This window comes from Anolis sagrei, chromosome X (genome assembly GCF_037176765.1).
Source record: "Anolis sagrei isolate rAnoSag1 chromosome X, rAnoSag1.mat, whole genome shotgun sequence".
Classification (NCBI taxonomy): Eukaryota; Metazoa; Chordata; class Lepidosauria; order Squamata; family Dactyloidae; genus Anolis; species Anolis sagrei.
Genome location: NC_090034.1, coordinates 57199023 through 57258936, shown reverse-complemented (window position 1 = coordinate 57258936; position 59914 = coordinate 57199023). Strand labels below are relative to the sequence as shown.

The 59914-nt window shown below is 45.6% G+C and overlaps 1 protein-coding gene across 3 annotated transcripts; it reads left to right on the top strand.

Moving 5' to 3' along the window:
- Window positions 1-15683: 15683 nt before the first annotated feature.
- Window positions 15684-38052, top strand: MISP (mitotic spindle positioning). 3 transcript variants are annotated; one of them, XM_060784910.2, is made up of 5 exons: window positions 15687-15982; window positions 26006-27944; window positions 29715-29893; window positions 30240-30278; window positions 37705-38052. In XM_060784910.2, exons 1-5 carry the CDS (start codon window positions 15959-15961, stop codon window positions 37819-37821), a joined length of 2298 nt encoding a protein of 765 aa, XP_060640893.2. In that variant the 5' UTR covers window positions 15687-15958; the 3' UTR covers window positions 37822-38052. The 3 variants fall into 3 exon arrangements, with proteins under 3 accessions (XP_060640894.2, XP_060640893.2, XP_060640896.2); XM_060784913.2 differs by having other exon boundaries at window positions 15863-15986; XM_060784911.2 differs by lacking the exon at window positions 37705-38052 and having other exon boundaries at window positions 15684-15982; window positions 30185-30264.
- Window positions 38053-59914: the final 21862 nt, after the last annotated feature.

Genomic DNA, 59914 nt, shown 5'->3' with positions numbered 1-59914 from the left:
CTGTTAGGAAGTGTGGGAGTTGAAGTCTAAAACACCTGGAGGGCCCAAGTTAGCCCATGCCTGCTATAGGGCTACGCTATGCATTTCTCCTCCTCGCCAGCAGCCATACAAGTGGAAGGCAGAGGGTTAGCAGGGTTGAGCAGGAAAGAGAGGTTTGGGCAAGAAAAGAGATTATTTCCAGGTTTCTCCAGCTGATACTTCCCAATTCCAGGCAGGTTGTCAGGCAGCTATGATGGCCTTAGAGTCGCCAGAAGTCAAAAATCGTATGGAGGGACACAAGAACAAAGACAGACAGACAGACAGATAGATAGATAGATAGATAGATAGACAGATAGGTATGTAGATGATAGATAGATAGACAGGCAGATGACTAATATATACATAGATAGATGATAGATAAGGTAAAGGTTTTCCCCTGACATTAAGTCCAGTCGTGTCCGACTCTGGGGGTTGGTGCTCATCCCTATTTCTAAGCCAAAGAGCCAGTGTTGTTCGTAGACACCTCCAAGGTCATGTGGCCAGCATGGCTTCATGGAGCGCTGTTACCGTCCTGCTGGAACGGTACCTATTGATCTAGTTACATTTGCATGTTTTCAAACTGCTAGGTTGGCAGAAGCTGGGGCTAACAGCGGGAGCTCATGCTGCTCCCCAGATTCAAACCTGCGAACTTTCGGTCAGCAAGTTCAGCAACTCAGCACTTTAACTCACTGTGCCACCAGGGGCTCCTAGATGAGAGAGAGAGAGAGAGACTGAGATAGACAGACAGATAGATAGATACAGATAGATAGATAGATAGATAGATAGATAGATAGATAGATAGATGGGCAGACAGACAGATTGATAGATAGATAAACTGATAGACAGACTGATATAGACAGACTGATAGATAGACAGGCTAATAGATAGATTGACAGATTGACAGACAGACAGACAGACACAGGCAGAGATAGATGGATGGATGGATGGATGGACGGACAGACAGACAGATTGATAAATAAACTGATAGACAGACTGATATAGACAGACTGATAGATAGGCTAATAGATAGATTGACAGATTGACAGATAGATAGACAGACAGACACAGGCAGAGATAGATAGATAGATAGATAGATAGATAGATAGACTGAAAGACAGACAGACAGACAGATAGATGGATGGATGAATAGATAGACAGACAGACTGATAGACTGATAGCTAGATAGATAGACTGATTGATACATAGATAGGCAGACTGATTGATAGATAGATAGATAGATAGATAGAGAAACTGATAGACTGATATAGACAGACTGATAGATAGGCTAATAGACTGACAGATTGACAGATAGATAGACAGGCACACACAGGCAGAGATAGATAGATAGATAGATAGATAGATAGATAGATAGATAGAAAGACAGAAAGATAGATGGATGAATAGATAGATAGACAAACTGATAGACTGATAGCTAGATAGACTGATTGATACATAGACAGATAGACAGACTGATAGATAGATAGATAGATAGATAGATAGATAGATAGATAGATAGATAGATAGATGGACTGATAGGCAGATAGATAGACTAATAGATAGACAGATAGACAAACAGACAGACAGATAGATACTGGAAGGAGGTCAGAGTATCCCTTATCCAAAATGTTTGGGACCAGAAGTGTTCTGTATTTAAGATTTTTTTTCTCTCCAGATTTTGGAAGATGCCCTCTGTCTCCATCAATTCAAACATGCACCTTTTGAAAATATCATCCCCTCTAAAACAAATTCCAGGGGGCACATTTAATTTTTTTACATTTTAAGTCGCCATTGCATATTATAGGCCTCGCACAACCATTGAATTTGATATCCACGGGAAGTCCGGGAACCAAACCCCAACGGATACTGCTGTAAATAGAGAAAGAGATGCCAAGCCTTAAAATGCCATCCAAAGGGAAAAGACGAGGCTGTGTTTTGACCCAATGGCACCATCTAGAGTCTTTGGAGAGCATCAGTCCTACATTTTTGCCAGTCGAGCCTTGGAAAGGTGCATTAAGTCAACAGCATAGATGCACCTTATGTCTACAAAAGCTTAGGCTACAATTTCTTTCTCAATGTTTGTCTCAAAAAATATGACAAGATGCCTTTGCACAAGATGCGGCTTGAAGAGTCAAATGCTTTGTCCCACTATGTTTGTTTCTCTTCGAGCAAATGTCCTTTCAAATGGAGATTTATTTATCATATCAGAAGCAAACCAAGGGTGTGTTTTTAAAAACACAAAGTTTAAAAACTCGGCATTATACTAAATGTCCTTCAACCAGTAGCTGACCACTTGGAGTGCCTCTGGTGTTGCTATAAGAAGGTCCTCCACTGTGCATGTGGCAGGGCTCAGGCTGCACTGTAGTAGGTGGTCTGTGAATTGCTCTCCTCCACACTCGCATGTTGTGGACTCCACTTTGTGGCCCCATTTCTTAAGGTTGGCTCTGCATCTCGTGGTGTCAGAGGGCAGCCTGTTTAGTGCCTTCCAAGTCCCCCAGTCTTCTGTGTGCCCAGGAGCAGGCCTGTAGCGAGAGGGTGGTTTTAGGGGTTCAACCCCTCCCCCGAAATGTTTCAGATTTTTTAAAAAACCTGGTTTACTCATGAATTTTAACTGGTTAACTAAATCCCCATGCTAAGTCTATGAGATGCAAAAAATTAAGAGTCCCTCCAGAACTGCAAGCACTATCTCAAGCAAATATTGACAATTTGTCATTGCTTGCAGCAATAGTTGATGTAGTGAAGTAGCCAAGTTGGTGGGGGGGTTGTTGAATGCTCTCATTAAGGAGGCCAGACTTGGTGGAGGTGGTTGACAGGGGCAGAGCTGCAAGCTATTGAAGGCTGCTCTGCCCCCTGCTGTGCTCTTTGCTTTAGCGTGAGCTAGGAGGCAGGTTTCAACCCCCCCCCCCGGCGAAATTTTCAACCCTCCCCCCCCCTGAAAATTTCAACCCCTCCCAAAAAAAATTTCTGGCTACGGCCCTGCCCAGGAGGGAGTTTCTCGTTCAGTATTAGCCATGGGTTGAGGTTCCGGGTTTTAACCTGCCACTTTTGGACTCTCGCTTGCTGAGGTGTTCCTCCGAGTATCTCTGTAGATCTTAGAAAACTATTTCTTGATTTAAGGCATTGGCATGCTGGCTGATATCCAAACAGAGGATGCGCCCGAGAGGTCATTACCTTGGTCCTTTCAGCATCGGCTGCTAGTTCCTAGAAGATGTCAGGTGGTGCAATACCAGCTAAACAGTATAATTTCTCCAGTGGTGTAGGGTGTAGACATCCTAAATGCAGCATGTCTCATTAAGAGCCACATCCACTGTTTTAGCGTGGTGAGATGTGTTCCCCCTTGGGCATGCGTACTCACCAGCATAGAGTAGCAAAGCGCAAGGGCAGATGTCTTCATGGTGTCTGGTTGTGATCCCCAGGTTGTGCCAGTCAGCTTTCATATGATATTGTTTCTAGCTCCTGCTTTTTGCTTGATAGTCAAGCAGTGTTTCTTATAAGTCAGAACATGATCCAGAGTCACTCCCAGGTATTTGGGTGTGCTGTAATTCTCCAGTGGGATTCCTTCCCAGGTAATTCTCAGAGGTCAAGATGCTTGTCTGTTCTTAAGGTGAAAAGCACACATCTGTGTTTTAGATGGAATAGGAATCAGCTGATTTTCCCTGTAATAGGCAGTAAGAGCACCTAAACCTTTGGAGAGTTTCTGTTCAACCATTTCAAAGCTCCCTGCTTGGGCGGTGATGGCACGATCATCAGCATACATGAAACTCTCTGTCTCTGGCAGTGGCTGATCATTTGTGTAAATGTTAAACATTGATGGAGCAAGCACACTCCCAAGGCAGGCCGTTCTCCTGTTTTCGCCAAAGGGAGAAAAGGATTGAGGATATACTTGGCATTTGCTACTCTAGCCATATTGCCTTTGACTGCTTTCAGACTTTTCTGGACAGTTTGATCTCAGAACCGGATAAATCATAGTTACTCGTGAAAATATTATCTAAAGAACCAAAGGTTTTTCTCCCATTTTAAAAGCTATACTGCATGTACCAATTATTTGTATTTACATGGTAGTTATAATTCATCCAATTGATAAAATTACTGCCTAGTTTTGAGGACTGGTTTGATGACAATGATAAGAAGACCCAACAGCTAATTAATAAGAAAAAAAGCCTTTCAAGTATGGCAGAGAGACAGCAACTGTGCTGCTAAGTTCTACGCAAGTGCAAAAACTGAGGTCCAAAGAAGGACCAGAGAACTCAAGAACATCTGATAGACAAAAATGCTTGAAGAAATCCAACACTTTGCAGATGTCCATGATGTCCAGGATTTTTTTAAAGCCACAAAGGTAATCTACAGACCAAGGAATCATGGCATACACCCAGAGGCTGCCCTAGATAATTTTCAATGGTAAGCAAACAGCATTTTGGTGCCCCCCCCCCCCAACCAATCACTGATATATATTTTCTGTTCGTCGTGGGAGTTCTGTGTGCCATATTTGGTTCAATTCCATCATTGGTGGAGTTCAGAATGCTCTTTGATTGTAGGTGAACTATACATCCCAGTAACTACAACTTGCATATGTCAAGGTGTATTTTCCCCCAAGAGCGCCTCAAGAGCGCCCCTGGGCAAAATCAACTATACTGCAAATGCTTACTTTGCGTAATGGGTTTAGCCGTCCCTGCATACACCCTCTATGCTCATCAGATGGAACCAAACTTCTGAAGGATAAAAAAATCAATTGCACTATGTTGGAAAAATCACTACGATAACCTCCTGAACTGCAGCTCCAATATGGCCGAAGAGGTTCTCTCACAAATCCTGCAACAACAAACCAGGGATGAGTTTGCAGCACTGCCTAGTTTGGAGGAAGTCAGCAACGCCATCAGCCAACAAAAAAAAAATAAAAAAATAACAAAGCCAGCGGACCTGATGGGATCCCTGCTGAAGTCTTTAAAGAGAGTGGACTTGAGCTGACACAACAACTCGACCAGCTCATTGAAAAAGTGTAGGTGACAGAAAAAATCTCAGCAGACTTCAGAGATGCCACCATCATCACCCTTTTCAAAAAGGGGGAAAGAACAGATTGTGAAAACTATTAAGGTATCTCCTAACTTCTGCTGGGAAAATCCTCACAAGAATCCTTGCGAATCGCCTTCTACCTGTCTCAGAAAACACCCTCTCAGAATCCCAGAATGACTTCCGCCCCTCCAGAGGAACCGTGGACATGATCTTCACTGCACGACAGCTCCAAAAAAAGGCAAGGAACAATCAACCTCTGTACATGGCATTCATTGACCTTGCAAAGGCGTTCAACATGTTGAATTACAGTGCTCTTTGGACCATCCTCCAAAAAATCAGGTGCCCTGACAAATTTGTGTCCATCCTGCGGCTCCTCCATGATGACATGGTGACAACAGTCTTGGACAGCAATGGCTCCCAAAGTGACCCATTTAAGATAGAATCAGGTGTCAAACAGGGATGTGTTATTGCCCCAACCTTATTTTCCACCTTCATCGCTATGATACTTCATCTTGTTGATGGGAAACTTCCCACCAGAGCGGAAATCATCTATTGGATAGATGGCAAGCTATTTGACCTCAGCAGATTGAAAGCTACAACCAAAGTCACAACAACATCTGTTAAAGAACTCCAATACGCCAATGATAACGTAGTCTTTTCCCATTCAGAAGACCTACAAAACACTCTAAACACCTTTGCAGTAGCAGACCAGAAGTTCAGCCTCTCACTGAACATGGAGAAAACCAAAGTGCTCTTCCAGCAGTCACCAGCCAATCCCTCTGCAATGCCAGAAATACAGCTCAATGATGTAACATTAGAAAATGTGGACTATTTCTGCTCCCTTGGCAGCCATCTCTCCACAAAAGTCAACATTGACACTGAAATACAACACCGCCTGCGCTCTGTGAGTGCAGCATTTTGCCAAATGAAGCAGAGAGTGTTTGAGGATCGGGACATCTGTAGGGAGACCAAGGTGATTGTCTATAAAGCTATTGTCCTTAATATTATTATTAATATTATATGCATCAAGGGGGCATTTGCCCAAGACTTTTGGAAAGTGTCAAGTTAGAGAGCGCCGTTTTCTTCAAATTTTATTACTGCTTAGAATAGCACAATATTAGTATTATATATGGAGCTCCCGGTGGTGCAATGGGTTAAACCCTTGTGCCAACAGGACTGGCCAGAAGTTTGAATCCAAGGAGAGCTGGATAAACTCTCTCTGTCAGCTCCAGCTCCCCATGTAGGGACATGAGAGAAGCCTCTCACAAGGATGGTAAAACATCAAAAACATCCTGGCGTCCCCTGTGCAATGTCCTTGCTGACGGCCAATTCTCTCACTTCGGAAGCAACTTGCAGGTTCTCAAGTCGCTCCTGACACAAAAAAATATGATATATTATTATATGGTGCTATACTACTATACTGCAATATTATTAGTAATATTACATGCAATATATAATATACAATTATTATATTGTACTATATCATAAGTTGTAGTATATATAATATATTATATATTATATTACGACATTATAATATATACTAGCTGTGCCCTGCCACGCGTTGCTGTGGCCTATAGTAAAACTTATCAAAGTTGAGGTAGATATCTGGACTATTATGAAAGAGAGGTACCTACCTACCTATTCCTTCCCCCTTTTTCTCCCCCTTTCTCTCCTTTCTTCCTTCTCTACCTCTTTCTTTCTTTCCTTCTTTCACTACTTGGTTTCATCCTTCTCTCTTTCCTTCATTCCCTCCCCCTTTCTTCCTTTGCCTTTCTTCCCTCCCTGTTTGCTTCCTTCTTTCACTTTTTATTTCCTTTTATTTCACCACCATCATAACAATAACAATAATGCAATGCATTGCCTCTGGGACCTGACACCTCTCCCATTCCCCCTAAAAGGGTCTCATAGGAATCATAGCATCATAATAATAATAGAAATAACAACCTTTACCCGCCACGTGTTGCTGTGGCCAACCTTCCCCCTTTCTCTCCTTCTTTCCCTCCTTCCTTCCCTCCCATCTTTCCTTCTCCTCTTCCTTCTCTATCTCTTTCCTTCCTTCCCCCTTTTTCTTTCTCTTCTGGTCTCTTTTCTTCCTTCTCTCTTTCCTTCTTTCCTTTCCTCCCTCTTTCTCTACATCTTCCCCCTTCCTTCACTCCCTCTTTCCTTCCTTCATTCCCTTTTTTCTTCTCTCCTTCCTTCCTTCCTTCCCCCTTTTTCTTTCTCTTCTGGTCTCTTTTCTTCCTTCTCTCTTTCCTTCTTTCCTTCCCTCCCTCTTTCTCTACATCTTCGCCCTTCCTTCACTCCCTCTTTCCTTCCTTCATTCCCTTTTTCCTTTCCTTCTCTCCTTCCTTCCTTCCCCCTTTTTCTTTCCCTCCCTCTGTCTCTCATTTCTTCCTCTACTTCTTTCCTTCCTTCCCCCTTTTTCTTTCTCTTCTGCTGTCTCTCTTTTCTTTCCTTCCATCTTTCCTTTTCTTTCCTTTTCTTCTTCCTTCTTTCTCTAACTTTCCTTCCTTCCCCCTTTTTCTTTACCTCCCTTTCTCTTTCTTCCTTCTTTCCTTCCTTCCTGTCTTTCCTGGATTTTGACAGGGTGGGAAGGGGCGGGGTGGGGTTTGGAGGTGGCGTGAAGTAAAAGGAGATAAGATTGGGGCGGGGGAGTGATGGAGCGTGGGGTTTTGTGTGTGTGTGCGGCGGCGGGGGGAGTGATGGAGCGTGGGGTTGCATGTGTGTGTGTGCGGTGGCGGGGGGAGTGGGGTTGCGTGTGTGTGTGGGGCGGTGGGGGGAGTGATGGAGCGTGGGGTTGTGTATGTGTGTGCGGCGGCGGGGGGAGTGATGGAGCGTGGGGTTGCGTGTGTGTGTGCGGCGGCGGGGGGAGTGGGGTTGCGTGTGTGTGTGCGGCGGCAGGGGGAGTGATGGAGCGTGGGGTTGCGTGTGTGTGTGTGGCGGCGGGGGGAGTGATGGAGCGTGGGGTTGCGTGTGTGTGTGCGGCGGCGGGGGAGTGGGGTTGCGTGTGTGTGTGCGGCAGCGGGGGAGTGATGGAGCGTGGGATTGCGTGTGTGTGTGCGGCGGCGGGGGAGTGATGGAGCGTGGGGTTGTGTGTGTGTGTGCGGCGGCGGGGGGAGTGGGGTTGCGTGTGTGTGTGCGGCAGCGGGGGAGTGATGGAGCGTGGGGTTGCGTGTGTGTGTGCGGCGGCGGGGGGAGTGATGGAGCGTGGGGTTGTGTGTGTGCGTGCGGCAGAGGGGGTGTGTGCGGGAAGCGGTGTGGCGGGGCTTGGAGTGGGCATGGCTTCCGCAGAGGGAACATTGGCCGGAAGACTGTGTGTGCGCGCCAGGGAACTTGCGGCTGGGCACCAACGCGCATGCTCAGTTGTTTTGCCGTTTTATGATTGTGTTGTGTTGTTTTTCATTTTGAGTAGATATGTTTGTACCTTGTGGGTTGTGTTATGGGCATGGGAATTTTGGTTAAGTTTCGTTGGGTTTTTTTTGAGTTTTGTTGTTTTGCCATATTGTGAGTGTGTTGTTGTGTTTCATTTTGAGTAGACATGTTTGTACCTTGTGGGTTGTGTTACGGGCATGGGAATTTTGGTTAAGTTTCGTTGGGGGGGTTGTGAGTTTTGTTGTTTTGCCGTTTTGTGAGTGTGTTGTGTTGTTTTTCATTTTGAGTAGATATGTTTGTACCTTGTGAGTTGTGTTACGGGCATGGGAATTTTGGTTAAGTTTCGTTGGGGGGTTTGTGAGTTTGGTTGTTTTGCCGTTTTGTGAGTGTGTTGTTGTGTTGTTTTTCATTTTGAGTAGATATGTTTGTACCTTGTGGGTTGTGTTATGGGCATGGGAATTTTGGTTAAGTTTCATTGGGGTTTTTTGAGTTTTGTTGTTTTGTCATTTTGTGAGTGTGTTGTTGTGTTGTTTTTCATTTTGAGTAGATATGTTTGTATCTTGTGGGTTGTGTTATGGGCATGGGAATTTTGGTTAAGTTTCGTTGGGTTTTTTTTAGTTTTGTTGTTTTGCCGCTTCGTGAGTGTGTTGTTGTGTTGTTTTTCATTTTGAGTAGATATGTTTGTACCTTGTGGGTTGTGTTATGGGCATGGGAATTTTGGTTAAGTTTCGTTGGGGGGTTTGTGAGTTTTGCTGTCCGGTTGAACCAACCTAACAGATTTATATATATAGATAATATAATAGTATTTTTACATTACAATGTTATTATTTCTATATATTATTATATATAGATGTTGTCTATATTGTTGTCTCATTGTGCAGAAATTCGAGAAGATGCCTCTTGTTGTTTTTCTTTGAGAAAATATTATTTAAAAAAACTTTTAAACATTCCTAAAAATCAGTGGATGACCCAAATGTTCTGAAACTTGGTAGGCTTAAAGTCATAAATGTTGCCTCCAAGTGTGGAAGGGGGCTGATGAGATGATTAACAATGGCATGCTGATCTTTTTTCCCCCTTGTCCGCCATTCACACGGTTTTCTGCAAAGTTGGTCTCCTCCTTTGATTTGTAAAAACTTTTAAAATTTCGTTAAAACATTCTGAAACTCAGCAGGCTTAAAGTCGTAAATGTTGCCTCCAAATGTACCAATTTCCATCTTGATAGTCATAACAATGACAGAGAAACAAGCCTTGAAATATTCCCCATTGCCTCTAATGGAATGAATCTTAACGAAACCATTACAAAGTTTTGGAGATCTGGATTATGAAATGAAATGGGACCCCTCTGATTCTTTATGGAACAAAGAGGGGGCACCTGAATCTCCGAAATGAATTGCTCATCGGATTTCAGCCGCTTTGCTGAAATTGCTCTATCAGTTACCAATACAAATCTCTCTTTGTTGACATGTTTTGGAAACCTGTCACCGGTTAGACAGGTTGGTCCAGATATCCAAGAGGCCCTCCTCTGCCAGGCATCATGAAATGAGATGACCCTCATGTCTTCAATTACCTTTGTCCCCAAACCACAGCAGTGGCGTCCAGTTCTGTCTGTGGAAAGGAAGGAAAATGGATATTAAGAAGTCCAAAATCTACTTCAGAGTTTGAAAGAGCCAAAGCGGCATAATGGTTTGAAGTTTGAACTCCGTAGTCCAGGTTTCGAAATCCCATTCGGCTCTGATGACCAAGTCACACACTTTAAGCCCCAGGAAACATTATTGTGGCATTATCATGACTTGACAGGAGACAAAGGAGAAGCAACAGGTGTCATAAAATCCATGCTGGTTTGTCTCGTTCATTGAAGACGCCTCCGTCGTGATTCACAGAGCGGACTCGCTTCCGATGGCCTTGTAAAAGAGATCAAACGTCCAGGGTGTGGCAGCACATTCACCTGAAGTGCTGGACTTTGTCTCGGAGGTACCTGTTCAGGTGAGACTGGCTTTCTTCTGTCAGGCGCTGGACAGACGGGACTGCCTCCTATCCAGAGACGATTCATGAGACCCAGAACAGAGTGAGCAGACACAGATTCTAGAACAGGTAGGTTGGACTTCCTTTGATCCTTTTGTACACTTCTTTGGGGGGAAACTGGGCAAATGGGTTTCAAATCCAAAGGTTAAAAGTGAAGACTGAGGGTGGAAGAGTTAGGCAGCATCTTGGAGAGGGGAAAAGTAATTTGTCCTCCATTAACTTGTCAGCAAGGAGAGGAAGGGGATTCGAGCAAAAACTGCATCGGCCTCTGCCGGCTGGGGGGATTCTGGTAATGACAGTCCAAAAAGGCACCTTTTCTTACACTTTGGAAATTCAAGCTTGCAGGATTTGTCAGGAAAGGGAACAAGGTCAGATCTTGTGTGTATATATGTGCCTTCAAGTCCCTTGTTGATTTTGGGTGGCCTCATGAAATTCATACGTTTTTCTCGGGCAAGGAAGACTCAGAGGTGGTTTCACCACCATCCCTACAATTCCCCTCAGTCAGTATGAGCAGAGAGCAGGAAGGATACTGTCCTAAATCCAATTGCTAGCTCCCTTTTCAATCAGTGCAACTCAAGTAACCATTGCATGTTCAAGTTGCTGTCTCAGTAAAAATGGCACGCGAGATTGGCAAGTCCTTTTTGAAAAAGCAATTAATTCCAACTAGGGAAGGATAACCAAGATGATCCAAAGTCCATAAGCTAAGCTTTAGGAGGAAAGGTTGAGGGAGCTGCGGAGGTTTAGCTTGGAGGAGAGAAAATGGAGAAGGAGATGTGATGGCCATTGTTACGTATCTGAAGAAATGCCATGGAAGATAGATGGAGGCAGCTTGCTTTCTGCAACCCAGAGACCAGGACATGAAGCAACGGAGTAAAGTGATAAGAAAAGAGATTCCACCAAAACATCAAGACGATTGTGGCGCAGCTGGCTGAGTGTCAGCTGCATTAAGATCACTCTGGCCAAAAAGGTCATGAGTTCGAAGCCAGCCCAGGTTGGAGTGGGTTTCCAACCAATTGTGTGTAGCCTGTTGTCGACCTTTGCAACCCGAAAGACAGTTGCATCTGTCAAGTAGGAAAATAAGGTACCACCTTAAAGTGTGGGGAGGCTAAATTAACTGATTTATGAGGCCATAAAGAAGACTCCAGCAAGAGCATTCCAGTGGAGAAGCATGCGGGAATGCAGAAGTGCTTCATCAGCGTCGCAGATGGACGATGAAAGCGACAGTTCCCCTGGCGGCCAGAAAAAGTTAAATAGCCTCTGTCTATGTCTGTATATGTTTGTACGTCAAAAATTGGCATTGAATGTTTGCCATATATGTGTACACTGTAATCCGCCCTGAGTCCCCTGCGGGGTGAGAAGGGCGAAATATAAAAGCTGTAAATAAATAAATAATATTAAATTGACTGTAAGAGCGATTGGATAATGAAATGGGATTGTCTTACAGGAGCAGATAGGCTGCTTCAGAAGGTGATGGCCTCTCTGCCTTTTGAAGGTCTTCAGGAATAGACAGCAGATTATAGGAACTGTCTTCACAGACCTGTCAGCAGCTTATGACACTGTAAATCATTGCGTCCTCCTGAGAAAAATGTATAATATCACAAAAGATTACCACCTCACCCGCTTCATAGGAAATCTTCTACGAAACAGGAGCTTTTTTGTTGAGTTCCAGGACCAGAGAAGCAGATGGCGAAGACAGAAGAACGGCCTGCCTCAAGGGAGCGTACTTGCTCCATACATGTTCAACATTTACACAAATGACCAGCCAATGACAGAAGGGACAAAGAGTTTCATCTATGCTGATGATCGTGCCATCACTGCTCAAGCACGGAGCTTTGAAACGGTTGAACAGAAGCTCTCAGAAGCTTTAAGTGTTCTAACTGTCTATTACAGGGAAAACCAGCTGATTCCTAATCCATCTAAAATGCAGACGTGTGCTTTTCAACTTAAGAACAGACAAGCATCTTAAGCTCTGAGGATTACCTGGGAAGAAATCCCACTGGTGCATTGCAGCACACCAAAATACCTGGGAATCACACTGGACTGTGGTCTGACTTATAAGAAGCACTGCTTGAATATCAAGCAATGTTACAGTAAGTCGTAACAGGATCAAGTATGTGTGTGTGTTAAAGAAAACCTTGTGCTGTTAATTATTATGTGCAGCTGCTAATATAGGTCAACTAGTAAGTTTGGACCACACCCGGTGGGGTAAAACTGTATGGTTTTTAGAATACAGTTCAACTTTTGCTCCGAGGACCCTTTGCTCAAGCATTTTGCTCAACCATTTCTACTGCTGTCTCATTTGGATGGAGATGAAGAAGCCTTATTCTGTATTGCTTACAAAGACTATGTAAGTTTGTTGCACTGTTTGTACCATTGCAAGTTTATGTTTTAACTCTGCTGATAAGAGTAAAGTTTTTTGGTTTTTTCCTCTTGCCTGTGTGCAATGTTATTGTGTCTTCTGCATTGGACTTGACTGAAATACGCTTAGCGCAACAAGCGAAAAGTGGGTGCTAGAAATAATATCATACGAAAGCTGACTGACATGGATCACAACCCGACACAGTGAAGACATCCGCCATTGCGCTTTGCTACTCTTCTGCTGAATACGCATGCCCAGTGTGGAAGACATCTCACCACGTTAAAACAGTGGATATGGCTCTTAATGAGACATGCAGCATCATCAAAGGATGTCTACACCCTACACTACCAGAGAAATTATACTGTTTAGCCTGTACTGCACCACCTAACATTCATTGGGAAGTAGCCGCCAGTAATGAAAGGACCAAGGCAGTGACATCTCCAGCCCATTCTCTGTTCGGATATCAGCCAGCAAGCTAACACCTTAAATCAAGAAATAGCTTTCTAAAATCTACAGAGACATAGGAACACCTCAGAACCTCAATCAGTGGTGGAGACCAACTTGGAAGGCACTGAAAAGACTGCACTCTGGCACCATGAGATGCAGAGCTAACCTTAAGAAATGGGGCTACAAAGTGAAGTCCACAATATGAGAGTGTGGAGAAGAGCAAACCACAGACCACTTACTACAATGCAGTCTGAGCCCTGCCACGTGCACATTGAAGGGCCTTCTTACTGTGTCACCAGAGGCACTCCAGTGCCCAGCTTCTGGTCAAAGGACATTTATTATAATGTCAGGTTTTCAACTTTGTTTGTGGTTTTTCCAAGAATGGACAGACTTCTTCAGAGGGAGGTCGACTCTCTGTCTTGGAAGGTTATCAAAAATGATAAGCAGGCCACTTCATACAGCTGTGGAGTCTCTTTATTTGGAGGCCTTCAACAGTCTTTCAGTCTTTCATCCCTGATAGATGGCCACCCACTTGTGCCTCAAAGCCTCCAAAGAAGGAGCTTCCACCAGATTCCGAGGCAGACAGTTTCACTGTTGAACAGCTCTCCTTATAGTCAGGAAGTCTTGCTCAAGTTGCATCTTCCTACATCGGCAGAATGAGGTTAGACTAGATGGCCTTTGGGGGCCCCTATGAAATTCCCAGGATTGTGGTGCAGCTGGCTGAGTGTCAGCTGCATTAAGATCACTCTGACCAAAAGGTCATGAGTTCGAAGCCAGCCCGGGTTGGAGTGGGTTTCCAACCAATTGTGTGTAGCCTGTTGTCGACCTTTGGAACCCGAAAGACAGTTGCATCTGTCAAGTAGGAAAATAAGGTACCACCTTAAAGTGTGGGGAGGCTAAATTAACTAATTTATGAGGCCATAAAGAAGACTCCAGCAGAGCATTCCAGCGGGGAAGCATGCGGGGAATGCGGAAGTGCTTCATCAGCGTCGCAGATGGACGATGAAAGCGACAGCTCCCCTGGCGGCCAGAAAAAGTTAAATAGCCTCTGTGTATGTCTGTATATGTTTGTATGTCAAAAATTGGCATTGAATGTTTCATAGAATCATAGAATCATAGAATCAAAGAGTTGGAAGAGACCTCATGGGCCATCCAGTCCAACCCCCTGCCAAGAAGCAAAAATATTGCATTCAAATCACCCCTGACAAATGGCCATCCAGCCTCTGCTTAAAAGCTTCCAAAGAAGGAGCCTCCACCACACTCCAGGGCAGAGAGTTCCACTGCTGAACGGCTCTCACAGTCAGGAAGTTCTTCCTAATGTTCAGATGGAATCTCCTCTCTTGTAGTTTGAAGCCATTGTTCCGTGTCCTAGTCTCCAAGGAAGCAGAAAACAAGCTTGCTCCCTCCTCCCTGTGGCTTCCTCTCACATATTTATACATGGTTATCATATCTCCTCTCAGCCTTCTCTTCTTCAGGCTAAACATGCCCAGTTCCCTAAGCCGCTCCTCATAGGGCTTGTTCTCCAGACCCTTGATCATTTTAGTCGCTCTCCTCTGGACACATTCCAGCTTGTCAATATCTCTCTTGAACTGTGGTGCCCAGAATTGGACACAATATTCCAGATGTGGTCTAACCAAAGCAGAAAGTTTGCCATATATGTGTACACTGTAATCCGCCCTGAGTCCCCTGCGGGGTGAGAAGGGCGGAATATAAAAGCTGTAAATAAATTAATAAAAGAAATAAATAAGCTGATAACCAGTAATGTCACTGGTGGGGAATGCTAGGGATGTAGTCTAGCAACATCTGGAAGGCCCCAGGATTTATCCCCCTGGTTTAGGCTGTTGACAAAATCAAGATGTTTCGGGGAGGTGGAAGAGACCACATGGGCCATCTAGTCCAACCTCCTGCTATGCATAATCAAAGCATCCCTGACAGATGGCCACCTACTTGTGCCTCAAAGCCTCCAAAGAAGGAGCTTCCACCAGATTCCGAGGCAGACAGTTTCACTGTTGAACAGCTCTCCTTATAGTCAGGTTCTCCTTCCTATTTATAAGGAGAGCTACAGTATAAGGAGAGCAACATTGAGTCCTTTGAAAACAAGCCTGCTCCCTCTTCCTTGGGACATCTTTCCCATATTTAAACATAGCCATCTTGTCTCCTCTCAACCTTCTCTTCTGCAGGCTAAACAGACCCAGCTCTTTAAGCCGATCCTCATAGAGATTATTCATGATCTCCAGATCTTTGATCCTTTTTGTTGCCCTCTTCCAGCTTAGAGTCAATATCTCTCTTAAATTGTGGTGCCCAGAATTGGACACAGTGTTGTTCCAGGTAAAGAGGCTGACCACAGTAGGTGGAGCTAAGCCCCAGACCCAGTTTTAGTTCAACCTCTCTGCTTTTGAGTCCCTGGAATTCCTCGCCTGTTGAGCGGAGGCAGGTGGAGAGGGACGGAGGGAGGGCAAAGGCCTTATCAGACTGACGCAGCAGCAGCCCACGGCACCAGCCGCAGGGGCCTCCCTCGCAAGGCCTGGGTGCCCCTCCCTTCCCTGTTCATGTTTGGGAACAGCAAATGGAGCTCGCAAACATCTCCTGGAGGAGACCCTGACAGGTCTTTGTGCTGGGAAGAAGGGAGGTCTAGTGTCTGGCTTCCAATGGGTCATCGGTGGAGGATGGACATTCACTAAGTGGCCACCAAGTTCGGTCTGAAAGGGATATTGCTTTGACAGCATCTGGAACATGGCTCTTTCCAAATCCACACAGGTTGGTGAGTTGGTGAGGCAGAAATGCGTCCCATTGGGGATGAATGTGGAGTCATTCTCTCTCTGAATCCAGTCGAGTGGCACACATTTCTGTCCAGAGTTTGGGGGCGTTGCTATTACTCTCCTCACTGTTGGCCGTGATGGCTTTTCGAGTGGTTAGAGATTGTGAGTCCATTAGAGCTATGTTTGTTTGTGCAGGGACAGCCGTACAATACGGGAAAAGGGCTTTCCTGTAAAGAAAGTGGACTGGCTGTACAACACACCCTAGGATGGAGTAGGTTATGGGAAGTTATCATTTGGGCAAGTTGATACAGAAGCTTAAAATGCAAATGGGATTTTGGGCTGCATCAAAAGGAGTCTAGTGTCTAGATCAGAGTTTCTCAACCTGGGGGTTGGGACCCCTGGGAGGCCACGAGGGGGTGTCAGGGAAGTTTGGCCCAATTGTATTGTTAGTGGGGTTCGGAATGCTCTTTGATTGTAGGTGAACTATATATCCCAGCAACTAAAACTCCCAAATGTCAAGGTCTATATTCCCCAAACTCCACCAATTGTGCGTATTGAGTACTCATGCCAACTTTGATCCAGATCCATCATTGTTTGAGTCCACAGTACTCTCTGGATGTAGGTGAACTACAACTCCAAAACTCAAGGTCAATGCCCACCTAACCCTTCCAGTATTTTCTGTTGGTCATGGGAGTTCTGTGTGCCAAGTCTGCTTCAATTCCATCATTGGTGAAGTTCAGAATGCTCTTTGATTGTAGGTGAACTATAAATCCCAGCAACTAAAACTTCCAAATGTCAAGGTCTATATTCCCCAAACTCCACCAATTGTGCGTATTGAGTACTCGTGCCAACTTTGATCCAGATCCATCATTGTTTGAGTCCACAGTACTCTCTGGATGTAGGTGAACTACAACTCCAAAACTCAAGGTCAATGCCCACCTAACCCTTCCAGTATTTTCTGTTGGTCATGGGAGTTCTGTGTGCCAAGTCTGCTTCAATTCCATCATTGGTGAAGTTCAGAATGCTCTTTGATTGTAGGTGAACTATAAATACCAGCAACTAAAACTCCCAAATGTCAAGGTCTATATTCCCCAAACTCCACCAATTGTGCGTATTGAGTACTCGTGCCAACTTTGATCCAGATCCATCATTGTTTGAGTCCACAGTACTTTCTGGATGTAGGTGAACTACAACTCCAAAACTCAAGGTCAATGCCCACCTAACCCTTCCAGTATTTTCTGTTGGTCATGGGAGTTCTGTGTGCCAAGTCTGCTTCAATTCCATCATTGGTGGAGTTTGGAATGCTCTTTGATTGTAGGTGAACTATAAATCCCAGCACCTACAACTCCCAAATGACAAAATCAACCCAACCCTCCCGCCAATCCCACCAGTATTCAAATTTGGATGTATCAGGTATTTGTGCCAAATTTGCTACAGTGAATGAAAATACATCCTGCATATCAGATATTTATATTACAATTCATAACAGCAGAATTACAGTTATGAAGTAGCAACGAAAAAAATGTTATGGTTGGGGGTCACCACAACATAAAGAACTGTATTGAGGGGTTGCAGCATTAGGAAGGTTGAGAACCACTGGTCTAGATCAAGGGAAGTCATGACGCCTTTGTATTCTGCTTTGGCGAGACCTCTTTACCTGCAATACTGTGTCCAATTCTGAGCCAAGCAATTTAATAGAGACATTGACAAGCTGGAAGGTGTCCAGAGGAGGTCAACTAAAATGATCAAAGGTCTGGAGACCAGGTCCTATGAGGAGCATCTTAAAGAACTGTGCATGTTTAGCCTGCAGAAGAGAAGGTTGAAAGGAGACATGAGGCGCCATGTATAAATATATGAAAGGATGCCATAAGGAAGAGGGAATGGGCTTGTTTTCTGCTGCCCTTGAAACTTGGGACTCAGAGCAATGGGTTCACACGATAGGAAAGGAGATTCCACCTGAACATTAGGAAGAAAGCTGAACCTGGAACCCCAGGTTTCAGCGGTGACCAGGGGTGCATTTGCACAGATAAAACTTGTGCGCCAGCTGCACCCGTACCTTGGGAAGTCTGACTTGGCCACGGTAATCAACTCTCTGGTTACATCCCGTATAGACTACTGCAACACTCTCTACATGGGGTTGCTTTTGAAGACTGCTCGGAAGCTTCAAATGATCCAGCGTTCAGCAGCCAGGTTGCTAACAGGAGCGGCACTCAGGGAGCATACTACTCCTCTGTTGCGCCAGCTCCACTGGCTGCCAGTTTGCTACTGGGCGCAATTCAAAGTGCTGGCGTTAGCCTATAAAGCCCTAAATGGTTCTATCCCTACTTACCTCTTCGAACGCATCTCCTCCTATGAACCGGCTAGGACACTAAGATCATCTGGGGAGGCCCTGCTCTCTATCCCGCCTGCATCACAGGCGCGCTTGGCGGGGATGAGAGACAGGGCCTTCTCAGTGGTGGCTCCTCGGCTGTGGAATGCCCTGCCTGCAGATATCAGATCGGCCCCCTCCTGAAGACCTGGCTGTTCAAACAAGCATTTGATTAAACAGTGTAATTGAACATAGGAATACGGAATAATGGATGAGGAGACTGGATTCTGATTTTACTGTTGAGGCGCTAATGATTGTTATACTGATGTTTAATTATTTATGTTACAATTGTTTTTAATTGCCCTATACTTGTCTCGTGATGTTTTGTATCGATGTTGTTCACTGCTTTGAGTCACCTGAGGGCTGAGAAAAGCGGTATATTAAATAAATAAATAAATAAATAAATAAGAACTTCCTGACCGTACAAGCTGTTCAGCTGTGGAACTCTCTGCCTTGGGAGTCCTTCCTTGGAAGTTTTAAAACAGAGGCTGGATGGCCATCTGTCAGGGGTGCTTTGATTGTGCTTTTCCTGCATGGCAGAAAGGGGTTGGACTAGATGGCCCATATGGTCTTTTCCAACTATGATTCCGTGACTTCTTGGAGGAACTTTTCTGAGGTTGTCTAGTTTCCCACAGACCTCACAACCTCTGAGGATGCCTGCCATATATGTGGGCGAAACGTCAAGAGATAATGCTTCTGGAACATGGCCATATAGCCCAGGAAACTCACAGCAACCCAGTGATTCCAGCCATGAAAGCCTTCGACAACACATATTCTGAGGCCTATTGACAGCTATCCGCCTGTATAGACCTCAAAGGCATTACCTCTTTCAGTCCTTGCTATCCTTATGGCAACACTGAGGTTCCAAAGAACCCCACTGACACTCAGGAGAAGCAGCCGTTGCTTCCTTGATGGAGTTCATCTCTCCTTCCTCTTTTCCTCCAGCCTTCAACATTTCCCGTTTTTCTTTGCTGTCCTGCTTTCACATCTGTACCTAGAAAACAGGAATGCTATGGATCGTCCTGACTTTGGAATTTCATGACGTAGTATCATATAGACCTCTGTATCTGTGCTCGTGGTTAAAGTCCTTCATTTCAGTCAGGTTTGCTATTGGGTTGCTGTGAGTTTTCTGGGTGGTCTGGCTATGTTCCAGAAGCATTCTCTCCTGATGTTTTGCCCACATCTCTGGTAGGCATCCTTAAAGATTGTGAGGTCTGTTGGAAACTAGGTAAGTGAGATTTATATATCTTTGGAATAATGTCCAGGGTGGGAGAAAGAAATTGTCTGTCTGAATGCTGCAATTGGCTACTTTGATTAGTATTGAATGGTCTTGCAGTTTCAACGCCTGGCTGCTTTCTGCCTGGGGGAATCCTTTGTTGGGAAGTATTAGCTGGCCCTGATTGTTTCATTTTAGGAATTCCCATTTTCTGAGTGTTGTTCTTTATTTACTGTCCTGATTTTAAAGGTTTTTTTAAATACTGGTAGCCAGATTTTGTTGATTTTCATGGTTTTCTCCTTTGTGTTGAAATTGTCCTCATACTTGTGGATTTCAATGGCTTCTCTGTATAGTCTAACATAGTGGTTGTTAGAGTGGTCCAGCATTTCTGTGTTCTCCAATAATATGCTGTGTCCAGGTTGATTCATCTGGTGCTCTGCTATGGCTGACTTCTCTGGTTGAATTGAAATTCACAAGCATGTCCAATAAACCAGAGTTCTTTCTCTCACCCTGGACATTATTCCACAGATATATACACCTCACTTGCCTAGCTTCCAACAGACCTCACATTTATTTATTTATTAATCGACAGTATTTATATTTTGCCCTTCTCACCCCGAAGGGACCTCAGGGCAGATCACAGAACACATATACGGCAAATATTCAATGCCGTTATACACTGACAAGACAGACAACTGTACGGACATAGAGGTATATATAGGCTGTTCCATCTTCAACATCTTGGAGACTGTGCTCAGTTCCAGGCACGGGAGGTGCTCCACTTTCCTTCCCGAAGAGCTTTGTTCATAAACTTCCTCCTTGATCAAATTACCGGCATTTTCTTATGGGTGCATTAGATACCTCCCTGCTTTGAGACGGCACCTATTTATCTACTTACATTGCTGTTGTGGAAACTGCTAGGTTGGCAGCAGCCGGGCTAAAGGCCAGGAGATCACCCTGACCTGGGCTTCGAATTGTCAACCTTTTGGTTGGCAAGATTTACTGAAGCTGGCGGTTAATCTGCTGTGCTAAAGCCTGGCTCTCACAACCTCTGAGGATGCCTGCCATAGATGTGGGTGAAACGTCAGGAGAGAATGCTTCTCGAACACTATTTATTTATTTATTTATTTATGACATTTCTACCTTTCTCACCCCAGAGGGGACTCAAGGCGGCTTTACATACAGGCAATGATTTGATGCCTTAAAACACAATGTACACCTAAATAAATATTAAAATAGAATTTAAAAGTGCATTAAAAACAATTGAAACATTTAAAAACCATACATTCAGAGTTAGACACGTAATCCACGAGCACAATCTGAGCCGTTCCAATGGTCATTTCACATTGTTCCAAGTCTATCTATTGCACAAGTTCTCTAAAGGCTTGGTCACAAAACCACGTTTTCACTCTCTTGCAGAAGGTCAGGAGGGAGGGGACTGATGTAATATCCCTGAGGAGGGAGTTCCACAGCCGAGGGGCCACCACTGAGAAGGCCCTGTCTCTTGCTCCGCCAATCGCGCCTGCGAGGGAGGTGGGATCGAGAGCAGGTCTTCCCCAGATGATCTTAATCTCCGCAGTGGTTCATAGAGGGAGATACGTTTGGACAAGTAAGCTGGGCTAGAACCGTTTAGGGCAGGGGTCCTCAAACTTTTTAAACAGAGGGCCAGGTCACAGTCCCTCAAACTGTTGGAGGGCCAGATTATAATTTGAAAAAAACATGAATGAATTCCTATGTAGACTGCACATGTCTTATTTGTAGTACAAAAAACACTTAAAAAACAATACAATAATTAAAATGAAGAACAATTTTAACAAATATAAACTTATTAGTATTTCAGTGGAAAGTGTGGGCCTGCTTTTGGCTGATGAGATAGGATTGTTATTCTTGTTGTGTGCTTTAAGGTCATTTCAGACTTAGGTTGACTCTGAGTGAGGGCTCGGTAAATGACCTTGGAGGGCCGTATCCGGCCTTCGGGCCATAGTTTGAGGCACCCCTGGTTTAGGGCTTTATATGCTAAAGCCAGCACACTGAATTATGCTCGGTAGCAAACTGGCCGCCAGTGGAGCTGACGTAACAGTGGGGTTGTGTGCTCCCTGAATGCCACTTCGGTGAGCTATCTGGCTACCACCAGTTAGACCATTTGTAGCTTCTGAACATAGAATCATAGAATCAAAGAGTTGGAAGAGACCTCCTGGGCCATCCAGTCCAACCCCCTGCCAAGAAGCAGGAATATTGCATTCAAATCACCCCTGACAGATGGCCATCCAGCCTCTGTTTAAAACGCTTCCAAAGAAGGAGCCTCCACCACACTCTGGGGCAGAGAGTTCCACTGCTGAACGGCTCTCACAGTCAGGAAGTTCTTCCTCATGTTCAGGTGGAATCTCCTCTCTTGTAGTTTGAAGCCATTGTTCCGCGTCCTAGTCTCCAAGGAAGCAGAAAACAAGCTTGCTCCCTCCTCCCTGTGGCTTCCTCTCACATATTTATACATGGCTAGCATATCTCCTCTCAGCCTTCTCTTCTTCAGGCTAAACATGCCCAGCTCCTTAAGCCGCTCCTCATAGGGCTTGTTCTCCAGACCCTTGATCATTTTAGTCACCCTCCTCTGGACACATTCCAGCTTGTCAATATCTCTCTTGAATTGTGGTGCCCAGAATTGGAACAGTCTTCAAAGGTAGCTCCACATAGAGCGCGTTGCAGTAGTTTGTTCGGGATGTAACCAGGGTGTGGACTACCGTGGTCATGTCTGACTTCCCAAGGTATGGATGCAACTGATGTACACGTTTTAATGGCCACAAGAACATGGCCAGACAGCCCGGAAAACTCAAGCTTAGCTTAAACCTCACTTGCCTAGTTTCCCACAAACCTCACACCCTCTGAGGATGCCTGCCATAGATGTGGGTGAAACATCAGGAGAGAATACTTCTGGAGCATGGCCAGACAACCCGGAAAACTCACAGCAACCCAGTGATTCTGAACATGAAAGCCTTCAACAACAGTTCGTTTCTTCTTAGATGACGGGTCTTCTTCTGAGATTTTAACTAAAATCTCCATATTGATGTATGTTTGTGCCGAGGAATCGAAAAGACAGCAACGGTGTTGAGGTTTTTGAATAGCAGATTTTGCCAAAAGCAGAGAGTTGTATTTGGGAGTGTCCGAAATGGCATCCCCTCCAATCTCCAACCATTTGCATTTTGCAAAAACTGGGGAATGCATGCTCAAAGCAACCTTTTTAAGATGAAGTGATGCCTGATTACAGAACAGAGCGAGACTATTCCTTCCCTGGAAACTAGTAATTTACGCTTCTATTACTCGCATTGCGTTCTCTTGCTGCAGCACCACAGAGCTGGCCCGTGCTCCGTTTGTGCACCACAATCACCCCAAGGAACATATGGATCTAAAATTGTAGTTTTAAACCAAAGCTAAGGAGCAGATGCAATGCCCGATGGACCTAGGAGCAAAGTGCCTCCGTGGCAGGGTATTTCCCTAAGTTGCTGTTGTGCTTTGCTCTCTCTCTGGGCGGTGCAAACGGCAAGCGAAACCTCCTTGCTGGCATTCCACAGACCCACCGCCTCCTCCTTCAGGTGGACTTTGGGCTCCAGCCAAAGGGCAGAGTTGGAGGAGAGGAGCAGAGCAAACAGCCGGAGGAATGAATAGACCTTCAAGAATCTGTCAAAGTGCACATACCAACGGAGAGTCCCGTTTGGAGGAGTGAAGGGATGGGCAAGAATTCCATCTTCACCTTGCAAGTGGAGGAGGAGGAAGAGAAAGGAATGAGAACAGCCAAGTCTTTCTTTCTGAAGGGGTTACTGGCATGGCTCTACAAGGAGAAGTTAGGATTTGTATTTCTTTCATAGAGTCGTAGAGTAAGAAGGGACCCATAGGGCCATCTAGTCCAACCCTCTTTATTATTCCATGCAGGAAAATCACCATCAAGGTCATGTGGGCAGCATGACTGCATGGAGCACTGTTATCTTCCTGCAGAAGTGGTACCTATTGATCTACTCACATTTGCATGTTTTCGAATGCTAAATTGGTAGAAGCTGGGCCTCACCTCGCTCCCCAGATTCGAACTGGCAACCTTTCAATCAGCAAATTCAGCAGTTCAGTGCTTTAACCTGCTGCACCACCACCTACGGATGTGAGCGCTGGACCTTAGGGAAGGCTGAGCGAAGGAAGATCGATGCTTTTGAACTGTGGTGTTGGAGGAAAGTTCTGAGAGTGCCTTGGACTGCGAGAAGATCCAACCAGTCCATCCTCCAGGAAATAAAGCCCGACTGCTCACTGGAGGGAAGGATACTAGAGACAAAGTTGAAGTACTTTGGCCACATCATGAGGAGACAGCAAAGCCTGGAGAAGACAATTATGCTGGGGAAAGTGGAAGGTAAAAGGAAGAGGGGCCAACCGAGGGCAAGATGGATGGATGGCAACCTTGAAGTGACTGGATTGACCTTGAAGGAGCTGGGGGTGGTGACGGCCGACAGGGAGCTCTGGCGTGGGCTGGTCCATGAGGTCACAAAGAGTCAGAGACGACTGAACGAATGAACAACAACAAACCACCAAATTCAGCTTGATTTGGGGGAGTTGCAGTTCACCTACATCCAGAGAGCTCTGTGAATCTAAACACCGATGGATCTGGTGTTTCTCAACCTTCCTAATGCCGTGACCCCTTAATACAGTTCCTCATGTTGTGGTGACCCCCAAACATAACATTATGTTCGTTGCTACTTCATAACTGTAACTACTGTTATGAATCGTCATGTAAATCTCTGATATGCAGGATGTATTTTCATTCACTGGACCAAATTTGGCACATATACCCCATATGCGCAAATTTGAATACCGGTGGGGTTGGGGGGCAGAATTGATTTTTGTCATTTGGGAGTTATAGTTGCTGGGATTTATAGTTCACCCTACAATAAAAGAGTATTCTAAACTCCACCAATGATGGAATTGAACCAAACTTGGCACACAGAACTCCCATGACCAAGAAAATATAATGGAAGGGTTTGGTGGGCATTTACTTTAAGTTTTAGAGTTGTAGTTCACCTACATCCAGAGAGCACGATGGACTCAATGATGGATCTGGGCCAAACTAGGCACAAATACTCAATTTGCCCAAATGTGAACACTGGTGGAGTTTGGGGGGAAATAGACCTTAACATTTGGAAGTTGTAGTTGCTGGGATTTATAGTTCACCTACAATCAAAGAGCATTTTGAACCCCACCAATGAGAGAATTGAGCCAAACTTCCCACACAGAACCCCCATGCCCAACAGAAAATACTGTGTTTCCTGATGGTCTTTGGTGACCCCTCTGACATCCCCTTGCGATCATCCCCCCCCCCCCCCGGGTCCTGATCCCCAGGTTGAGAAACGCTGCAGAATCTGGATCAAACTTGATACACGTAACTGATATGCTGATGTTTGATTACTTGCAGGGGGATGGGGATGAGGGACTGACCTTCCTTTCTGCGAGTACTAGTTCACCCACAACCAGAGAACCTGTGACCTCCACCGCTAATGGACCTGGGCCAAATTTGGCACACAGAACCTCCATGACTAGCTCAACCTACTGGAGGGGTTTGAGGGGACTGTCTCTCATATTGGGAGTTGTAGTCCATCCTGCAGCAAGAGAGTACACTGTACCCCACCCACGATGCATCTAGAGTCAACTTGCCCAACATAACAAACGTTAAGTACTGATGGAGTTTTTCGGGGTGAACCTAGCATAATGTGAGTTGTAGTTAACCCACGACCTTACGCATTTTGTACAATTAAAAAATTGACTTTTTGAAATAACCCGGGCAACACCGGGTTCCCATGCTAGTTATGAATAAACAGAATGACAACATCAACTGCATTTATTTTCAGAATAAACAAAAGCACTGGGTTTCCTGAAACTGTCCCAATTTGTCGTCTGCTTTGCAAATTTCGTTATTTGTGTTTGTTCCAGCAATCCTTCCAAGTCTTTGCTTTTTTCCGCTTGCAGGACAGACACACACTGAAATTCTCATTTCTTCCAGAAGAGGGAAGTCGTGTATCATTTTTATATCATACTGAGGCGCAGATGTGAGGATGGGTGCAAATGTCATACAATAGGATCCCTAGATCTGCAGAGATGTTCCCAGACTTTGAGAACTGCGAATAATAGGAAACCCTTTTGAAATGAATATCTTCCAGTCTCAGAACATCATAGAGTTGGACAGGAGGACTTAGAACATGTTGAGAGACTACATATATTGTGGGATGCTGATAAACTAAACTAGGGTCCTGAGGATTTTGGTTTTGTATGCTTTCAATAACACTGCTATTTAATTATTTGTTTACATTTAATAAAATTAGGTTGCGATTGAACTTCTAGAAGCCATCTTAGATCCCATTTGGGGAGAAAGAATCCAACAAACAAATAAATACAAATTATTATTTTATCTCCAGAAATTAGGAAGCGACAGTCCGGAGCTAAAGGAAGAAAGTCTGAAATACCAAGCAAAGCTTGTGAAACAAGAGGTTTACCCCAAAATCCAAGAGGAGTCGGGAGGAAAAGAAGAGGAAGGTGAAGGAGAAGGAGGAGAAAAAGGAGGAGGAGAAGGAGAGGAGAAGGAGGTTGTCCATATAATGGAACCAAACGTGCGGAACGCTGTGTTTACGAACTTTCCAAATACAGGCCTACAGAATCAAGAACAAAATGGTCATTGGACCATAAAGCAAGAAGAGATGGGCTCTGACGCCAGGGGAAACAAGCAAGTTGACTTCAAGCACCAGGATACGAAGGCTGACAGTAGATGGAAAAGGAGAGATGGCTTGGGAGAAAGATCCGGATGGATGGAGAAGTCCATCAACGGCCAGTCGGACCTCTGGACGCCACCCCAAGACAGGGACTCCCGGCTGGCCGTGGTCAAGTCCGGCTACCTATACGACGTCCGGGCCTACAAAGGGGAGAAGAAGCCGTCCCGGCTTTTTGACGGGGAAGACGAGGACGAACTCCCGTATCGGATCCCCCCTGAGGAACTCTCACCGGAGAAAGCCCAAGAGCTGGAGGCCGAACGGCAGGAGGTTATCAAGAGCCAAACGGTGTGGAAAAGCACCACCGTTGCCGAGCGTCGGAGTACCACCCAGGCCAGCCCAAACTACACTGCGGTGTTCGCTGTGTGTTTTGACAGCCATTCCCCTGACCAGGGGAGCACGCCTGTGGACCCCCAAAACGTCGACACGGAGCAGATTAGTTTCGCTGCAGCCCGACAGCAGTTCCTGGCACTAGAAAAGAGAAGTCCTAACATATTGTTGGGAGCCGAGCAACAATATGGGACCCCACGCAGGACCCAAGTGATGCACGGGGTTGGACACCAGGCCCCAGTCGTTCTGAGAGAGGCTGAGAACCACCAGAAAGGATGGGATGGATCTCACGAACAGAAAGACCTCCCAACCCCTCAAGGGCATGGACCTCTTTCCAACAATCAAGTTAGTTTGGGGAAAACCCACCCTGGCTTAAAAGTGGTGATTATCGATGAGAGAGTGTCCCGAAAGTACACTGGAAGTCCTCCAGACCCACCGGACAGTGTTGAGGCCACGGAAGAGACCCCCATTGAGCGGGAGATCCGGTTGTCCCTGGAGAGAGAGGAAGACCTTTGGAAAGAGCGCGGGATCCCAAGGACCAGCAGCCGGGACGAGCTGGTCGAGATCAGAACAAAGCCCCTCCTGTGGTCGGCCTTCACAGAAGGAAAGGAGAAACCTCGTGTGTCCTTTCCGGTCCAGAGGGAGATTGAGCAGGAAGCCAAACGTGAGGAAGACCTCCAAAAGGAAGGGCGGCTGCCGGGAACATACAGCAGAGGCGAGTGCCAGCAGCTTGCCCAACGCCGGAAGGTTTTCGAACAGGGGGTCACCCCCTCTCCCCCATGCAAAGCAATGATTCCGGGAGTGCCACGGCAGTCCTACCATTCCATGCATGATAAAGAAAGGGGAGTTGCTGACCAGGATGTGAAATTGAACTCTGAGGCCCGGGACAACTGGGACGAATCATTCCTCTTTGGTCAAAGCTCTGCTTCTTCTAACCCTCCGATCAGTTCTCCCAGGCCAACGTTTCCGGCTTCAGGAGACCCAGGAGAAGGACTGGTGATGCAAAAGGCTCACTTTGCCATCCCCATCCGGAAGCTCCGCTTCTCTTTCGCCGACAGCACAAAAGTGGAAGAACACAGAGCCTCCAGACAGGCAGCTCCTCCACGGCATGAGGTGTTCACCCTCAAGACGTGGCGCCCACGCACCTCGGCCCTCATTGACCAAGAGATCCGGGATGCTTTGCAGAGGGAGCTGGAGCTCCAGGAGGAGAGGAGGAACTCCGGCCTGGCCGCCAAGTCTGGCCCACGTTCCCCAAACACAGGTGAGAGGAAAAGAAGGATGCCTTGCAATGTCCCTTAGCAGAATGCTATAGGACGATTGCAATATATGTCCAAAACAAAAATCTTTGAGCATTGCCCAAAGCATTTTGGCTGGGTGCGATAAGCATGTATTGTAAAGATTACAGCTGAATGTTTCGCATGAGCTCTTTGGAGGCATTATTTTTTTGTCTGTATGCCTTTGTGTGTTGACTATGCATTGAGTCTGCAGGCAAGGCATCTGTTTTGGGTCATGAGCTTTAAAACATGCATTTTAAAAGAGCCAGAGCTTCTGTTGAGATAAATTGGCCAGTGTGATTTAGGGTGCATCTACACTGCAGTTTGATATCACTTTAAGTGCTATGGAATCCTGGAAGCTGTAGTTGGGTGAAGCACCAGCATCTTTGAGCAGAAAAGGCTCAAGAGCTGGGGAAACAACATAGCATGGAGCATGGCAGTTAAAGTGATATCAAACAGCACTGATCACACAGTGAAGGTGTCGTACACCAGAGCAGGAACACCGCACCAGCTTGGGAAAATCAGGAAGCAATTTATTGAAGAATATAAGTAGGCAAAGCAGTAAAAAATAGCAATAAAATTAGCAAAAACAGTAAAATTCCAAAACAAAGGTTAGTCCATGAGCTTCAAGGTAAAAAAAAAAAAGATCCATAGGTATACAAATCCATGAAACTAGGCACAAGAATCCATGAAACTAGGCAGCATGAAAAATCCAATACACAAATCAGGAGCTTGGCAAAAACTTGGTACATGAAACTAAGAAGACTTGAAAACAAGACTGTCATAAAATTCCAACGTCGATGCAACTGAGGCAACTAATTCCCATGAATCAATATAAGGCTTTTCCAGATCCCAAAACTGAAAGGAAAGCATTTCTCTTGACCTTACCACCAGATAAAGGTTTCTTATCTCTCTTTTCCTGTAAACAAACGGATCTTCTTTGCGCCTGAGCACTCTGTCACTGTTTACAAAAGCCTTGCTTTCTATCTACACTCTCATTACCTCGACTTTCATAAACTTCTGCACCTGACAAAACATCTTCAGAGAGTTGCTCTGAGAGAGACTGTGAAAGTCTCTCACAGGAATGTGACCTTTTGAATCCTCCAGAGACAATGTATTGTCAAAGGCTTGGGAAATAATGATTCTAGAATATGGCCACACAGCCCAAAAAACCTACAGCAACCTTCCAGAGACAGCTCAGGCCTCTTGTCTAAGCTTAATGCAGGCCCAGGCAAACCCTCATCCCCATTGCCAACAGACCCAGGCCCACCATCAGGAACATCATCCCCATTCCCATCATGAACATCAGACACAATCACAGGTTGAACAGCCTAACATACAACAGTAGGTACCCCCTTGGTTAGAGATGCAACAAGGAGCTTTTTGCAAGGGCTGCACTTCCTTACTCTTCCACCAAAGTTGACCATAGAATTGCCCCAAAAGTCCTACAAAAGCACATAGAGAAGTGATCTCTATGTCCTCCAGCACGACCTGGCCATGAAATTGTACCAGAGGACCTAGAGAAGACACAAATCAAATCCACAAGTTTTTGCAAAATTGCAAAATCCGTAGATGGGTTTTATGTGTTTATCATTTATTTTGATCGGTGTCTCTCCCACCTCGATTCTTAGGGGGAGAGGGGTAAGAAATAAATGCTGTTGGCTGTATAGAAACAACACATTGGAATCCATCCTCTGCTTTTCAAAAATGTGCCACATGCATGCCTTGTGTGCGTCTCTTTCCTCTCTTCTCTCCAGCACGGACCAGTTTTGCCGGCGGTTCCCCTGGCTGCACTTCGCCCATCTTGAGCCCTTCTTCTCCCGGAAGATTGTCCACTGTTGCTTCTCCGGACAGACTTTCCTCAAGAAAGCCCTCCTCGGAGTCCAGCTTCCAAACGTGCCTGAGCCCTTCGTTGAGGCGGAGGGAAGAAGGGAAGGTAAGGAAGCGCCTGCTTCGGCTGTGTCAATTGCAAAGCCCACATTGTCACCCCTCTCTTTGTCTATGTATATAGAAAAGCATGCGGGAAAAAGTAGGAGGAGAAAAGGCACAGTCTGCATGCCTTTTTTCAAGGATGTAGTTCACTGTTTTTTCCCCAAAGCAACCTACAGAGACAAGTTTCTTGTCTTTTTAAAAGTGTTTCCTGTTTGAAAGTTTCCAAGGCTCACTATTCAAGCAACAATGTTTTGTAATAAATACAGAAGTGACCTTTCTATTTCCTTTCCTTTAGCGCGTCCTTGTCTCAGTTCCTCTTTGCTGACGTTCCTTTTTCTCCTCTTCCCCAGTATGCTGGCATTGAACTCAGTGATGAAATTGACACGGAGGTAAAGTATGTGGATATATATGCATGCATAGATTCACGTTAGCTATTATGCTTCCTCCACAAAAGGGGGAGGTGACTGAAGGGGTAAGGGGCTTACTTTGGTCCCACTAAGGATGGGAACTAACAAAAAGAGAGCCCATTTACCCCCACCATCTCATAGAATAAAAGCTGGGATGTGTGATAGTGGTAAACTGAGGGCCACACCGGAGGAGGCAAGAGAAACCTGGACATTTTAAAAGCAGCTGAGAAAGTGAGAAGACAGAGGATTAATGGGGATGCATAAGGTTGTGAATTAATTACAACTGACATCAGTAATTAAAGTTTGTTACTTCATCAGTACTTAAAAGTTTGTTATGTTGGGTAAGTTTGCTCTAGATGCATCATCAGAGGGGTTCAGTGCAGAGGCGGCCCTAGGTAATTTTCAACGGTAAGCAAACAGTATTTTGGCACCCCCCTCCCCAACCAATCATTGATATATATTTTCTGTTCGTCGTGGGAGTTCTGTGTGCCATATTTGGTTCAATTCCATCATTGGTGGGGTTCAGAATGCTCTTTGATTGTAGGTGAACAACACATCCCAGTAACTACACTTGCCGCACTTGCTCCCTTGCCTGGCCCGCTTTGGGTCCAGAGGCGTGCCTGAAGACCCCAGCGTGTGCACCAAATGTCACCTCTTCTCCTGACTTTCTCCTCAGCCATTGGGACCAAGAGAGAGAGAGAGAGAGAGAGAGAGAGGTGGAGATGCCCACCTTTCCTGAAGGTAGGCGCAAAAACAAAGGAGGGAGCGGAGGTGGGAGATACCTCCAGCCAGAGGGGCTCTCTCTCTCTCTCTCTTGGTCCCAATGGCTGAAGAGAAAGTCAGGAGAAGAGGCGTCTTTTGGTGCATACGCTGGGGTCTTCAGACATGCCTCCGGACCCAAAGCAGGCCAGGCGCGGCGGCTCTGGCCCTTGGCCCACCGGTGGATTGGGGAGAGGAGAGGAGGCAGGTGGAGCGCCGGGGGATCGGGAAAGGGAGCCGGTCATGGGGAAGGGATCAAACGCGGAGAACGATTGAGCGCCGGCTCTGCTCGCGCACCTGGTGGCCGGGTGGAGCAGGAACGAGAGGGGCTAGGCGAGGCTCAAGGGCCCGGCTCCTTTGGGAAGAGTATCGCCCGGCAGCGAGGCAAAAAAGCCAAGGCTCCCCCCGGACTGCTAGGGCTGTTGTGAGCTGAGGGGGCGCTCCTCAAGTGGCAGTCGAGGGGCATTTACAGAGGCGCCTCTGCGCCCCTGGCAAAAAAAGTGTTCTGCGACCGCTTACTTCGCGTAATGGATGAGCCACCCCTGGTTCAGTGTGCTCTCTGGCTATAAACTAAAACGCTCACTATGCCCAGAAAGGAAGGTCAGTTCCTCCCAAACCCCTCCAGTAAAGACCTCCAGTATTTTTTGGTGGTCATGTGGGCTCTGTGTGCCAAGCTTGGTCTAATTCCATTTTTGGTGGATTTCAAAGTGCTCATTGATTGCAGATGAACTATAAATCCCAGTACCTACAACTCCAAAATATCCAGGCCTATTCGCCTCAAAACCCACCAGTATTCAATCTTGGGCATATCGGGTATGCATGCCAAGTTTGCTCCAGACCCATCGTTGTTCGGATTCATAGTGTGCTCTGGATGTAGGTGAACTACAACCCCTATAAATCCCTCCAAAGACCTCCAGTTTTAAGTCCATCGTTGGTGGAGTTCAGAGTACTCATTGATTGCAGCTGAAGTATAAAACCTAGTACCTACAACTCCAAAATGCCCAGGCCAATTCCCCTAACCCTAACCCTGAATCCCTCCAAAATCCTTCAGTATGTTTTGTTGGCCATGGGGCTTCTACGTGCCAAGTGAGTTCAAGGTCCATTGTTGGTGGAGTTCAGAGTACAGTTCTTAGATTGCAGGTAAACTATACATCCCAGTACCTACACCTCCTATACGTTATGGTGAATTCTCCATTTCTATTATCTTCAGTTGCTGATCAATTTCTCTGTTTGCTGTGTGCCATAGAAAAGAATAGTAAAGAGTAGTAAAGGGAGAGGCAATGGGCAGGGTCATGTAAATTCCACACCAATGGAGAGTCAGAAACATTGGGATGTCTGTGGTGGAGGAAACACATGAAATCTAGAAGTGCTTGTGGAGAACATTGGCAGGGCTATTGGATATGTTCATGGCGCTCACTAAAACCTGCAACATTATTGGAGGGAGGGCCATTGGTGTTTCCTGTTTTCACTTTTATTATGGACTAGCTCAAGTGTCTGGGTTATTTGAAAATGGCATTGTTTGTTTTGGGGTGAAAGGTAATATCATTTAGTTAATTAGTAACACCATTTATTAGAAAAAAAGCCAGTTTTTGATATGGTTTTTTATGAACACACTCATTAGAAAATGCTTAAGGTTGTGGGTGAACTACAGTTCCTGGAATCATAGGTTAATCCTCCCCAAACCAGGCCTGTATGCACAGTTGGCCATGTTGTATCTATGTGCCAAGTTTGGTCCAGATCCAAAGTTGGCTGGGTTCAGTGCTCTCTGGATGCACGTGAACTACAAGTCCCAGATTCCCAGGGCAATCACCCCAAAACTCCACCTGTATTCACAGTTGGGCATGTTGGGTCTGTGTGCCATGTTTGGTCCAGATCTGTCATGTGGTGGTGTTCAGACTGCTCTGGGTGCACTCTGAACTGTGGCTCCCACATGGGTAGGTTGGTTCTCCTACAAAGACCTCCAGTGTGTTCTGTTGGTCATGGGGGTTTTGTGACCCAAGTTTGGTCTAGGCCTGGCATTTGTGGGGGTCACAGTGGTCTGTGGAAGTGGGTGAAGGTACTGCAATTCCCATCGTCCCTGGTCCATCCTTCCCCAATCCTCACCAAGATGTAGAGTGGGTCATGGGGGAGTCTGTGTGGCAAGTTTGGGCCAGGCGGGGGGGGGGGGGTTGCAGTAGTCTTAGAAAGTGAGCGAGGTTACTGCAAATCCCATCACCCATGGCAAGTGTGGCCCAGATCTATTGTTGGTTGGGTTCACAGTGCTCTCTGGATGTAGGTGAAATACAACTCCTATAAATCAAGGTCAATTCCCCCCAAACCTCTTGTTCAGTTGCTGATCAATTTGCTGTGTACCATAAGAAAGGGTAGGAAAGGGTTTAGCGAAAGGTAGTGGGCGGGGGCATGCAAATTCCACACCAATTGAGAGACAGAAAGGGACCCTGGGATGTCCATTCTGGAGGAAAACAGAACATCTGGGATGAGATTGTCTCCAAATGAAAGCATTCCTTGGGTGGTGGGCAGTATGGTGTTTGGGGAGGACATAGGCAGGGGTTGGGAGATATGTTCATGGTGCCCGCTATAACCTGAAATATCCTTGGAGGGAGTGCTTTAGATGGAGCCTGTCTGTGTAAGTGGACACCTCTGCCACATACACATTTTCACTTTTATTATGTGGATAGATAGAATCATAGAATCATAGAATCATAGAATCAAAGAGTTGGAAGAGACCTCATGGGCCATCCAGTCCAACCCCCTGCCAAGAAGCAGGAATATTGCATTCAAATCACCCCTGACAAATGGCCATCCAGCCTCTGCTTAAAAGCTTCCAAAGAAGGAGCCTCCACCACACTCCGGGGCAGAGAGTTCCACTGCTGAACGGCTCTCACAGTCAGGAAGTTCTTCCTCATGTTCAGATGGAATCTCCTCTCTTGTAGTTTGAAGCCATTGTTCCGCGTCGTAGTCTCCAAGGAAGCAGAAAACAAGCTTGCTCCCTCCTCCCTGTGGCTTCCTCTCACATATTTATACATGGCTATCATATCTCCTCTCAGCCTTCTCTTCTTCAGGCTAAACATGCCCAGTTCCCTAAGTCGCTCCTCATAGGGCTTGTTCTCCAGACCCTTGATCATTTTAGTCGCCCTCCTCTGGACACATTCCAGCTTGTCAATATCTCTCTTGAATTGTGGTGCCCAGAATTGGACACAATATTCCAGGTGTGGTCGAACCAAAGCAGAATAGAGGGGGAGCATGACTTCCCTAGATCTAGACACTATGCTCCTATTGATGCAGGCCAAAATCCCATTGGCTTTTTTTGCCGCCACATCACATTGTTGGCTCATGTTTAACTTGCTGTCCACGAGGACTCCAAGATCTTTTTCACACGTACTGCTCTCGAGCCGTGTGAAAAAGATCTTGGAGTCCTCGTGGACAGCAAGATAGATAGATAGATAGATAGATAGATAGATAGATAGATAGAAGATAGAAATAGAAGATAGATGGGTCCTCTGGCACAACTGTGTGGACAAAATGGAGGGCTTTGAGATTCCTAGAGAGAATATTTAATAGAGAGTATGTCTACACAAAATGAATGAGTGCTCAACAGCAGTACATGTGAAAAAGATCTTGGAGTCCCTGTGGACAACAAGTTAAACATGAGCCAACAATGTGATGCTGCACGTAAAAAAACCAATGGGATTTTGGCCAGCATAAATAGGAGTACAATGTCTAGATCCAGGGAAGTCATGCTACCCTTCTAGTCTGCCTTGGTTATACTGTGTCCAATTCCGGGCACCACAAATGAAGAGAGATATTGACAAGGTGGAATGTGTCCAGAGGAGGGCGACTAAAATGCTCAAGGTTCTGGAGAACAAACCCTATGAGGTGTGGCTTAAAGAGCTGGGCATGTTTAGCCTGAAGAAGAGGACTGAGAGGAGACATGATAGCCATGTATGTGAAGGGAAGTCATAGAGAGGAGGGAGCAAGCTTGTTTTCTGCTGCCCTGGAGACTAGGACACGGAGCAATGGTTTCAAACTACAAGAAAGAAGATTCTCCCAGAACATTAGGAAGAACTTTGAGAGCTGTTCAGCAGTAGAACTCTCTACCCCAAAGTGTGGTGGAGGCTCCTTCTATGGGGGCTTTTAAACAGAGGCTGGATGGCCATCTGTTTGGGGTGCTTTGAATGCAAAATTGTCTTTCTTCACAGGGGGTTGGACTGGATGGCTCACGAGGTGTCTTCCAACTCTATGATTCTATGAGTACAGTTTGACACCACTTTAACTGCTCTGGAGCTCTGAAGGAGGTTGTTATTTTGTAAGATCTTGATTCAGCCGTCTCTGCCAAAGAGGGCTGCTGCTTTCCCCAAAACTACACAGCAGTTTAAAGTGGCGTCAATAACCGCATCCATTCTATTGTGTGACCCAATTCCGCAAAATGTGGAACGCTCAAACTATAAAGTCAGTTTGCCGTGGGATGGGTTTGTGAAATGATTTATTGTTTCCTAATCACGACCTCCCTGAACCGCCGTGTTCTGGATCGCAAGTGTCCCAAAAGCAAGCAAAATACAGTAGAGCCCTTTCACAGCAGAAACACACTTCAGACCATCTATCAGCAGAGTCCATTGGCAAGCATCTGACACTGTTTAGTAAACTTATGGATTCAGGTTTTCATCCAAAACATCTGGAGGCTTTAATCTTCACCATTGCAATATATACAAATGTACAAACAGGATACACAGATCCACTTTCCTTGTACTTGCTATCAATCAGTCATCAAATAGTCACATACAACATAAGCAGATACTCACAGAGTCACACAGGAGAGAGAAAGATGGATTCTTTCATCCTCCGTAGATGACCTGCTGATAGATCATCAGTAAGGGAGACTGGCCGGTTATTTTTATTTGTAGTGTCAGGGCAACCAGTCAATTATATTATATTTCTAACAGAACAAAGCAAACAAACAGACAAAATACAAAATTTGTGAGTTTGGTAGTTGATTAAATGTCCTTTGACCAGTATCTGGCCACTTGGAGTGCTTCTGGTGTTGCTGCAAGGAGGTCTCCATTGTGCACGTGGCTGGGCTCAGGTTGCATTGCACCAAGTGGTCAGTGGTTTGCTCTTCTCCACACTCGCATGTCGTGGATTCAACTTTGTAGCCCCATTTCTTAAGGTTGGCTCTGCATCTCGTGGTGCCAGAGCGCAGTCTGTTCAGCGCCTTCCAAGTCGCCCAGTCCTCTGTGTGCCCAGGGGGGAGTCTCTCATTTGGTATCAGCCATTGGTTGAGGTTCTGGGTTTGAGCCTGCCACTTTTGGACTCTCGCTTGCTGAGGTGTTCCAGCGAGTGTCTCTGTAGATCTTAGAAAACTATTTCTAGATTTAAGTTGCTGACGTGCTGGCTGATACCCAAACAGGGGATGAGCTGGAGATGTCACTGCCTTGGTCCTTTCACTATTGGCTGCTACTTCCTGGCGGATGTCAGGTGGTGCAATACCGGCTAAGCAGTGTAATTTCTCCAGTGGTGTAGGGCGCAGACACCCCGTGATAATGCGGCATGTCTCATTAAGAGCCACATCCACTGTTTTAGTGTGGTGAGATGTGTTCCACACTGGGCATGCATACTCAGCAGCAGAGTAGCACAGCGCAAGGGCAGATGTCTTCACTGTATCTGGTTGTGATCCCCAGGTTGTGCCAGTCAGCTTTCATATGATATTGTTTCTAGCACCCACTTTTTGCTTGATGTTCAGGCAGTGCTTCTTGTAGGTAAGAACACGGTCCAGAGTGACTCCCAGGTATTTGGGTGCGCTGCAATGCTCCAGTGGGATTCCTTCCCAGGTGATCTTCAGAGCTCGGGATGCTTGTCTGGTCTTGGGATGAAAGGCACATGTCTGTGTTTTAGATGGATTAGGGATCAGCTTGTTTTTCCTGTAATAGGCAGTAAGAGCACCTAGAGCCATGATGGTGAACCTATGACATGCGTGTCAGCACTGACATGCATGGCTATTTTTGATGACACACGGCCACATGCGGAAGTACACCTTATAAGAGCCAATCTAATACAGGGAAGTACACCTTATAAGAGCCAATCTAATTCCATCCTTAAATTTGTAAAAGGCTCTACAAATTTAACATCTGCACGTTTGAGCATTGTTCACTCCATAACTCAACATGGAATAAACATTTTTCTTATTTAAACTATAAATATTGCAAAATTATTTTTTTCTCGAAGTTGACACCCCACCCAGGTTATGCTTAGGTTTTTGGCAAATTTTGACACACCAAGCTCAAAAGGTTGCCCATCACTGATAGAGCTTCGGAAAGCTTCTGTTCTACCATCTCAAAGTTCCCTGCTTGAGCAGTAATGGCACAATCATCAGCATAGATGAAACTCTGGCCGGTGCAACTCCTTTACAATACACTCAGCCATTATGACACCCCCTTAGGTATTGCATCACGACATTCACAGTCATTACCCAGGTGCTATCAATATTCCACAAGTTCATCAAACAGTATTTTTTTCAATGACTAGAAATGCTGTGTTGTAAGGGAGAGCCCAATGGGAGTCTTTGTCCAGGAGACAAAGCAGGTAGTAGGGGATGACAGTTTTTCCATCGACAATGTCTTTGATCCAACCAAGCTTCTCCTTGTTGCATCCGTAGGTCGTGAGGTCCACCAAAGCCATTTGCCGCCGAGGCATCCTGGCTCAGCGGTGGGAGGCCGGGCAAATCCGCAACGCCTGCAGCGACGACGATGAGGAGAGTGACAGCAGGGACTGAACCAGGCATCCCTTTCACCGGGATGGGACTACATTACACACTGATGCAATCAATACCACTTCTCTTCTGCTACTGCATTTTTTAATTCCCACCTCCACCTGTATTTTTATCCCATTACTGTAGTGTTTTGGGCCACTAAAACCTGGGCTCTGTCAGGTGAGAAGGATGAAATGATATCTTTGCTTCAACTCCTCCTCGTTTCACTATAAAGGGTGCATCTCCATTGTGGCATTCATGCTTTTCGTACCCCTTTATTTCTCCTCGCTACATGCTAAGAGATCCTAGGAGTTGTAGTTTGACAAGGTCTTTAGACTTCTCCGGATGCATCTGCACTGTAGAATTCATGCCGTTTGATACCCTTTGAATCACCATGGCTCAATGTTAGGAGATTATGGGAGTTGTAGTTTGACAAGGTCTTTAGACTCCTCCAGGTGCATCAGCACTATAGCATTCATGCCATTTGATACCCCTTTAATTATCATGGCTCATTGCTAGGGGATCCTGGGAATTGTCATTTGCTAAGCCTTGGAAAACAAATTATTGAAAAACTACAACTCCCAGGATTCCATAGCACCAAGAGAGAGAAATACATGGGACTGAATATTTGGAAAGGCATCGGGATTTAGAAATGTGGGGTGCATCTATGCGCTCTGGTTTCCACAGCCAAGTGAGAGATGGAGAAACTTGAGAAATTATGAATTAATGCCCTCAGTTTAGGGCTTGCCATTCCCTTCTGGTTATCTGTGTAAATAAAGTAAATAAACCATCGATTGTTGATGGGAGGTGGAGATGGGAAGCACAAATATACTGGGATTGCAGTGTTTTGTAAGCCAGGCAAAAGGAAGACTTTGAAGAAAGGAGAAAGTGGCACGAAAGTTTGACTCTTCTTCTCCTTCACTCATTAAAATAGAGCAATTTAAATTTAGTGAGATCCAAGCCACGTGGGCTGTCGCGCCTGGGGGGTTATTATTCTCAATAAAGGAGGGATGGACGTGGCATCTTTCCCCCAGGGGATTGCTTCTTGCCCTCCTATAGGAAACTGGAACTCTCAAAAACCCAAAACACTGTAAACAACTCAAAATAAGTTTTATTGATCACAAAGAGTCATTTCTTAAAGCAATGAGCTGAAAACTTCAGAGGGGTGAAGGAAAATATACGTTACAGTCTCAATTAGCCCTGGGTCCAAGATATTTGAAGCTGAGAAGCCTCACCAAGTTTCCTCTTTACTCAATGGCTGTGAATGCCGGAGCAAACCACAACCCCAGTTCAGATGGCCTATGTTTTGAAGACTCAGGATCTTCCTTTGGTGCCAAAAGAACCGGTTTGAAGGCGCTTGAGACTTCCAACATCGTTCAGGTTGGTCTGAACATGAAGCACAAGTCTCAAGGGTAAAAAACCTCAGAACTGGTGCTAAGAGGTAACTTAAATCAGGGTCCTTTAGAATCAAGTATTTTACTCACGTCCATGTGGTATGAACTCTGATGGCAGAATGAAAAGAAAAAAGGAAGCTCTCCCCTCTTGCAGGAAGAGGTGGAGCCAAACAGTACTTATTGAGAGTTAAAAGCAACCAATCCATACAACTATACATAAGCAGGGTAAAAAGGGGCAGGATTAAGCATGAAACAACAGTTTAAATCTTACAACTAACAGTTCTATACATAGGTGGCTCCACCCGCGCCGTCACAAAAAGCCTCTCTTCATAAATATACAGCAGAGTAACCTATGAGCAGCAGCGTGACCCAGCATCAGTAGCCCAAGTTGATAAAAAGAACAAAAAAAAAACACAGACCAATGTTATCTCTTCCTTAGAAGGCTTTTCTTTGTAGTAAAACAATATAGTTACACTATAAACGAAATGCAAAGATACAGAATGGGGGACAATGCCTGTCTCGAGAGCAGTACGTGTGAAAAAGATCTTGGGAGTCCTCGTGGACAACAAGTTAAACATGAGCCAACAATGTGATGTGGCTGCAAAAAAAGCCAATAGGATTTTGGCCTGCATCAATAGGAGCATAGTGTCTAGATCTAGGGAAGTCATGCTACCCCTCTATTCCACTTTGGTTAGACCACACCTGGAATATTGTGTCCAATTCTGGGCACCACAATTCAAGAGAGATATTGACAAGCTGGAATGCGTCCAGAGGAGAGCGACTAAAATGATCAAGGGTCTGGAGAACAAGCCCTATGAGGAGCGGCTTAAGGAGCTGGGCATGTTTAGCCTGAAGAAGAGAAGGCTGAGAGAAGATATGATAGCCATGTATAAATTTGTGAGAGGAAGCCACAGGGAGGAGGGAGCAAGCTTGTTTTCTGCTTCCCTGGAGACTAGGATGCAGAACAATGGCTTCAAACTACAAGAAAGGAGATTCCATCTGAACATGAGGAAGAACTTCCTGACTGTGAGAGCCGTTCAGCAGTGGAACTCTCTGCCCCGGAGTGTGGTGGAGGCTCCTTCTTTGGAAGCTTTTAAACAGAGGCTGGATGGCCATCTGTCAGGGGTGATTTGAATGCAAATTTTTGATTTGAATGCTTCTTGGCAGGGGGTTGAACTGGATGGCCCATGAGGTCTCTTCCAACTCTTTGATTCTATGATTCTATTATTCTATTTACAAGAACATGGTTTCCATAACACAATTAAACAAATACCCAGTAGCTTTACACACAGCAGCCTTCACACTGGAGCTTTTTCACATGAGGCTTCTCTCACACAGAGGTTAACCTCACTCTCCTCAGGACGATACTAACTTTGGCCCACTGACTCTAACAGGTTTCGGCCTACTAACTCTTTCAGTTCTTGACTCACGTTTTTGTTTCAGCAATTCTATCATTGCTGGGGTTCAGAATGGTCTTTGTAGGTGAACTATAAATCCCAGCAACCACAACTCCCAAATGTCAAGGTCTATTTTCCCCAAACTCCACCAGTTTGCACATATTGAGTATCTGTGCCACGTTTGGCCAGATCCTTCATTGTTTAAGTCCACAGTGCTGTCTGGATGACTTCTCTCACACAGAGGTTAACCTCACTCTCCTCAGGACGATACTAACTTTGGCCCACTGACTCTAACAGGTTTCGGCCTACTAACTCTTTCAGTTCTTGACTCACGTTTTTGTTTCAGCAATTCTATCATTGCTGGGGTTCAGAATGGTCTTTGTAGGTGAACTATAAATCCCAGCAACCACAACTCCCAAATGTCAAGGTCTATTTTCCCCCCAAACTCCACCAGTTTGCACATATTGAGTATCTGTGCCACGTTTGGCCAGATCCTTCATTGTTTAAGTCCACAGTGCTGTCTGGATGACTTCTCTCACACAGAGGTTAACCTCACTCTCCTCAGGGCGATACTAACTTTGGCCCACTGACTCTAATAGGTTTCGGCCTACTAACTCTTTCAGTTCTTGACTCACGTTTTTGTTTCAGCAATTCTATCATTGCTGGGGTTCAGAATGGTCTTTGTAGGTGAACTATAAATCCCAGCAACCACAACTCCCAAATGTCAAGGTCTATTTTCCCCCAAACTCCACCAGTTTGCACATATTGAGTATCTGTGCCACGTTTGGCCAGATCCTTCATTGTTTAAGTCCACAGTGCTGTCTGGATGACTTCTCTCACACAGAGGTTAACCTCACTCTCCTCAGGGCGATACTAACTTTGGCCCACTGACTCTAACAGGTTTCGGCCTACTAACTCTTTCAGTTCTTGACTCACGTTTTTGTTTCAGCAATTCTATCATTGCTGGGGTTCAGAATGGTCTTTGTAGGTGAACTATAAATCCCAGCAACCACAACTCCCAAATGTCAAGGTCTATTTTCCCCCAAACTCCACCAGTTTCCACATATTGAGAATCTGTGCCACGTTTGGCCAGATCCTTCATTGTTTAAGTCCACAGTGCTGTCTGGATGACTTCTCTCACACAGAGGTTAACCTCACTCTCCTCAGGGCGATACTAACTTTGGCCCACTGACTCTAACAGGTTTCGGCCTACTAACTCTTTCAGTTCTTGACCCACGTTTTTGTAATTAAAAATATCTAGTTAATTTTTAATATTTTTGACAGTGATGATCTTTGGAGTGCCTTCCTATCTGCCACTGTGCAGCTACCAAACAGTCACACTGGAGGTTCACACATTTTATTTATTTATTTATTTATTTTATTTTATTTGCTTTATTTCTATACTGCATTTTTCAGCCCAGTCAGGCGACTCAATGCGGTTTACACAATACAGGTTATTACAACAATGTCATAGGCAATTAAAACACATCATATACAACAGACAAAATCAACAATTATCAACTCATATCATAACGCTTCAATGAAATCATAGAATCATAGAATCATAGAATCAAAGAGTTGGAAGAGACCTCATGGGCCATCCAGTCCAACCCCCTGCCAAGAAGCAGGAATATTGCATTCAAATCACCCCTGACAAATGGCCATCCAGCCTCTGCTTAAAAGCTTCCAAAGAAGGAGCCTCCACCACACTCCGGGGCAGAGAGTTCCACTGCTGAACAGCTCTCACAGTCAGGAAGTTCTTCCTAATGTTCAGATGGAATCTCCTCTCTTGTAGTTTGAAGCCATTGTTCCGCGTCCTAGTCTCCAAGGAAGCAGAAATAATCCTTGTGCCATTCCTATGTTCAATTTACCGTCTTCTGTGTTCAGTTGTACTGTTTAGCCAAACGCTTGTTCATAAAGCCAGGTCTTAACCTTTCTCCGAAATGCCAACAACGAAGGGGCCTGTCTGATGTCTACAGGTAAGGCATTCCATAGCCGAGGGGCCACCACCGAGAAGGCCCTGTCCCTCGTCCCCGCCAGACGCGCCTGTGACGTAGGCGGGACCGAGAGCAGGGCCTCCCCAGACGATCTTAATGTCCTAGTCGGTTCATAGGAGGAGATGCGTTCGGAGAGGTAAGTGGGGCCTTGAGGCCTTCTTGGCCTTCTAATACGGAGGCTTACCTCACACACTGTGAGGCCTTCTCTCACAGACTAAGGTCTATCTCACCCTGTGAGACCTTCTCACAGATTGAGACGCTTCTCCCACTGAGGCATTCTTTATTTATTTACCATATATATATATATACCGCCTTTCTCAGCCCGAAGGCGACTCAGGCAACAATTCGATGCCTCCACAACTATAAAATGCAAATTAAAAACAGATTATCATTATGCACTCTTTGTCGAACCAGTTTTTTGGTTTGGCGGTAGGTTGCTTCAGAGTTCTTTGCCAGTCATAGTTTCGAAGAGATAGATTTGACAAGGGATTCATACCCAATGATTGCCTCCTCGCAATCTGAGCTTTCGGTAATCCTAGCTTCCATGGACATCACTTCGTTAGAGCTTAATAAGTTGAGGCACATCTCCTTCGTCCTTTCATTCCACTTCAGTCTAGTATGTTGTTGATGTGATTGTTCGGGTGCGAGGATATTACCTTGCTCTAGGTCCAGGGTGAGGAGGAGGGGGAGATGGTCGCTTAGTAAATAGTTTCCTACAGCGAATGAATCAATGCTGCTTGTCAAAGAGGGTGAGATCAAAAGATAGTCTATCACACTGGAACCTCTTGAAGACACAAAGGTATATTCGTCCGCGTTGGGAAATTGGATGAGCCCATTTAGCCAAAATAGGTTAAGCTGTGTGGCCATTTTGAGCAAGCATTTCCCGGCTTGGTTGCATACTTGGTCTTTAGAGTGTCGGGCTTCTGGAGTTAGTAAGGAGTAGAAGGGGTCTTCATCCAAGCCCTCCTCTCTCATCAGGTTTTCCAGGCTAGCCCCCACCCTAGCATTGAAGTCGCCCGCAATAATAAAATCACAAGAGGGATTCTCGGACTTTAAGCCTAATATGAAGGATGTTAGTTTGTCCCAGTGGTTGGCTGTTTCGTTTTTCCCCATGCTGCTTGGGATGTAGGTGTTGACAAGTACGATTTTTCTAGATGCAAAAGTTAGCCGGACTGCTTGTGCCAATGGTGGAAGGTTTGTTAGACTGGAGGCAGCTATGTTTGACGCAATGGCTATGGCCAACCCACCCTTGGGGCGGCCAAGGCTCTTGGATTTGGTGGCTGGTAGATTAAATATACGGTACCCTAAGATATCGATGTCCTTTTGGGCCCAGGTTTCTTGTAGAGCAATTACTGATGCGCTTTTGAGGAACTTTAGGAAATAACAGTTTGGTATTTTCCTCCCCCAACCCGCTATGTTCCACGATATGCAGATCCGTCATTATGGTCCACATGTGCATAATGGTCCACCAAGTGTAGTTAAAAACAGATTATAAATACAATTAAAATATTAACATATCATATAAAAACCAAACAGAGCCATAAAAACATAATCTGCAACGTCTCCTTACTAAAATCTTGATCCAAATGCATCGTCAAATGGTTTTGAATTTCGTCTTAGCCTAATTAAGTTGCATTATCTCAGACAGGCTTCTCTCAGACTGAGGCATTACTAAGCAACAGATGCACCTGCTTATATAAAACTGCAGCTTTTGCTGACTCACTGCGTCCATTCATCCCTTTAAGTGCTTGACTCACGTTTTCATATTTAAAAATACCTATTTCTGTCATATCCCACCGAGGGACAGAACAAAGACAGACATCTGGTCCCATGCGTTTTATGAATGTTCTTTGTATACATTAAGGTAAGTCTGGCACCTGCGGTGTCCAGGACCATTGTGTTTCCTGTACAGTATTATCCAGAATGATGGGATTAAGAATCCAGTCCTGGGAAAGGGTGAAATTTTGGAAAACAGGACATGATTTTCTCATTGGGAACTGTCATGCCAGGTGATGAGTGTCTTTATATGTCCAAGTAGCTACACAAAGGACAGGCGGCCTGTACTCCGGATTCCTATTGTCCTCTGTACAGCTAGAGTCTATAGGGCTAGTAGGGATGGACTGGCCCAAAGATGATGGGTGTTTCAGTCCTTTATGATTGAGATGATGCCCAGATAAACGGCTGGAGGGGATTTCCTGGATCATGAAGTGCTGAGGAAAAGTCACCAAAATGGCTTGAACAATGGCCTATTTTTTTTCAAATATAAAATATACATGTTAAATGGGACAAATAGGGATCCATGGATACCGGGGGCTCCTACCAAGGGAACTGGGGCACCCATCAGGGATGAGGCTGATGAAGGGGTGGTTAGTATGGGGGAAGGAATAAGCCCCGTTTGGAGGGCCACAGGGCTGTGAGGACTGTATGGCCCAGTTGCGAAGGACGAAAACTGGAGAAAAGGAGACTCGGGAGCAGGCATGTAGCCGGGGGGGGGGGGGGGGGCTTGAGGGGCTTCAGCCCCCCCCCCCCTGAAATTCTCATGGTGGTTCACGAAAAGGCCTTACTGGTGCATTATTTAAACTGTTATGTTTATTCATATCATGATCTGATCACCATGCTCAATATATCCCATATGCATGAGGGTATTGGGGTAATGATACAAAAGATTTGCTAGGCTAGACCCTCTTTCACTCAGACTCACCCCCCCCCCCGAAACTCAGCCCCCCCAAAAAACCCCCCTGAAAAAAATTCACACCCCCCCCCCCCCCCCCCCCGAAACGAAATCCTGGCTACGGGCCTGCTCGGGAGGCAAGGAAGATACATGGAGACAGAAATAGAAGATAACACACTTTGGTGCAAATTTATTAGAGACTAGTTGTCCCCTGCCACATGTTGCTGTGGCCCACATGGGGGTTCTGTGTGGAGGTTTGGCCCAATTCTATTGTTGGTGGCAGGCATGTAGCCGGGGGGGGGGAGCCCCCCCCCCGAAATTCTCATGGTAGTTCGCGAAAAGGCCTTACTGGTGCATTATTTAAACTGTTATGTTTATTCATATCATGATCTGATCACCATACTCAATATATCCCATATGCATGGGGGTATTGGGGTAGGCTAGACCCTCTTTCACTCAGACTCAGCCCCCCCCGAAACTCAGCCCCCCCAAACCGCCCCCTAAAAAAAAATTCAGCCCCCCCCCCCCCCCGAAACGAAATCCTGGCTACGGGCCTGCTCGGGAGCAAGGAAGATACATAGATACATGGAGACAGAAATAGAAGATAACACACTTTGGTGCAAATTTATTAGAGACTAGTTGTCCCCTGCCACACGTTGCTGTGGCCCACATGGGGGTTCTGTGTGGAGGTTTGGCCCAATTCTATCGTTGGTGGCAGGCATGTAGCCGGGGGGGGGGGGGGGGGAGGCTTGAGGGGCTTCAGCCTCCCCCCCCCCCCCCCCCCGAAATTCTCATGGTGGTTCGCGAAAAGGCCTTACTGGTGCATTATTTAAACTGTTATGTTTATTCACATCATGATCTGATCACCATACTCAATATATCCCATATGCATGGGGGTATTGGGGTAGGCTAGACCCTCTTTCACTCAGACTCAGCCCCCCCCCCGAAACTCAGCCCCCCCGAAACCCCCCCTGAAAAAAATTTAGCCTCCCCCCCGCCCGAAACGAAATCCTGGCTCCGGGCCTGGTTGGTGGGGTTTAGAATGCTCTTTGACTGTAGGTGAACTATAAATCCCAGCAACAACAACTCCCAAATGTCAAGATTATATTTCCCCCAAACTCCACCAGTGTTCACATTTGGGCATTTGGGCATTTTTGAGTATCATTGTTTGAGTCCACAGTCATCTTTGGCTGTAGGTGAACTACAACTCCATAACCAAACGACACTGCCCACCAAATCCTTCCAGTATTTTCTGTCGGTCATGGGAGGGCTGTGTGCCAAGTTTGGTTCAATTCCATCGATGGTGGGGTTCAGAATGTTATTTGATTGTAGGTGAACTATAAATCCCACCAGCTACAACTTCCTTAATAACAAAATCATTTTTTTGAGTGAAGGACATACATTGGTTGTTAGGTGTATCATGTCCAAATTTGGTCAATTCCCCCAGTGGTTTTTGAGTTCTGTTAATCCCACAAACGAACATTACATTTTTATTTAAATAGACTAGCCGTCCCCTGCCACACGTTGCTGTGGCCCACATGGGGGTTCTGTGTGGAGGTTTGGCCCATTTCTATCATTGGTGGGGTTTTGACTGTAGGTGAACTATAAATCCCAGCAACTACAACTCCCAAATGTCAAGATTCTATTTTCTCCAAACTCCATCAGTGTTCACATTTGGGCATATTGAGTATTCTTGTAGAGTTTGGTCCAGATCCATCATTGTTTGAGTCCACAGTGCTCTCTGGATATAGGTGAACTACAACTCTATAACCAAAGGACACTGCCCACCAAACCCTTCCTGTATTTTCTGTTGGTCATGGGAGAACTGTGTGCCAAGTTTGGTTCAATTCCATCGTTGGTGGGGTTCAGAATGTTCTTTGATTGCAGGTGAACTATAAATCCCAGCAACTACAACTTCCAAATAAGTGATGGACATACATTGAGTTATTAGGTGTCTTGTATCCAAATTCGGTGTCAATTCATCCAGTGGTTTTTGAGTTCTGTTAATCCCACAAACGAACATGACATTTTTATTTATATAGACTAGCTGTACCCGCCACGCGTTGCTGTGGCCAACCCCCCCTCCCTCTTTCTCTGCTTCCTTCCCTCTTTCCTTCCTTTCCTCTTTTTCTTTCCCTATCTCTCATCTTTCTTCCATCTCTACCTGTTTCTTTCCTCCCTTTCTTTGCTCTTTGGTTACATCCTTCCTTCCTTCCTTCCTTCCTTCCTTATCTTTTATTCCTTCTCTCCTTCCTTCCTTCCCTCTCTTTTTCCTCTCACTTTTTTATTTCCTTCTCTCCTTCCTTGCTTCTCTATTTTTCTTTCTTTCCTTCTTTCCCTCCCTGCTTCTCTCCTTCCTTCCTTCCCTTTTTCCCTCCTTCTCTTGTTACTTCTTGACTGTCCCTTCCATTTAATATTGTATTTTTATCTTAGAAAGAAGGAAAGGAAGAAGGAAGGAAGGAGGGACAGGAAGGAAGGAAAAGAAAGAAGGAGGGACAGGAAGGGAGGGAGGGAGGAGGAAGGAAGAAGGGAAAGAAAGGAGGGGGTTGAAGAAAGGAGGGAGGGAAGGAAATGAAGGGGGAGGAAATGAAGAAAGGGAAAGAAGGAGGAAAGGGAGGGAGGGAGGGAGGAAAAGAAGGAAAGGAAGACGTAAGGAGGGACAGGAAGGAAGGAAAAAGGAAGGGAGGGAGGGAAAGAAGGGAAGGAAGGAAAAAAAGGAGGGACAGGAAGGGGGGAGGGAGGAAGAAGAAGGAAGGAGGGAAAGTAAGGAGGGGATGAAGAAAGGAGGGAGGGAAGGAAATGAAGGGGAAGGAAATGAAGAAAGGGAAAGAAGGAGGAAAGGGAGGGAGGGAGGAAAAGAAGGAGAGGAAGAAGGAAGAAGGGACAGGAAGGAAGGAAAAAGGAAGGGAGGGAGGGGAAGAAGGGAAGGAAAAAAAGAAGGAGAGACGGGAAGGGAGGGAGGGAGGAGAAGGAAGGAAGGAGGAAGGAGGGAAAGAAAGGAGGGGGATGAAGAAAGGAGGGAGGGAAGGAAATGAAGAAAGGGAAAGAAGGAGGAAAGGGAGGGAGGGAGGAAAAGAAGGAAAGGAAGAAGGAAGGAGGGACAGGAAGGAAGGAAAAAGGGAGGGAGGGAAAGAAGGGAAGAAAGGAAAAAAAGAAGGAGGTACAGGAAGGGAGGGAGGAAGGAGAAGGAAGGAAGGAGGGAAAGAAAGGAGGGGATGAAGAAAGGAGGGAGGGAAGGAAATGAAGGGGAAGGAAATGAAGGAAGGGAAAGAAGGAGGAAAGGGAGGGAGGGAGGAAAAGAAGGAAAGGAAGAAGGAGGGACAGGAAGGAAGGGAAGGAGGGAAAGAAGGAAAGGAAGGAGAAGGAAGAAAAGGAAAGGAAAGGAAAGGAAAGGAAGGAAGGAAGGAAGGAAGGAAGGAAGGAAGGAAGGAAAGGGAGGAATGAAGGGAAGGGAGGGAGAGAAGGAAGGTCCTTCATTCAAGCATCGTGGACCTTCCTCGCCTCCCCCTCCTCCTCCCCTTCTTCCTTGCGTGGATGCTCCGTTGCTGCTGCCGTTGCTGCTGCTTTCCCAACAGGGAAAGGAGGAGGGGGAGACTGCTCTCCTGACATAGGAGGGAAAGAGAAGGGGCTGCATGTGGCGCGCCTCCACCTCCACTCCACTCGCTTGTGTGTGTGTGTGTGTGTGTGGCCGTGCACGTGCGCCTGGCTTTAATGGCCGGCTGTTTCCCCGTGAGGAGGAGGGGGGCGTGGCCATGGGTCTCTGTAGACATGCAGTTTCCCCTTTGTGGACATGCAGTTTAGAAGTCCTTTCTGCTTTTGGTTTTCGTTGGGTTTTTTTGAGTGGAGAACATACATTTGGTTGTTAGGGACATAGTGTCCAAATTTGGTGTCAATTGCCCCAGTGGCTTCTGAGTTCTGTGAATAGCACAAACGAACATTACATTTTTATTTATATAGATTAAGCAGCATTTCTCAACCTGAGGGTTGAGACCCCGGGGGGGGGGGGGGTCATGATGGAGTTTCAGAGAGGTCACCAAAGACCATCAGAAAACACATATTTCTGATGGTCTTAGGAATCCTTTTGGCAGAGAAGGCTGAAGATCTCTCTGCCCGTCCTTCTCTTCCTTTTGGAAACTGAGGGCGAATCCTCCCACGAAAAAGCCCTCCTCTGCTGTGATTGGCTGGCCTCTCAGCCAAAGGAAGGTTGTTTCTGAGACATCAAGCAGGGAGGGGAGAGCAGGCATGCTCAGCGCATGGCAGTGTTGTGCACATGTGTGGGCGAGGGAGAACGTGCAAGACTGGAGGCTCGCACCAGTGAGTCCCTTCAAGACAGGGGGTTTTGTGTGGGAAATTTGGCCCAATTCTATCATTGCTGGGGTTCCGAATGGTCTTTGTAAACTAGAAATCCCAGCAACCACAATTCCCAAATGTCAATGTCTATTTTCCCCCAAACTCCACCAGTTTGGGCATATTGAGTATCTGTGCCACGTTTGGCCAGATCCTTCATTGTTTAAGTCCACAGTGCTGTCTGGATGTAGGTGAACTACAACTCCCAAACTCAAGATCAATGCCCACCAAACCCTTACTGTTTTTTCTATTGGTCATGGGAGTTCTGTGTGCCAAGATTGGTCTAATTCCATCATTGGTGGAGTTCAGAACGCTCTTCGATTGTAGGTGAACTATAAATCCCAGCAACTACAACTCTCAAATGACAAAATCAATCCCCCCATAACCCAACTAGTATTCACATTTGTTTCTTTGTCAGAGTTGATGTTGATTGTCTGGTTTGCCTACTCTGGAACATGTAACATATAACAGTCCTTCTTTAAGGGTCTCTTTCAAATCTGTGATACTATATCTGTGTGTGAGAATCATACCTATCTATATCTATGGCTGGGTGGCTTTTTGTCAGGAGGCCTCTAATTACATTTTCTTGCCCTGGTGAAGGGAGTTGGACTGGATGGCCATAAGTATTTTCTGTTGGTCATGGGGGTTCTGTGTGGGAAGTTTGCCACATTTCTGTCATTTGTGGGTTTCAGAATGCTCTTTAATTGTAGTGAACTATAAATCCCAGTAACTATAAATCCCAAATGTCAAGGTCTATTTCCTCCAAACTCCATCTGTGTTCATATGTAGGCATATGGAATTTTTGTGTCAAATTTGGTCCAGATCCCTTATTGTTTGAGTCCACAGTGCTCTCTGGATGTAGGTGAACTACAACTCCCAAACTCAAGGTCAATGCCCACCAAACCCTTCCAGTGTGTTCTGTTGGTCATGGAAGTCCTGTATGCCATGTTTGGTTGAATTCCATCATTGGCAGAGTTCAGAATGCTCTTTGATTGTAGGTGAACTATAAATCCCAGCAACTACAACTCCCAAATGTCACGGTCCATTTCCCTTAAACTCCATCTGTGTTCATATTTGGGCATATGGAATATTCGTGCCAAGTTTGGTCCAGATCCATCATTGTTTGAGTCCACAGGGCTCTCTGGATGTGGGTGAACTATAATTCCCAAACTCAAGGTCAATGTCCACCAAACCCTTCCAGTTTTTTTCTGTTGGTCATGGGAGCCCTGTGTGCTACGTTTGCCCCAATTCCATCATTGGTGGAGTTCAGAATGCTCTTTTATTGTAGGAGAACTATAAATCCCAGCAACTATAACTCTCAAATGACAAAATCAATCCCCCCATAACCCCACTAGTATTCACATTTGGGCACATCGGGTATTTGTGCCAAATTTGGTCCAGTGAATGAAAATACATCCTGCATATCACATATTTACATTATGATTCCTAACAGTAGCAAAATTGCAGTTATGAAGTAACAACGAAAATAATGTCATGGGTTGTTGTAGGTTTTTTCGGGCTATATGGCCATGTTCTAGAGGCATTTCTCCTGACATTTCGCCTGCATCTATGGCAAGCATCCTCAGAGGTAGCGAGGTCTGTTGGAACTAGGAAAAGGGGTTTATATATCTGTTGAATGACCAGGGTGAGACAAAGGACTCTTGTCTGCTGGCACTAGGTGTGAATGTTTCAACTGACCACCTTGATTAGCATTTGATTGCCTGGCAGTGCCTGGAGCAATCTTTTGTTGAGAGGTGATTAGATGTCCTTGTTTGTTTCCTCTCTGTTGTTGTGCTGTTCTAATTTTTGAGTTTTTTAATACTGGTAGCCAAATTTTGTTCATTTTCATGATTTCCTCCTTTCTGTTGAAATTGTTCACATGCTTGTGGATTTCAATGGCTTCTCTGTGTAGTCTGACATGGTGGTTATTGGAGTGATCCAGCATTTCTGTGTTCTGTTATGGTTGGGGGTCACCACAACATGAGGAACTGTATTGAGGGGTCGTGGCATTAAGACGGTTGAGAAAGACTAGATTAGAGTGTAATATCACTCAAAAGCTAAAAGGGGAAGATGGTTTCAGAGTATCCTGGGCGCTGGTAGTTGCTGCTGGGTTCCTCCGTACTCCTGGATGTCTGTAACGCCAATCAAAGCCCTAAACGGTTCTGGCCCGACCTATCTGTCCGAACGCATCACCCCCTATGAACCAGTTAGGACATTAAGATCGTCCGGGCTGGCCCTGCTCTCGATCCCGCCAGCCTCACAAGCACGGCTGGCGGGGACGAGAGACAGGGCCTTCTCAGTGGTGGCCCCTCGGCTGTGGAACGCCCTTCCCGCAGATATTAGATCGGCCTCCTCCCTGCTGACGTTCAGGAGAAGAGTGAAGCCCTAGCTCTTTGAACAGGCGTTTAATTAAGCAGTGCAATTAATTGATTGATCTTGGAACCTGGAACAATGGACGAGGAGATCGGATTATGATTTTACTGATGAGACGTGATGGATTAGTTATATGGATGTATTGATGTTATATTGATGTACTGATGTATTGTTATATTGATGTAGTTGCCTTAGTTACTGTTTTAATTGCTAATGTTGTTCACTTTGTATATTGGTTTGGTTGTAAACCGCACTGAGTCGCCTACGGGCTAAGAGAGTGCGGTATACAAATAAAGTAAATAAATAAATAATAAATCAATGGAACTCCAGGCTCCTGCTACCTGCGGAACTCTCCACTGCAGTGCTGAGTTCATAAGTTTAATATTTTGACTGGGGGAGGGGGTCGATGCTCGACGACATCACCCCAGAAGTTCAAAGTGGAGTTATTCTTTATGGAAAGTTTGCAAAAGTCCCTGTTTTCCCTTCATGATGTATCCCGGAAGGAGAAGGAAACCAGTGATGCCAAAGGAGAGTCTATTTCTCCTTACAGAACTGGAGGGGATGCCAAGGGTCATCTAGTCCAACCTCTGCACAAGGAAGACTATTACTGTGTATTTTTTGATGTATAGAAGAAAAAGTCAAAGAAGATTTTGCCCCAACTTCCAGGCCTGTTTGTTTTAAAGGAAACTTTCCATGACACTTGGGTGGGATGAAAGGAAGACGCACATGAATAAGTCATTGGAGGCCTGAATTATTTAGCGGGGCACCTCATATTGCAAGAAGCTAATCCCCGCTCACCTGATAGCTGCTGGAGAGCTATTTCCAGAGAACGCTCAGCAATAATTCTCCTCCACCATCCCTACCCAGTTCAGATTGTTGGAGGATATGCTGTCCACTTTTCTTTCTTGCTTTCTCTACTCCCTCACTTTCAGGAAATGTGCTGTCTTCTTGATAGCTTTCAGAATTAAAAGGCTTACTCCGATTATGGTATCATCAGAAGAACCAAGAAAATAAGATTCTGACTGTAAATAGGCCAGCTGCTGTCCTCTCCTTTTTGCCTTGTCTTTTATTCGTGTTGTATTTTGAAATGGTCATATGACTGGTCAAATAAATAAATAAATAAATAAATAATAAACCTTTATTTATACCCCACTACCATCTCCCGGAGGACTCGGTGCGGCTTACAAGAGGCCGAACCATCAATAAAAACAACACAGCAATACAGACAATAAATAACTCATAAACAAAGCAATAAACAATAACAGTAACACCACGACGCATTAAAACCTATAGCAGGGCCAAATGTAATAATTAAAATTTTAAAATACTGGGCATGACAAGGTGACATATAACTAGGATGGGTATTTGGAGAGAAGTGGAGCGAACAGACAATCCTAGATCATTAGTAAAGTGCGATTAGGGACATATTGCTTAGTGTTCCTTATTCTGGGAAGGCACACTGGAACAACCACGTTTTCAGGCTCTTCTTAAAGACTGCCAGAGTTGGGGCATGTCTAATGTCCTTGAGGAGCGAGTTCCAGAGTCGAGGGGCCACCACCGAGAAGGCCCTATCCCTCGTCCCCACCAATCGAGCTTGCGATGGAGGTGGGATCGTGAGCAGGGCCTCTCCAGATGAACGAAGAGATCGTGTGGGTTCGGTCACACAGGTAGGCGGGTCCCGAACCGTTTTTTCTCTTTCCTTCCACTTCCTCTTCTTCTATCTCCACCATTGCTTCCTCCTCCTCTTCTTCTTCCTCCTCCAGTCCTTCTTCTGCCTCTCTCCTGCTCTTCCTCCTCCCATTCTTATTCCTTCTTCCTATTCATCTTCCAAGTCCTCTTCTTCCTTCTTTTCTTCCTCATCTTCCAACTATATCTCCACTGTATTGTCGAAGGCTTTCATGGCCGGAATCCATGGGTTGTTGTAGGTTTTTCCGGGCTATATGGCCATGTTCTGGAGGCAATTTTTCTCCTGACGTTTTGCCTGCATCTATGGCAAGCATCCTCAGAGGTAATGACCCCATTACCTCTGAGGATGCTTGCCATAGATGCAGGCGAAACGTCAGGAGAAAAATTGCCTCCAGAACATGGCCATGTAGCCCGGAAAAACCTACAACAACCCATATATCTCCACTTCTCCAAACTTCTCCTTCACCTCCCCTTCATTCTCTTCCTCGACCTTCCTCCTCTTCTTCTTTCTCCCTCTTGATCTTCCTCCTCCTTCTCCTTCTTTTATCTTTCAACTTCTTCTCTTCATACAAGCTCCTACTCCTCCCTTTTTCTTCTTCTTCCTTCTCCTCTTCTATCTCTCTCTTCCATTCTGCTCTTCCTCCTCCCCTCTTTCTTCTAACCTCTTCTTCCTCCTTTTCTTCCTCTTCTTCTTCCAACTACGTCTCCTCCTCTTCTTCCAAATTCTTCTTCTCCTCCCCTTCTTCTTCTATTGCTTCCTCCTCTTCTTCCTTCTTTTCCTCTTGCTTCTTCTAACTTTTCCTCCTCCTCTTTCTCTTCTCCTTCCACTGCTTCCTCCTCTTCCTCCTCCTTTTCCTCATCTTCTTCTGTCAACTGCTTCTCCCCTTCTCCCAACTTCTCCTACATCTCCCCTTCTTTCTCTTCCTCCAGTGCTTTCCTCCTTCCTGCTCTTCCTCCTCCCCATCTTCCTTCTCCTCTTCTTTTTCAACTTTTCTTCTTCTTCCAACTTTTCCTCATCTTCCAATTTCCTCCACTGCTTCCTCTGCCTTTTCCTCTCTCCAGGCATGTAGCCACGGGGGGGGGGGGGGCGCTTGGGGAACTTCAGCCCCCCCCCCCCCCCGAAATTCTCATGGTGGTCCACGAGAAGGCCTTACTGGTACATTATTTAAACTGTTATGTTTATGCATATAATGATCTGATCACCATGCTCAATATATCCCATATGCATGGGAGTATTGGGGTAACGATACAAAAGTTTTGCTAGGGTAGACCCTCGTTCACTCAGACTCAGCCCCCCCAACCCCCCCCCCCCCCGAATCAAACTCAGCTCCCCCCCCCCCCCCCCCCCGAAACAAAATCCTGGCTACAGGCCTGCCTCTCTCCCTTCCTCTCCTTTCCTTCTCTCCTTCCTTCCTCTACCACCTCCTCTTCTACCAGTTTCTCTCTTATCTTGCTCAGATTTCAACCATGTCCATAGCTTAACTAAATAAGACACCAAACATGCAAAAAATGTCCCCACAACAGTCTCTTCCAGAAACACGTTGGTGGCTTCAACAAAATCCCTCAACCCCAGCTAGCAGGAAAGGGCTTGTTTCTTTTATGAGATTGTATTGTAATTGTGACACCAAAGGAAATGACTAATCTTGGGGTCACTGGAACAAGAACGGAAGACAGGAAAGCGTTGCAACAATATGGGAAGAGGATGTGCAAACCACATGAAACATTCCTCTGTGGAAGATGAGTAAGAGTCAGTTTCATAGCATCCCTATTTTGGAATCTGGATTGTACTTTTGGGTTGTTTGCAGGCGTTTCATGGCTTGGGCCCAAAGGCAAACCGCCTCTCTTACTCTCTCTATTGTCTAAAGGGGGAAAGGAAATTAATTCTGCCACCGAGATCGAAACCTGGCAATGAAATTAAACCGCTCCTCACAGAAATCCAACCTAACCGTGTAATAGGATAGTGGCATGTGCTTGTTTGTGCGCTGGCCCCAAACACAATGCTTCTGGTCCCAAACTCAATGCATGAACAGCTGGCAAACTGGTTGGAGGATGAAGGAGAGGGAATGCAAAGGGAGGAAAGTGCATCACGCCCCCACGTTTCCCCTGCCATTGTTTCTTTTTCCTTTCCCAAAGTGAGTCAGGGAGTAACTATTTCCATTTTTAGTACTTATGCGAGTTACTCAGCCTGGAAAGGAAGGTCTGTTGATAAAAGAAGATATCTGTGCTGAGGATGAATTGGTAGAAAAGAACAGGAAAGTCATTTTTGTAGGAGGGATTTTATTGTCTCTGATCTGGGCAAAGAGAGCCAGGAGCCAGTGCTGCATTCCTATGAACTATAATAATAATAATAATGACAATCCTATCCTATCTGATTTGTGATCTATTTACTCCTTTGAGCATAATGCTTTGGGCGTTTCTTTTCCATTTCTGGCTGAATAGCTTAACCATTGGCTCGTCCCATTGTGCAAAGACCAGTTGTGGTTTCTTGGTATCCAGTTAGTGAGTTGGCATGTCTACCAGTTGTCTTTTGTTCTTGCCAAATGCACTGCCCATCTTCTTTTTGTCCCATAGATTTCATCGATTATGTCCTGTACCCTGGTTCTTTGACTCGGTCAGCTCTTTATTGCAGACTTTATCGCTTATTAGCTTGAGTTTGCCTCCATTGCCCAGGTTATTTGAAAAAGTCAATTTTTCAATTCTACAAAATGCATGAGGTTGTGGGTGAACTACAACTCCCATCATGCTAGGTTAACCCTGAAAAACTCCAAACTTAAAGTTTGTTATGTTGGGCAAGTTTACTCTGGATGCATCATTGGTGAGCTTCAGCGTGCTCTCTGGCTGCAGGGTAAACTACAATTCCCATTATGGTGAGTCAGTCCCCTCCAGTAGGTTGAGTTACTCATGGAGGTTATGTGTGCCAAGTTTGGTCGAGGTCCATTACTGGTGGAAGTCACAGTTTCTCTGGTTGCGAGTGAACTACAATTCCCAGAAAGGGAAGTCAACCCCCCCCCCCCCAAAACCCCTCCAGTAACCAAATTTCGGCATATCAGTTATGTGTGCCAAGTGTGGTCCAGATCCATAGGTGTTTGGGTTCACAGTACTCTCTGGATGTAGGTGAACTACAACTTCCCCAAATCAAGGAGAATTTTCCCCAAAATCCTCAAGTATTCTTCGCTGGTCATGGGGGCTCTGTGTGCCAAGTTTGGTCCAATTCCATCTTTGGTGGAGTCAGAGTGCTCTTAGATTGCAGGTGAACTATACATTCCAGTACCTACAACTCTAAAATCTCTAGGCCAATTTCCCTCAAAACCAACCAGTATTCCAATTTGGGCATATTGAGTATGCATGCCAAGTTTGGTCCAGATCCATCATTGTTTGAGTTCATAGTGGACACTGGATGTAGGTGAACTACAACTCCTATAAATCACTCCAAAGATCTCCAGTATGTTTTGTTGGTCATGGAGGTTCTGTGTGCCAAGTGAGTTCCAGGTCCATTATTGGTGGAGTTCAGAGTGCTCTTAGACTGCAAGTGAACTATACATCCTAGTACCTACAACTCCTATAAATAATGGTGAATTCTCCTCCAAACTCTCCAGTATGCTCTGTTGCTGATCAGTTCCTCTGTTTGCTGTGTGCAATAGGAATAGGTTAAGGGAGAGAGAGTGGGCGGGGTCATGCAAATTCCACACCAATGGAGAAAGTCAGAAACACTGGGATGCCTGTGGTGGAGGAAACATAGAAAATCTAGGAGGAAATTGTCCCCTTATGAAATCCTTCAGTTGGGTGGTGGGCAGTGTGGTGTTTGTGGAGGACATTGGCAGGGCTCTTGGACATGCTCACGGCGCTCACTATAACCTGCAATGTCATTGGAGGAAGGGCCATTGGTGTCTCCTGTGTTGTGGGAGCTATAGCTATTTTTGGAAGTTGCATCTTCTTCCCCCATTTGCCATCTGCCAAATTATTCACCCGTACTTGCTGTCCAAGATATACATATTCAGTCACTTTGTCAATTTCATATCTGTTTATAACAATGTGGCCCTGGACACACGGCTCGTTTTTCATCCATTTCATTTGCTTCAAGTTCATTTCCAAGCCTACCAATATTGAGAGTCGAGCTAGTTGTTGGAGATCATGCTGTAAATCTTCCGGATTTTTGGTGAAAGAGATGCCATTGTCTGTGGATGTCACGTGGTGGAATACCGGCTAAACAGTATAATTTCTCCATCAGTGTAGGGCATAGACATCCTGTGATAATACGGCCTGTCTCATTAAGAGCTACATCTACTGTTTTGGCATGGTGAGATGTCTTTCACACTGGGCATGCGTTCTCAGCAGCAGAATAGCCAAGCACAAGGGCAGATGTCTTCACTGTATCTGGTTGTGATTCCTAGGTTGTGCCAGTCAGCTTTCAGATGATATTATTTCTTTTGTTGTTCATTCGTTCAGTCGTTTCCGACTCTTTGTGACTTCATGGACCAGCCCACGCCAGATCTCCGTCGGCCGTCACCACCCCCAGCTCCTTTAGGGTCAATCCACTCACTTCAAGGATACCGTCCATCCATCTTGCCCTTGGTCGGCCCCTCTTCCTTTTTCCTTCCATTTTCCCCAGCATCATTGTCACTGTCATCTGTCACTCCTTCTCACCTGTCACTAAGGAGGCTGTCCAAACCTTGAACCGGTGCTTGGCTGCTGTGTCGGACTGGATGAGAGCTAACAAATTGAAATTGAATCCAAACAAGACAGAGGCCGAACAGGGCATAGGGTCACAGCCTGTGTTAGATGGGGTTACACTCCCCCTGAAGACACAGGTTCGCAGCTTGGGAGTGATCCTGGACTCATCGCTGAGCCTGGAACCCCAGGTCTCGGCGGTGGCTGGGAGAGCTTTTGCACAATTAAAACGTGTGCACCAGTTGCGCCCGTACCTTGGGAAGTCGGATCTGCCACAGTGGTCCACATTCTTGTTACATCCTGAATAGATTACTGCAACGCACTCTACGTGGGGTTGACTTTGAAAACTGTTCGGAAACTTCAATTAGTCCAGCGGGCGGCAGCCAGATTACTCACCGGAGCGTCATACAGGGAGCATACCACCCCTCTGTTATGTCAGCTCCACTGGCTGCCAATCCAGTTCCGAGCACAATTCAAAGTGCTGGTTTTGACCTATAAAACCCTATACGGCTCCGGTCCAGCGTATCTGTCCGAACGGATCTCCCTCTACATCCCACCTCGGAGTTTAATATCTTCTGGGGAGGCCCTGCTCTCGGCTCCACTTCTATCACAAGTGAGATTGGTGGGGATGAGGAGCAGGGCCTTCTCAGTGGTGGCCCCTCACCTGTGGAACTCACTCCCAGGGGAAATCAGGGCATCATCATCCCTCCTCTCCTTCAGGAGGAAAGTGAAGACGTGTTGCCTTTGGGCAATCTGACAGCTAGATAAGACAATCAGACGAGTAAGACTGACAGGACTGACGAAGTGGAATTGAAAATTAGAACTATGAGATAGCGAACGCTGACCGTTTAGGAGGAGGAATTGGGTTTGTATTGGTTTTATTGATTTTTATTGGTTGTAATGCAGGAATTGTTGTTTAACTGTGAATTGGATGTAATTTTTTTGTTTTGATTGTTATGTGTTGCGGGCATCGAATTGTGCCTTTGCTTTTGTAAGCCACCCTGAGTCCCCTTCGGGGTGAGAAGGGCGGGGTAGAAGAAACTGAAATAAATAAATAAATAAACGTCCTTGCAGACGGCCAATTCTCTCACACCAGAAGTGACTTGCAGTTTCTCAAGTCGCTCCTGACATGACAAAAAATTGTCCTCTCTAAGCTTTCCTTTCTTCTCATGATGTGGCCAAAGTATTTAATCTTGTCCTCTACTATTATTATTTCTAGCACCCACTTTTGTTTGCTGGAGGGTGCCTTCAGGCAACAGAGGCCAGGCTACCTCTACGTAGAGACCCTCACTGATTTGACTTTGCAGCTTCAGAGCTACTCAATGCTATTCAAACTTGCTAATTGCAACATTCCCACTTGCTTCAAAAAGACAAGGGTTCTTCATACATATGAAACATCTGAAAGCAGAACACTGAATAGTTTTGTCGAAGGCTTTCATGGCTGGAATCACTGGGTTGTAGGTTTTTCCGGGCTATATGGCCAAAAATTGCCTCCAGAACATGACCATATAGCCCGGAAAAACCTACAACAACCCATTGAATAGTTTGCCACTTCCCAAAATGTTTTCTCTGGCTTCGATGCCC

What these genes read in the sequence shown, in the direction of transcription:
- MISP (XM_060784910.2), top strand. Translation starts at nt 15,959, where the DNA reads ATGGCTCTTTCCAAATCCACACAG. An exon ending in GGCGGAGGGAAGAAGGGAAG is followed by an intron (nt 29,894 to 30,239) that starts GTAAGGAAGCGC and finishes CCTCTTCCCCAG; the next exon opens with TATGCTGGCATTGAACTCAG. An exon ending in GTGATGAAATTGACACGGAG is followed by an intron (nt 30,279 to 37,704) that starts GTAAAGTATGTG and finishes TTGCATCCGTAG; the next exon opens with GTCGTGAGGTCCACCAAAGC.